Source organism: Furipterus horrens, unplaced genomic scaffold (assembly GCF_987537825.1).
Source record: "Furipterus horrens unplaced genomic scaffold, mFurHor1.1.pri manual_scaffold_9, whole genome shotgun sequence".
Classification (NCBI taxonomy): Eukaryota; Metazoa; Chordata; class Mammalia; order Chiroptera; family Furipteridae; genus Furipterus; species Furipterus horrens.
In genome coordinates, this window is record NW_028327179.1 from 29,037,661 (window position 1) to 29,108,815 (window position 71,155).

General features: G+C 44.6%; 2 protein-coding genes across 2 annotated transcripts; one reads left to right on the plus strand and one right to left on the minus strand.

The window, feature by feature from the left end:
• The first annotated feature begins 7,765 nt into the window (after positions 1-7,765).
• Positions 7,766-11,882, plus strand: DLX5 (distal-less homeobox 5). Its single transcript, XM_090287831.1, has 3 exons — positions 7,766-8,314; positions 10,199-10,383; positions 11,410-11,882. Exons 1-3 carry the CDS (start codon positions 7,960-7,962, stop codon positions 11,737-11,739), a joined length of 870 nt encoding a protein of 289 aa, XP_090143957.1. The 5' UTR covers positions 7,766-7,959; the 3' UTR covers positions 11,740-11,882.
• Positions 11,883-22,187: 10,305 nt separating this feature from the next.
• On the minus strand, positions 22,188-26,449 carry DLX6 (distal-less homeobox 6). The gene is made up of 3 exons (XM_090287832.1): positions 25,950-26,449; positions 24,496-24,689; positions 22,188-22,696 (listed from the first exon to the last, which is right to left on the minus strand). The coding sequence occupies exons 1-3, from the start codon at positions 26,353-26,355 to the stop codon at positions 22,445-22,447; spliced, it is 852 nt and encodes a 283-aa protein (XP_090143958.1). The 5' UTR covers positions 26,356-26,449; the 3' UTR covers positions 22,188-22,444.
• Positions 26,450-71,155: the final 44,706 nt, after the last annotated feature.

Sequence of the window (71,155 nt, forward strand, 5' to 3'; positions counted from 1 at the left end):
TACTACTAAGATCCTGGGTACAAGTAGAGAATAATGAATATTTTCTGCCCACAATTTTAAAAAGTGACCATATGGCCATGTAAGCTACACTTTACTTGGAAAGCTATTGACTTTCCCTTTCTGTTGCCTTAATTTTCTTCTGCAGGAGCACAGAGGGATGCAAGTCCAGGTGGGCACTGTGCCTTTGACTGATTACACTGTGTAACACAGCAGGGGAACCTCTTATCTCAGGCTGGGGTTGCCTGTTTAAGAATCTTTTTCTTTATAAAAGGTACAAGGTAATAAACACAGCTGTAGAAAAGGTTTTAAATTTTCTTGCTGTTTGTTTCAATCTATTAAAATGATGTAATTAAGGTAGAGTGCAAAAAGTGTCTATAAAATTATACTAACTGCCCATGTGTGTATGTATGTTTGGGCCAAGTTTCACCCAGCTCACAGTGTTTGAATAATCGGAATGGATTTGACTTTAGAAGTGGTTTTTTACATCTTTGCATACAGTGTTGTCAGATCATAAAAACACAGTGGCTTAGGACCAATGAACTTTAAAATTTTAAATTGATCTTGTAATTAGGATGTTATTAAATATGACTTAAGCTTCACTCTTGCTATTTCCTGGCCAGAGTTGGATCATTGCTCTGAATTCCTGTCTGCCGATTACTTTTCTTTTAACTCCACAAAGGATTTTTTTTTAATTGGAATATTTATATACCTTTAAGGAGAATAAAGGTTTTGAAAGTAGTATTGCAGCCAAACCTTCCTTTCAAGAAGATGAAATCTGAGTTTAGGATGAAGAATATGCCTCAATTTCAGTTTGTGAAGACATATAATAATATAATCCCATTTACTTCCTCCTTAGATGAACTTGAAGTGTTTTCAGCTGTGGTATACTAAATTCGTCTCATAGAGAATAGATTTGAGTGGATACTTAAGGCCTTTTCCTCACCAGTTATGGCTAAGTTAAATCAATAAAACATTTTAATGTCTTAATTATGAAAACAAAACATGCATCAGTCTGTGATCTGCACTATTATTTGGAAATAGACTGAAAAATCCTATTAGGTTAGAATTAAGTGGAAAATAGTTTCCCTCTCTGAGGGGTTTTAATTTATTCAGAATATGTATATAATTGCCTGCTAGTGAATCTTTTGAGATTACCTAATTGGAGAAGTTGTTTAACTCCAAACACATTTTTCTCGAGGACAAGGGGGTACTGTTATTAATTTCAGTGTGGAAGGAATCTTTCTTTCTACTTATCCTTTCCCTTACCTCCCTCCCTGGATGAGCTCATTGTCAATTAATACAGGCTCTGAAGCATTTGGCTTGGACCTTAAATTAGTTCAGCCTCATGTGCATGAGAAGAACTTTAAACCTAGGTGGGGAATTAAAGTTTTGCTAATGCAGAACATGAACCACCTCTGAATGTCAGTTCCAAGCTGGTGCACCTTGTTCTCTGTTGAAAGATACAAAGGCCATTCAGCTGAGTTGCCAAAACCAAAGACCAACAATTTGTGATATTTTTTAAAGCCTTCACCACTTTTGTAATACTCGCTTCTATCTTTTTTTTTTATGTTTCATTAATTATGCTGTTAGAGTTGTCCCAATTTCTTTTCCCTTTGCTCCCCTCCACCCAGCACCCCCACCTCACTCCAGCAGTCCCACCCCCCTTAGCCTATATCCATGGGTTGTGCATATAAGCTCTTTGGCTTTCCCTTTCCTGTACTATTCTTATCTTCCCCCTGTCTATTCTGTACCCTCCTACTATGCTTCTTAATTGCTGTACCATTCCCCTCCTTCTCTCCTCTTCCCCCTCCCAGATGACACCCCCCATATGTTCCCTGTACCTATGATTCTGTTACCCCTTTGGTTGTCTGCTTGCTTTGTTTTTGTTTTTATTTTCTAGATTCTGTTTTTGATATTTGTGAGTTTGTTGTCATTTTAGTGTTCATAGTTATGATCTTCTTTTTCTTAAATAAGTCCCTTTAACACTTCATATAATAATGGCTTGGTGATGGTGAACTCCTTTAGCTTTACCTTGTGTGGGAAGCCCTTTATCTGCCCTTTCAGTCTAAATGATAGCTTTGATGGATGGAATGATCTTGGTTGTACGTCCTTGCCTATCGCTTTGAATATTTCCTGCCAGTTCCTTCTTGCTTGCAAAGTTTTTTTGAGAAATCAGCTGACACTCTTACGGGAACTCCTTTGTAGGTAACTCTTCTTTTCTCTTGTTGCTTTTAAGATTCTCTCTTTATCCTTAACCTTTAGTATTTTAATTATGATGTGTCTTGGTGTGGTCCTCCCTGGGTCTAGTTTGTTTAGGACTCCCTGTATGTCCATTTCCTCCCCCAAATAAGGGAAATTTTCTTTCATTATTTTTTCACATAATTTTTCAATTTCTCGGTCTTCCTCTTCTCCTTCTGGCATCCCTATGATTCAGATGTTGGCACATTTAAAGCTATCCCAGAGGTTTCTAAGCCTCTCATTTTTTCAATTCTTGTTTCCTCCTTCTGTACCGGTTGACTGTTTGTTTCTTCCTTATGTTTCAGTTCATTAATTTGAACCCTGGTTTTTTTTCCTTCACTGCTAGTTTTGTGTGGACTTTCCTTCATTTCCTTTAGTATAGCTTTCATTTCTTCCCTGTCATGCTTAATCTTTTCTGTCAAGCCTGTGAGCATCTTTATCACCAGTGTTTTGAACTCTGCACCTGTTAGGTTGTCTATCTCCTCATCTGTTAGGTTGACTATCTCCTTGTCGCTTAGTTCTCCCAATGGAACCTTAATCTGCACTCCCTTTTGGGCTATACTTCTCTGTCTCCTCATCTTGACAGCTTTTCATGTTTGCCTCTGTGTCTTAGGTAGAGCTGTCCCACCTGTTATGTTGTAAGGGGCAAAGCCTTGGGTATTTTTTAGTGCTGGTGACCCAGTTCACCACGTTGTGGTGCTTTATGTGGGAGAGGGGTCTAAACGGAACAGTGCTGCTTGCCCACCCTTGCCCCTTTACCAGACCCTTCTCCCCCTTTCCATTCTAAATAAGCTGCCTCCCTGGAGAGACCAGTAGTTTCTTCCTCCGCTCCAACCCCCACTGGTTTTCACAGTCAGAAGTAATGTGGCTCTATTTTCCCCAGCACTGGAACCACAAGCTACGCGGTCTGGTCTGGGGCTGGAATCAATCTGGTTTGGGGCTGGGATTGCTTCCCAGGTTTAAAATGTATGACTGCACTTTTCCTCATGGCTACAGCCCCTAGGCCGCTACCACTGCTGCCAGCCCCGCTGCCGCTAGCCACACCACCTCCAAGCACCACCCCCGCAGCCACTGGCACAATGCCCCACATCCTTCTTTCCGTCCCAGCTCCACCCCTCCTGCCTTTCTGGCTGAATATCTCTTCTTTATTTCTTTGTTGAACTTCCATGTAGTTTCAATTTTCTTTTTTTATTTTTAGTTTTGAACTGGTTGTAAATTCCTTCTTAGCTGTGAAGGAGACAGTGTGTCTACCTATACCTCCATCTTGGCCAGAAGTCCCTCACTCCTATATTTTCATCTCATCCCAATTCATGGAAATGTGTCTCTTTTAGACAAACATCAAATTGAATGTGTCAGAGCTGTTACTTGAGGTTTATTAAATGGTCTTAGTGCCTTAGCTCAAAGAAAAAATGAAGCTCCATTGTAAATAAAATGATTACTCAGGTCTATATCCACAAAATGTATGACAAAACCAGCTTTGTGTTTGAGATCTGCAATGAAAAGTGCTTTTAAATGGGTCACGATCAATAAGGACATAATAACAGTGAACTGCTCTGAGAGCCTTTTTTCACTGGGAAGATAAAGAAATGGATTAAGTATTGCAAATAAAAACTAAAGTAAACCTCAGCCCAAGAACAGGACTTTTAAAAAAATGTATTCCACTGATAAAACTTCTAAAGCCAAGAAGCATTATTTATATCAAGTTTGCATATATACTGGTAGTATCACATAACAGGGTCCTTTATATCTACCTTACTTACATGCATATGATTGATGTGTACAGTGTTCTAAGTGAATAAAACAGTAATTTCCATATCAAAAAGATCTTAAGTTCATAAATTAAATATTTTCAGGTGTACTGATTTGTCTGAGCTTCAAGTCCAAAGGAAAGGATATTCTACTTTTGGCACACCATTGAGCACCTGGGTTTCCAGATTGGGCCAGAGAGAGAATACTGAGCTATTGCAGTTATTAAAATTATCTCTCCTCCCCACTTTCCAAGGCACTCTCCCTGCAAAGTTAGGTGGCACTATTGTTCCAATTTATATGAGTGGTGAGTCGCCTGCTACCTCTCTCCAGTACCTCATCTTTCTAGAGGAGGCTCAGCTTCCTTAGAACTCTCTAGGAAACAAGGCTCATCCTTGACTGTTTCCAGTCACCGCAAGAGATTCAACAGTGCGAGTTAGTCCCCCAAATAGCCAGATTTCTGCTAAGACCCAGAAAGAGGTGATCTTCTGGGAGGGGGAAGGAAGGGTATAAATATGTAAGGAGAAAACGAAAGGAAGAAAAGGACATGAGAGTGGAGGGAAAGATCTGCTGGAAGAGAGAAGGAAAGCCATGCAGTAATGGACTCAAACACACCGCAAGGACCAGCTGGTGTCCTCGGACCGGTAACCCTGAGCTTGGGAAGCGTTTGCCGTTTGCACGCGCTGTTCCTGTGGGGCACTGGGTGGCGCTCGTGGTAAAGACTTGCATTTCTCTTGAGGTCCTTTCTCCACCACCGCCCCCTACACACCCTACCCCCGCCCCTTGCAAATTTCGGCTACTAGGAGAAGAAATTACTCACATTCTTCCTACGTGTCGCAGGGGGGAGCGCACTTCTGGAGAAGTTTGATGTTGCGGGGCCGTTTCTCCATGGCTGAGCCCTTCAGTGGGTTTTGAAAGAGGCAGTGGCTTCGGTCCCCGAGACTTAAGACTAAGTTCCAGGCTTTGTGTCAGAACTACGACACAGTACCAGCAAAATGTACTGTCCTGAAAGACGGGCACCAAGCGCGCGTGCGCCCAGAGCGTGGGTCAGCAGCGGCGGCCAGGCCCGGGTGCAACGGTGGGTAGAGCCACAGTGACTATAATGTGAAATGAAATGGGACTGTATTGTGGTAAGACTCCAGCTCCTTTTAACTTAACACTCTCCCTTAAGGAAAAGGTAGGGGGAAGTGGGGTCGACTTAAAAAAGAAGCAAAACAAAATGAAAAAGTCGAGGCTCTGGACCTTCAGAGACACACACAGAGTGGGAAGTCTCACCCAGCTGCGAGCAGCCTCTGCACGAGTGGCTCGTGTTTGGCTTGAGGGACAACACTAGAAACTGAAACAAAGAAACTGACTAAATTCTTCCCTTCCACCCCATTCCTTTTTGTCCTGCGCAAAATGTGGGAGAGAATGTCTTTTTTTGACGGAGCGAAAGTGAAATTTAGCAAAGTCGAGACTAGCTGAACATTGTAATACTGTGTTCTCCCCCCAAATCCGAAACTTCTGAATTTGGCCCAAAGTCTGCAGCTTCCAATCCCACCCTGATTAGAATCTGCCTTCTCAGCAAGGTCTAAACACATTGCTAGAACTCCCTATTAGCATAATCATATTGACCATTTTTCCCTTCACGTAGTAACTTTTAACTCTGTAAGAAATAAAAAGTGCCAGAAGCAGAGGGACCAGTGGAAGGCCGCCCAGCTCCCCTTGCCCGCTTGCCTTTGATGGGAGGTGCTTTGAAGCCTCCTTGGCATTGATTGCTTTGGGGATTCGACCTGTGTAATTAGACCGCAGGATGTGCTTAAGGTGCCTCGATGGGCTCTAAGAACGTCGCCAGAGCAGAAGCCAGGACTGCAAGCCCAAAGGGGTCGGCAGTGCTTCCCGAGCCGCTGTAGCTCTCTATCTAGGGGGTGAACAGCAGCGTCAACATCGACAGCGTGGAGAAAGGATGGCAGCTGTGGCTGTTTTCCAGGGGTCAGTTTCAGAGAAGTCAAGGGCCACTCAGGCCTCAGGCCAAAAACTCAGGCTGGCAGGTAGGGGAGGGCACTGAGAGACCCTGTGGCACACCCCTTTTTTGCCCTGTGCGCACCTGCGCTGAAGCTGCCCCCCAAAGCAATGCAACAATAGCTGTGGTTTTACAGAGCCCAGACAGTAGAGACAGGCTGCACGTTTGGCTGCTCTCTGCTTTGATATTCTGGAACTAGGTTGGCGACCTGTCAGAAGTTCCAGATCCCCAGCTCTCCATGCCGGCCTATTTTGGGCCAGAGTAGCTCCATAGCCAAAAGTAAGGCTAACCTAACACTAGGCACAATGACTGTAGATTCCTCCCTTTTTAGTTTGGGTGGAGGGAATGATGAGAGGCCAGATGGTCCCAGCCAGGATGTTTGGTGGAATCCCCAGGTTCCCAGTCTCAGACACTCTGGAGGATGATGCTGACAAGGTACAAATCAGGATCCAGCTCCTGGAGTTGCCAGTTTTAAAGGAGTGAAGATAGGGAGCAGTAGATTGACTTATGTTACATTCCTATGCTCCCAGCTGACCATCACTAGAGCAAGAGTGACACATCATGAAAGCAAACTCTGGGCCTTGAATACCCAGTGGTTTGTTTTCTGAGCCTTTTGTCCTTTTACATATGAGCTAAGATGTCTCCAAGGCAGGAAATAAAAGGATGTAAGGTATAGGAACCCAGATCTGGGAAATGGAAAGGCAGGCCCTTGCGTGCCACATCCATAAAGCCGGGAGGGGGATATCCATGGGCTTCCCCCAACTTTCCAAAGGGCTTTTATCTGTCTGCTTTCCAGTGTTCTTGGGATTCCCATTAGGTCTGTTGGAATGACAGGTCATAATGAACCCCTCACATTTTCAGGAGTCTGGCTACTGAACACAGTTACAGACCCTCTCTTCCAATTGCATCCAAATAGATGAGAATACTGCCCGTTCGTCTTTGGGACCAGCAATTGGGTCATTAAGTTATTTGTGCTTAAGACAATAATATATTAAATTCATTTAAAATATTAAATGAATATTTAGTATTCATTAATAGGGATTCAAGGTTGCAGGAACTCTCTCTGCCATTAACTGCTGAATGCACAGCATGCAATCTTGAGTATTCTTATCCAGCCCTTTTCTGAGAAATATTCATCTCATGGAAAGGAAGTGCTTGTGGCAAATTTGTCTCTTTTCCCAAACTGTAAATTTTCAACACATTGTAAGTTACAACTTGACTCCCAGCACCCCAATAAAAATAGTGTTCTCAGTTTCTTCTTGCCATTGGCCCACATCCCTGATTCCGCATTTCAAATATCACTGTTCAATTCCACATTCGCCCCTGGTGAAGCCCACGGGGCGGGGGGGACGGCGGGGAGGTGGGGAGTAAAGAAAGACCATCGCCAACCTCACCCCCAAAACATGTGCACTTTCCAAGGCTGCTGATTGGAACACATTGTCTCCAAACATTGCAAAGCTGGTGTTGGGGCTTCTGTGTTTTCTTTGGTATTCGCTGAAAACAGACTTAGACCTCCCCTCCTTCCCCAACAAGGAACAACACACGCGCGCGCGTGCACACACACACACACACACACACTTCCCTCTCCCTCCATTTTTTTCTCCCTCTTTTTTTTTTTTAAGCAATGCTTTGTTGTGTTAAAACTAGTTGGACGAGTTAGGGTGTTGCTGCTGCTCCGGAGGCCCTGGCCAATGGAACCCGATCCACCCCGCTGTGCGTAAGCGCGCAATTAAGGATTTAACCAAGGCTGTGCTGCGCCTCAGTCAGCAGTCAGCCTGCCGGAGACCGAGCCTCCAAGACTCCCAGCCTCCTCCTCGCCGCCGCCGCCGCCTCCTCCTTCTCTCCTCCTCCTCCTCTTCCTCCTCCTCCCTCGCTCCCACAGCCATGTCTGCTTAGACCAGAGCCTCTCCACAGCCAACTCGGGCAGCAGTCGCCACCACAACAGCAAAGACAGCCGCTGCCGCCTGGGAGCGATGACAGGAGTGTTTGACAGAAGGGTTCCCAGCATCCGATCCGGCGACTTCCAAGCTCCTTTCCAGACGTCCGCAGCCATGCACCATCCGTCTCAGGAATCGCCAACTTTGCCCGAGTCGTCGGCCACCGATTCCGACTACTACAGCCCCACGGGGACAGCCCCTCACGGCTACTGCTCTCCTACCTCTACTTCTTATGGCAAAGCGCTCAACCCCTACCAGTACCAGTACCATGGCGTGAATGGCTCTGCCGGCAGTTACCCCGCCAAAGCTTACACCGACTACAGCTACGCCAGCCCCTACCACCAGTACGGAGGAGCCTACAACCGCGTCCCGAACGCGACCAGCCAGCCAGGTAACAGGGTGGGAGCCAGCTCAAGGGGGAGCCAGGGTTCCGGAGGGGAGTGGAGGGGGGGGAGATTGGGGCCCCACCATCCACTGCAATGGGGGCGAACCTGGCAGAAGGGAGTGGAGGCCTGGACTCTACAACCAGGAGAGGTTCCCAGGCCAGCACTTCGGGCTTCTTAGTAGGAGAAGCCTTCCGGACTTTAGACCAGCGACTCTTCCCTCCCGCATCTTGGGAGTGGGGGTTGGGAGACTCTGTCGCCAGATTCCCAGTTTGCCTGGTCAGGAAGCCAGCTAGGCTGGAAGGGGGGGTAGGAGTGGAGAGAAGAAAGAATCTAGCAGCCCTAGTGGCATTTGCGTAATAAAGGGGAGGTTAGTTGTTGGAATTTTTGGTAAGCGTGCTTGGTTGGTGCGAGTGGGAGTGTAAGGCTGCCTCAAAGGTTCCGTCGGGATTAGTCTGAGTGCAGCCACGAGCCAGCGTCGTGTGGGAGCCCAGAACGCTCGAGGTGGGGTGGGGGTGGGGTGGGGAGCTGTAGCCCGCCTGAGGAAGAGAACCTTGCGGTTTGTCCAAGGCACTGCCAAAAAAAAAGGCCGTTTCAAGGTGAAGGAGGGTTGCTGAGGGTTCACCTTACTAGAGCGATTTTCTTTTTTCTCCACAAGTGCCTAAAATTTGTCTTCCTCCTCCCCACCTCCTCCTTTTTCTACTGTCTTGAAACTTAGTTGGAGGGTTTAAGAGGGTTAGTGAGCTTGGGCGGGAAGAGGGAGGCATGAGGTCTCCTTGGGGAGGTTTTGCTGGTCAGGTTTGATCTCTTCCCACCAGCACATTAATAATCCTGCTAATATTAGCATCCCCTACTCTGGCAGAATCCAGACCACAGCCCTCATCCTCCACCCTTCCTCTCCCAGGAGCCGGCCACACACACACACACACACACACACACACACACACACACACACACACACCCCAAGGAGAGCTTCTCCGCCCCCTCAAGAGATGGGCACTTTTGATAAAGTGGGAAAGGGGACTTGTGGCTCCAGGGCATCTTTGTCAAACACGAGTTCAGAAAGTCTTTTTCCCGTTTATAATCAGGATTTTGAGAAATTCGTCCCGACCTGCCGCCCCTTTCTTACGAAAACGCCCCACCGCCGATTCCTTTTCAATACGGGACTCTTGTTAAACTTTAAGAGCCTAGGGGTAGGATGTCTTCATTCCTTTCAATGTCTCTGTATTTCCTGCATAAGTGAAAGATTTTTTTCTTTTGGCCAAGAACTTATTAAGTCTATTTGTAAAAGAAACCAGACACATCTGTGCCCTCGCAGATCTGCAGGGAGATTATGGGGGCTGCATAATCGGCCCTCTGTCTGCGGCAGCCCTGGCCGCTTGCTGCTGAATTGAAGGAGCATAGTTTGCTTGTGGGTCTTTGAACTTTGGATCCCCCGTTAGCGTCTTCCGTACCCATGCGTCTGGCCTCTGCGGTCGCCCCAATTGATGCTGTTGGGGGGAGATCACCGCCCTCGAAGCCCAAGGAGGGGGCTGGCCATGATCACCCCAGAACGCGGTAAAGCACGAGGTAGGCTAAAAGCATGTCCGGCTGAATCAGAAAACGGCACAAGGGCAAGATCCAGGAGGCCAAGAAGCGAGCTCTGCTGTCCTTAAACAAGCCCTCGAGAACTTGAATGAACAGAGTAGGAAATTAATTTGAGACAGACTACCTGGCCTTTCCATGATTTGGGGGAGGGGCATATGTCTCTGGGTTTTGTGAAGCAAAGTCGGTGGTATGGGGAAACAGAGTGAAGACTGACTGGTAAGAAACTCCGGGACTGTATTCGAGGGTTCTGCAAAAGCGCCATTGTCTGCCGACAAGCTGTAACCGGTTCTGTTTTGATTATTTAGAGAAAGAAGTGGCCGAGCCCGAGGTGAGGATGGTGAATGGCAAACCAAAGAAAGTTCGTAAACCCAGGACTATTTATTCCAGCTTTCAGCTGGCCGCGTTACAGAGAAGGTTTCAGAAGACTCAGTACCTCGCCCTCCCAGAACGAGCCGAGCTGGCCGCCTCACTGGGACTGACGCAAACACAGGTAAATCAGGCCGGGGAAGAGCCCCGCCTGGGCTGCATGCCTCACTAGGGCATGCGGTTCTGTCCCCGCAGGCTGGAGCCGATCGGATAGCACTTGCGGAAAAGTCACTTACAGATAGTCACCTTGCACCTTTCCCTCATAAGCCAGACCGGGTGTCGTCGCCATGCGACGTTGGGGACGGGATGGAGACGTCGATCATCCCTAGAGGTCCCAGCTTCCAGCCTGTGGGAGCGACGGGCAAACTTCTAAAATTGGAAACAAGGGGGAGGGTTCCTTCTAGGACGCTCTCGCAGCCTGGAGAAATTGTCTAGTGTTCTGCACAATGCAACACTTCTCGAGTCTCAAGCCGAGCAAAGGCCGAGGATGTCGCCTCCGGCCGGAAAACCTGAGGGGTCTCGCCATTGCTGTTGCAGAGCCGCAGCAGCCTGAGGGGCCGAGGCGGGAGACGCTGTTGTGTAGGGTAATCTTCCTTTGGAGGATCCCATTCCCTATACCCCCACTCCAACCCCTATAGAAGTCTTAAGAATGTTCAAGTCACCACCCAGAGCTGCAGGAGGATTCTGACCTTTCTCGGAGCTGAGGAGGGGGTGAAGGGAGTGGGGCGGCGTATTGGGCGATTAATGCTCTACCTGCTTGAATTCGCGATCGCATAGTCGGCTCCACGACCCTTGCGCCCTGGGCTCTGGCCATTGTTTTGGAGACTTTGGCGGCGCTGCGTTCCGTGCGTGCTGCGTGGGCCTACACGTGTGCACAAGCCACCGGGGAGACTCGCCCCCTTACCCCCACCCCCCGCCCCTTGCCTCCAGCCCAAACAAAAGACAACAGCCTCAGGGTCGTGCCCTCCCAGTGGCTGGGGCGCGCGGATCCAGCCAGGGCGCCCTATGGGGCGCGAGACCCAGGCTGTGCCTCAGGCCCTGTCCCTTGACTATAGGCAGTGAGCTGCGGGGAGACGCCAGGGCCGGGCCGTGGGGGGCCGAAGATGCCTCTGAGTGTCCGGGTAACGTGTGCCTTTGTTCCCCTACCCAGGTGAAAATCTGGTTTCAGAACAAAAGATCCAAGATCAAGAAGATCATGAAAAACGGGGAGATGCCCCCGGAGCACAGCCCCAGCTCCAGCGACCCCATGGCGTGTAACTCGCCGCAGTCTCCGGCGGTGTGGGAGCCCCAGGGTTCGTCCCGCTCTCTCAGCCACCACCCTCATGCCCACCCTCCGACCTCCAATCAGTCCCCCGCGTCCAGCTACCTGGAGAACTCGGCTTCCTGGTACCCGAGCACAGCCAGCTCAATCAATTCCCACCTGCCGCCGCCTGGCTCCTTACAGCACCCGCTGGCGCTGGCCTCCGGGACACTCTATTAGACTGGCCGCTTTCTCTTGCTCTCTTTTTTGGGACTACTGTGTTTTGCTGTTTTAGAAAATCATAAAGAAAGGAATTCGTATGGGAAAGTTTGAAAAACAGAAACAAAAAAGATTCATGTGTAAAGCTTTTTTTTTTTTTTTTTGCATGTAAGTTATTGCATTTCAAAGGACCCCCGTCCTCCCCTTTTTTTACAGAGACTTTTTTTGCGCAACTGTGGACACTATCAATGGTGCCTTGAAATCTACGACCTCAACTTTTCAAAAGACTTTTTCCAATGTTGTTTTAACCATGTAAATAAGTGTAGATAGAGGAGTTAAACTGTATATTCTGGATAAATAAAATTATTTCGACCATGAAAGCAAAATGCTTCTTAAAAATACTTCCTTGCCCCCTTATAATGGGCTAGTGATCTTATGCAAATGCAGGCAATGAAAGGAAGATAGGGTTTGAAGAGATCCAATAAGGCAAAAAGCGAAATGGAAATTGGCAGCTGCATAGATGCAGAACTTTACATGTTATGCGCTGGATGCTGCTTTATATGTTTATATGCATATGCGGCCTATTTATATATATTTAGGTGTGTGTGTTTTTCGTAACCACAAAAACGTTTAGATAATTTTAAGTTTAACCCCAAATTGTTTCAGATAGAAAGTAACCATGGAATCTAAATAGGGTTCTCCTGCCCTGTGTGCGAGAAAGGAGCAGAAATCCCTCAATAATGACTCTGAGTTCTAAGCTCAAAGCAATTATGGTGGAGAGCTGCCCCCCCCCCAGCTTCTGTGTGTTGCCAGAGCAATTAGACAAATTACACTCCCTTCAAAGGGAGCTTCCATAGATGAGAAAATGAGAAAAGAAAAGAAAAAAGGAAGAAAAAGAAAATTTCTCTCCTATTACATTTTTTAAAATCTGTAATGTTTGCAGCATGGCAAATGGTAGTGCCTTGGACTCTTTCGTGTGCCCTTATAAATTTATCTGAGCTCTTTCAGAGAGAAGGGAGGATCACAAGACTTGAAAACAATGATGGGCCTAGATCAGCAGGCCAGACAGTGCATGTGGGGGACATTCTTCTTCTACTTAGAGAGGGAATTGTGGGGTGGAGGAAAGAAGTAAAAGCATCGTGGCCTATTGTTGATTTCATTTCCATTTCATATGAGATGAATATATATATATCTTTTCTTTCTATTCTCTTTATCACTCTCTATTTTTTTTTCAGAACGGAGCTCCTGCTTTGCTTTTACATAAAACAGTGGCAAAGCAGGTTCCAAACTATGGGAAATTGAATCTGTTTGCAGGGATTTCTCCTTTGTGAAGGCTAGTTTGGGGTGAGAGGAAGGGCTTGCTGCAACTTTGGCCTAAGTCCTGTTCTTCTCCCCTACCCCTGCATATGGACATCCAGTGTGACCAGAGCTATAGCCCGGGTCTACAGCTGTGCTCCCAGGTCTGAACTGTAGGAGTCTTTTAAACTGTCATTTAGTTTGCCTGTCTCTGTTTCCTTGAGATACCAAGGGAAATTGTATGTTGGGAATTACAAGATGCAGGAGGTGTATTTTACAGCTAGGAAGTTGGCAGCAATAAACGTGACAAAAGAGTCTTCTTAAAAGAGGGGTGGTTGGAGATTAGAACATAAAAAATTGCATCCTGTCATCTGAGGATTTCTGAGAAGGTTCTTCCAGGGTTAGGAGAAGAGACCTGAGCAGGCAAGCTGTGTGCCCCACAGGGAATTTACCTGTGTTGATTCTCATTCTCTCTCTCTCTCTCTCTCTCTCTCTCTCTCTCTCTCTCTCTCATCTCTCATTCGGGGGATTCAGAGTTTAGGCGGATCTTTAGGAAACACCCCACCTAGCCCCGCATCAGCTCACCCGTCCACGGTCAGGGCTATGGACCCCTCTTTCTCTCCCACCTCTAAAGTTTGAGTGGCTGCTTCTCTTTTCAAATGTGTCCCCCCTCTTAATTTCCCCCCAGCTGTTCTTTCTCAAAAGAAGTTCTTGGTGGCAATGCAATGGGGGTTGGGGGGTGAAGGAGCAATATGAAGCCCCACTTTGTTTTGTGCCCTGGCAGAGACTAGGAGGATGAGGGGAATAAGTGGAGGGATCTATTGCTTGATTTTCTTTCTTTGCCTGTAAGGATTTCGGGAGTTTCCATTATACGGAAAGCCAAAGATTCCTATCCAGGGAATCCGGCTGGGAGAAACCCTGCGCCCGTGGTTTTCGAGGGTCAGCTTTTCCCTAGGTGGGCGGGCACCTCTCTCTCTCCGCCCCTGGGTGCCTGTTTGGGAAAGTTGGAGGGGGCGCACCCACTGTACATCTCTAACATTTCCTACGTGCTGGCTGCCTGAGAGTGGCAAGAATGTACTTGGAACTTGCTATCTCCCCTTCTGCACAGCGAGAGGACAGATATTTTTTCCAGCCGTCCTGTCATCCCCCCCACCTTCATTCCTGGCTTTGAAAAGGGGATCCCTTCATGTCACCCCAAATCACCCGGCTCAGTCAAGCTGATGGAAGGGCTAGTTTGGACTCTTCCCAGGAAAGGAGAGGGAAACTCTTCTTAATGACTACCCTTCCACCCCTAGCCTTGCCGCTGCATGTTGTTAAGGGCACTAAGCCTCGTTGCGACGCGGGCAAGCAGAACGCCGTACGCAGGCTTGGTTTCAGGATTCCTTCCCTTGTGCTAACCTCACTTCTTCCACTCGCAATGGCCTCTTCTCTCGCGCGGTTTTTTTTTTTTTTTTTAACTTGGTCTGGGAGCTGTGGACAAAAATATTCTGCCAAACCAGTCTGTAGCGGGTTTTCCCTGGCACCATGGGGACTCTCCCGGGGGGATTTAACTCCCTGCAGCCCTTCGTTCAGGGATGTAAAAATAACAGATCCTCAGCAAAGTCTAAAAATATCTGTGTGATGTTCCTCTCCCTTGCACTCCTCCCACCCTCCCTCTTTCTCTCCATTGTTTATCTCTATATCTAATATAAACGTACACCACTTCCCAGCATATTCCTTGGTCTGCCTGACCCCACTTTCCCGGACCTCTGCCTGCCTCTTCTTGTGCCCACTTGCCTAGCTATTAGTCTAGTGCTCCCAAGATATCCAGCCCACTCCAAGAGTTCATTTTCTTTTCCGAGGGCCTCTTCACACATCCTCACACTCCCTGCTATCATCTTGGGGCTCCCTCACAAAGCCCACAAAGACCAAGGGGCCCAGAATATCCTGCCCCCGCCCCGCCCTCCTGTAAAAGATCAGATAAATTAGTCTTTGTTTGGGGCTAAGCAGATTTCTGCCACCACCACCACCCCTCTTTTTTTTTTTTTTTTTTCCCTGGCGGCCAACTCCTTGTGGAACAGGGGGCAGCCTGGGCAGCCGAGAGAAGCCGCATTCCTGTGGGTGCCAGGCGGCTCCAGTCCTGAGCCACAGGGCCTGAGACACACACAGAGGAACCCGCAGACCTCGATGCCCTTGATCTCGCTCTCTCTCCCCTCTTGTTGGGTCACCCACCCGGGAGCCTTTCCACCCACACTCTGATCCACCCAGGTCTCGGCCTCGGACAGGAGCGTGCTGACCCGCGCACCAGCAGACGCACACACCCTCTCCTGGTGACATAGGCCGGGCCAAGATCTCCCCGCCCATGCCAATCTTCTGTTTCCCGCCCCTTATCCCACAATCCAAGACGAGGCGACAGGCCTCCTCTGGCTCCTTTGATCCCACCGGACGCCCCACGGCTCGCGGCGACCTGGCACCGCCGTCCTGGGAGTCGCCCACAGCGTACCAAAGGCAGGCCGCTCTGCTCCTCCAGGCGCGCCCTCCAGCCTACTCCGGCCTTGACACCACTCGGTCTCCTGAGCTCCCCAGCTCAAAGCACAAGGGATGCCTCCTGGGACACTGCCCCCTGCCCTCCCACTCTCCTCCCGAGCTTTCTTTTATCCTAGGAAAGGGACTTTTAGGGCTACCCAACCACGACCCCCCTTCCCGTTCTGTCCCCGTAACCCCTTGGATCGCAGCACCTCCCCCTGGCCACTGGGATCTCGCCAACCCCCAACTCTCCAACCCTCCCCTGAGGCACGCCTTGAGGGCAGACACCCTCCCGCAATTCTGGGAAGCGCGCCACGCCGGCGGATCCGCCTGCGGTCACCCCTCTCCTCCACCCTTAAGCACCCCCTCCCACGCGGCTGGGTGGAGGCTCCCCCCTCCCGGGATCTTGGGGAGGGGGCTCTGCTGCTCGCTCCAGCCCTCCGCTCGCGTTCCCAGGTAGCCTGCTGTCTTTTCACACTGTACTTGTTTTGGGGTTTTTTTTTTTTTTTTTTTTTCAGTCACAGCGAACTCTGGGCCTCCAAAACAGCCCAAATAGCGGTAGCATGTACGGGATTGGCTAAATATTTTTCTACGCAGCCCTGCTCCCCACCCCAGCCCCATCCGTGTTTTCTTTTGCATCTGACAAACTTTCAAGTTCCCTCGTGGCACTGGGCAGAAAGTATAGGTCGTTTCTACCGCAGGAGGGGCAGGAGTGGCAACCGGGGGGAGCCTTCCCTTTCAAGCACCCAGGGTTGCCGGCTGTAATGTAATAACCTGTTTTATAGGTCGAGTTCTAACCGTGAAGATAGGAACCGGGGGAATTTTCATGAATCTCTCTTTAAAGGAGCCGGGAGTCCTGTTTTGCAGCAATTAAGTGTTTCTGCTCTTTTGTTTGCTGGGACTTCATATTACTTCAGATTTATGGGGATCCGAAGGAGTCTCTTTGCCAAAAGCTCATGTATTATTGAGTCTGTTCCACATCCTAAACCAAGATTTATATAAAACCGTGAAATACCACGCATTACGACCTTTCGCCACAGGAAGGGAAAAAAGCTCATAATATCATTCTTCTCTCTCTCTCTCTCTCTCTTTAAGTTCAGTAATGATTCTCTCTGTCAAATCTCCACTATACAGAGTCTAGTGTATTCTTTTTTAATTCGGCGTGGGTGAAGGGCAGTAACCAGTTCACAAACTCTGATTTGTTTTAAAGCATTTTTTTTCTTGTAAAGGCGAGAAAATAGAAATTTGTCAATAGAAACATATTGTTATCCAAAGACTATTTCTGCCACTTGTCTTTTGCAAGGTAGAAGAAGAGGGGTGGGAGAAGAGGCAGGACATGAACTCTATTTCTATCTATAAACAAGGTCACTACACAAGAACATTTCATTATTGCCCTTAAATTCACAGGAATTAAGAAGCCTGCTTGTCACCCTGCGGGATGGCCCTAGTTGGGCAGTTCCCTGGTCTGTGAGGTGGTTGGGGGAGGAAGAATCATTGCACAATGTACTGGAGGCTGAAAAAAATGCTCAGGAATTCTCAGTGCTCATGGTGGGAAAATTGAGCTCCTGAGGATATCATGGTTTTAGGTATCCCTGACCAGAATGTCCCCACTAGGAACAAGAACTAGACTCCAGAAGTCTCAGCCAGGGCAGGGTCCACCCTCCTGGAGGCAAGAGCTGGAACCTGGCATTCACTTTCACTCTGGGACCAGCACAGTGACCCAACCTCTCTCCAGACTCCTGCTCTAACTCTCCAACTCTCTTTCTCTTCTTGTCGGTCCTTCCACATTGTAAGGAGACTCACTTTACAAAATGGTGTTGTACAACCATAGCTAGGGGCAGCGACAGTTCTTTTCCAAAAGACACTGGACTTTCTGGAACCCAGAAAGAAGCACATCAGTTACTTGTAGCAAAAGAAGCATCTGGACAGGTTTATGTGGAGGAGGTGTTAATTAATAAAAGTTAATAATAGGATTAAAGCCAGTAGCCAGCCAAGCAGAGTAGAGGAGACAGCTTCCCAGCCAGGCTTTATTTAATTAGCAGCAATTAATATATTTTCTGCTAATATCCTTTAGGACTCTCAGTGACTTGTTCCCTGTGAAAGAGAATGGAGATGGAGCTCAGGAACACTTACATGCACTCAGGGCATTTTGTGCTAATGACAAGAGAGACTGCAAATTTATTTAAGAAAATGTTCATAAACAAGTGACAGACACTCTGAGGCTGGCTTCATGGAAACAGCGGTGAAACTGACAAGTGTTCTTCACTTGGGGAAGAGGCACTTTTCTTTAAAATAAGGAAATGCTTTAGGGGAGAGAGGGGAAAGACAAGGATTTTAAAAAAGAAAAAGAAAAATTGTTTCAGACTTCAGGCAACAGCAGATGCAGCATCCCTTGCAAACGTATTGAAGATTTGGACATGAAATACTTCAGACCACTGATTTGCTATTTTCTTAATTCCTGCTCTTCTTTTTCCATATGAATCAAACAGTCTTTTGTCCTTCAGGGTTTGATTTGATCGCTACTGTTCACATTTCAATTTTGTATTTTCCTCTTCCTATACCATTACTCATTGAGTGCCCTGTGAAATTACAATCGTACATTTTCAACTCAGCAACCCATTTGCAGTGCAAAAATAGGGTCTAAATAATGGCTGAATTAGCCCTACTGGACAGTTTCAGATGTAACACTCTGTAATAATTATATTGCAGGCTGGATTAGGATGCTATTATCATAATCTGGACGTTTACAATTATCTGTAATTTGCAAAGATGCGCCAGGTCTTGATTACAGCAGTTTTTTTTTTTTTTTTTTTTTTTTTTTGTATCACGCTAACCATCACTAAACAGTGACAGTAATAACAGCTAATTTTGCTGGCAATATAAGAGGTGCCGGGGTGTGCAAACAATTTCACACCTGGATGTGCTCACTCAACCAAGAATATAGAGAAAGAGCTTCTGCCCTGAGACTCAGAAAAATACTCTCCTCTGCTTCTGTTCAGTATAGATTTCTAGACCCTGATCATTGCTTAAGAGATATTCACTGGGGGTAAGTTTTTATTTCTTTCATACTTCAAGGCATAGTTCATATTTCTCTTCTCACACTTTTCAAGCTATGTGTTACTCTTCTAATTCATTATAGACTGCAACTTTGCTTTACAGATTTTTCAATTCTGACCCCCCCACCCCACCCTTTTAACAGTATAAGAGGTGTCGTTCTGGTGAGTAAAAGATTCAAGTGAGAACGGAATCCTTAAGAACTCGGATCTGTCTGTTTTGCTTTCTGTGCTGTTGATATATTTGGTGCAGCTTGTGACTGGAGACTGCGGAACGGACTAAGTTTCTGTAAGGTGTGGAGGGAGATTCCAAGCTATGATCTCTTTGCAAATTGTTACTCAAAGCTAGTCCTAGGCGAATCCACCGAGATCTTTTTGTGTGGTGATGATTTTAAGTTTGGGGGCATTGAGAGAGCAAATGGAGCTGGAGGTAGTGCTCCTTTACTAACACAGGTATGCGGATATTTGCAACGGCAGGTGTAGTCTAATCTCTAGATTGCATAGCCCTTAAGATATCCTCCATTTAGGAGAAAGTTTCAGGAATAACAGGTACCTAAAACCCTTCAGGGTTGCTTTGCAGGGTCTTTGCTTCAACCCTGGGGGGATGCGGGGGATGGTGTTGGAAGAGGCGAGATGCCTTTCTAGAGCTATTGCCCGCGGGGCCTGAATGCTTCGATCTTGGGGTTGGAGGGGCAAGATTGGCCAGAAGATAGAACTGAGCTGCTGGGCCCAGGAACCAGTCTGATTTAGGAGTGCACGGAGGAAGATTCTCGCAGGAAGCAGTGCTGTTCTATCTATAGATGACGCTGTTTCCTGACGCCGTAGACGCTGGAAAGCTAGAAATGTTAAGTACAGGAGCCTGAGAAATCTTTGGCTCTCTCACCCAAGTGCAGAAAGGCCTTTATCTGGCAGTGGCGGGAACCTTTGGACTAAATTGTGTCAAAAGATAATGAGATGCTTATTGGCGCCGGGGAGAAAATTTCCTCTTCACCCTCACCACCTGCAGCTATTGTTCTCTTTTTTTTTTTTTTTTTTTTTTAACATGAGAAATATGGTCAGAACGAGACTCTAGGACTCGAACTCTGGGGAAGTGCGAACGTGGGGAGGCGTAGTAGGCAGCGCGACAGGGTGATGCCTTTTGCCCACGCCCCTCCTACCAATCCCTCTCTTGGGAATCAGTTTACCGGGTCAACACTTTCTAAAGAGCGAAAATATTAACCCTTGAGGTTCAGAGAACCCAGGAAACCCAGCTTCCAAGGGGATATGGAGAGAACCTCTTGGCAGAATTTGTTTAATTAAACTCATATTAAGAGATTGATACAAGGCGCATCATGACAACACCTCCAGTGTGTTAAAATGCCTTTGTGGATTTCAGAATTTCATGTACGCATTGTGGTTTGGCATGTGTCTGGTGAATTTTTTTTTCTGTTAAAGAAAAATTAGTGTTGGTTTCAATGCATGGTAGCTTTCTCCCTAACGTAATTTAAATAATTCAGCAAAGCCCCACTACCAGCTGTACTTCTGCAGCCTCTTCCATTCTTTTCAGCATTATAATTTTGGTTAATTTTCAATTTTAGGTCCTACGTCTCTGCAATTTGTGTATGAATAACAGAATAATTTCCCTCTTTTGTTTCGCCTTTCCTGTTCCTGAATCTAAATAAAGATGGCTTTTTAGTATTAAAAGTGGAAGAAAATTACAGGTAATTATCTTTGACGGTAAAAACGCTGTAATCAGCGGGCTACATGAAAAATTACTCTAATTATGGCTGCATTTAAGAGAATGGAAAAAAACCTTCTTGTGGATAAAAACCTTAAATTGTCCCCAATGTCTGCTTCAAATTGGATGGCACTGCAGCTGGAGGCTTTGTTCAGAATTGATCCTGGGGAGCTACGAACCCAAAGTTTCACAGTAGGAAGGGGGAAAAAAGAAAAGAAAACATTTTTCCTAATGTAACAATGCGAATGCTAGAAAATGACAAGACTGATCGGTTTTAAACCATTCTGAAGACTGACTGAGCATGGAAGTTCCTCAACAAAAAAAGGAACGGGTATATTGGTAAGTAGTCTTTGCTTTGTGTCTAATTATAGTGACTGTCCTTTGCACGACTGTATGTCGCTGTCATTATATGGAGCACTCTGAGTATCTCTATTGACTTCTGATAAATGGCTCAGTGGTTTCAAGGTTCATAATTTGAAGGATGCCCAGGTCTGTAGCCATTAATTCTCACAGTATGGGGCTTCCTGCCTATATGACGAAAGGACTTTTCATTTCCATTATTTCTAAGCTTTCCACAAGATCGGAGGATGTATTTCATCCAGGAGTGTGCTTTTTCCTATCTAGCTAGCTTGCAAAGAATTGTAAACATTAAGTAGTCATAATTGTGCATTTACTTTCTGTTCTTTTCTCTTATTCTTTCCTCTTTTTTCTTTTTGTTGTTAAAAACTGCTTCTAAAGAAAGACCAATACAGCTTTATCATTTCAGCTGAGAAAAGGGAGAAGAGGATACTTAGTTTCAGCACTAGAAACTACTGGATGTCTGGAGGTTGTCACAGAATAGGAATAGATCATTCTATATTTTAAATAGAAGAAATTATAATAAACTATTTTTTAAAAGCTGAGAAAACATCCATGGTTAATGTTAAAGTACTTAAGACAAAGGCTAATGCTGCAAACTGACATCTTTGCAGGCACTTGATGTGTGTGTGTGTGTGTGTGTGTACATATATATGTGTATATATATATATATATGGCTTCCCATATTAGGAAATGGAAATTCTTTGAAGGATGATAGAAAATATACTGAGAGGGAGGGAGGGAGGGAGCAGGTGATGAGATAGAGACACACAGAGAGAAATATACAAGACACTCCCAACATTTTGTGGCTTTTACTCCATATATGAAAGAAGACAAAAACATACAAAGTATATGTACAACTAAAATTCAACAATATATACAGAAATGTTTCTTGATATAAATGTCCCTATTAGCTTAGTGAATGCCACCAATTCACCTAGTAAAGGTATCAAAGCAATAGAACCATGATTTTGGTTGTTTCCTCTGTCTTTCCTGATTCCAGTTCAGGGTTTGGGGGTGGGGTGGGGAAAGAGTGGTTTTGTTTTGTTTTGAAATCATCATTCTTGCTCACTGAATTTTGATAAAACATGCAGCTTTCCCTTTGTGGCAACGTTCTAATATTACAGCTGATTTTTACTTTTTCTTTAGAGAATGGTTGTTATGTGAGGGTTTTTCTTTTCCTTTTTTTTTTTTTTTTTTGTCTTTTTGTCTTTTTTGTTTTTGTCAGTCTTGGATTGGTAAATAAAAACGTAGGAGTCTGAAATGCTTCTGTTTCATCATGTAATGCCTTAAGTTCATTAAACAAGTAAAAACGCTGCCATGTTTGCGCAGATTCTTCTGGTGGGGGGAAATGTCTGTAAAAAAAGGTTGTTTTAATGGATACTCCCAAAGAGGAGAAGAGGCTCAGAGCCTGGATTCCCAAGGGGTAAGAGAAAATATACTTACAGTGAGGGGTTTTAGGAGCGCTGGCATAGTAACCAGCTTCTCCTTCTCCCTCCCTCCCTCCCTCTCGCTCTCTCCCTAAGATGCAAGATCAATTACTGAGGCTGCTCCAGGGAAAAGGCAGACAGGAAAAAAAGGGAAAAAGGAAAAGAAAGGTGGGGACAAAGGGAAAAAGGAAGGAGTGAGGGAAAGAAAGGGCGAGGGGAGTGAGAGAGAGAGTGTGTTCGGATGATCTCGCCAGATATGAGTTCTCCCGAGCCTGCTCCTTCGGCTCGGTTCGGCGGCTGCAAGCAGGTCCGGATCCTCCTTGCCTTGTTCAGACGTTTCCCTACGGTATCGATTTCCCTCGGACAACTCACATCATCTGTGGTCTCTGCATCGTGTCCTGGTGTGGCGAGGAGTACCAATGCGAATAGCCGGGCATGTAGCTGTTGGGGGGCATACTGACGCCCTTGGCTGAGGCGGAAACGTCCCACACTGGAGGCAGCGCTGGCGAGCGCGGCGACAGGGCCGCTGAGCCTGGGAGAGGGTCGCTCTCATGCGGGTTACTGCCTTGCTTCAGCAGTTTCTTAAACTTAGAGCGTTTGTTCTGAAACCATATCTTCACCTGGAACGAAAGGCAGCAGTGATTATTAGGCTCGAAAACATCCAGAAGTGCTTCAACTTGAGGCTTTGGAAGCAATTCTTTAAAATAATAATAACGATGATGGTGGTGGTGATAGTAGTAATAATAATACAACCCAAACCCTCAAGTCCCCGCCTTCCTTCACCTCTTTCTGGCCTCCTCTCCCCCCACCCTACCCACCCATTTACTAGGTATCTTATCTGGATACCTAAACTCTTCAGCTGGATGCAAACCTAGGTTTAAAACAACAGCATAAGTAAGACTAAAATAAAAATGAAGGTGAATGAGGGTTCAAAGTCTAAAAAAGTCTTTTTGGATCAAAGTCAGCTGAATGCACTTTTTTCTGATAGTCTGTTTTAAAAAAAATATTTACCAACCCCTCAACTTGGCATCTCTATGCACGTACAGTGAGCATATGCCTATGAACAGATTAAAATTTGTACATTTATAACCAAATGCCTTGAATATCCTTATGCACATAGTATTGCACATGCCACAGACTGTGCATGGGGCATCTTTCACTCTACATAAATATATTCCTATAATCTCGTAGAGTTTAGGAATTGTACCTCCCTCATTCTGTACTTTGCATGTCCCTTAGTCAAACTGTGGTCAGCAATTATCACATGATTGTTAGTGCAGTCACTTAAAGTCAAAGGGCCCCTGAAAATTAAATGGGAATCAGGAATCTGGAAGAATATCTAAGCTAACATACCGGGTCTCTTTATTTGAAGAAGGAAATTCTATGGTGCAGCTTCCTTTACCTTTAAAATTCCTTAGCCATAGGAATTTGCTTTTCCAAGAGGAATACAAGTTACTGAGTAGCAGGAATCCCTTCGTTTCAAGCCCCAAATATTTCCAGTGGCAACATGGCAAGAGAAAGTAGGCTGAATTGAAAAGAAGAGCTTAGGAGCATCTGTTCTAAGGCACCACACAATCATTCCCCAGCAAGAGTCTCATAAAGCCTGAAGTCCCCTTGCTGAAGATCACCCACCTCACCTGAGGCCTACCACCCCATGCAGCTAAGTTAATCAACAAGGACAGAAACCACAGGTGATTGCAGCCTGGCTTTATGACCAGAGTCCTAATATACCTGTCTAAGCCCCCTTCCTGTGAAGTCTGAATAGGCCCCAAATGTCTTTCAAATTAGTAGGACAGAAGAACTTCACCAACTGTACTTAACTGAGGCTTCACCTGCTGTAATTTGGGGAGCATTTCTCTTTGATCTCCACCTCTGCCATTGCTCCCAAGTGCTGAGCTGTAGGGAGGTACCTCAGCTTGCACCAGCCAGTCGCCCTGCATGATTTAACCATTGAGCTTAGGGCAATCTTCAGATAAACTCACTTCACCCATCCCAGGGTGAATAGTCAGCACCTTGGTCCCTCTCCTAAATCCTGTTGGAGACTATGACTATCCTCCCTTTTCATTTTACTTCATAATTCTTTCTTTCTATGTCAACAAGCTAAAATACTTAAGTCCCAGTTGTTCTGTTTTGAAACAGGACGCAAATAAATGATGAGCTTTGTCACCAAAGGACACTAGACTGGGGTGGGGTCGCCGAGTGTTGGGAAGATATGCAAATCCAAATCCAGTATTCAATACCAGGTAATTTATTCCAAACTGTGTTGTCCCAGCAAAGTGCGTAACTGGAGCAAAGGCATTTCTCATTAATCTCCTTCCATCCTTGGTTGACTAGGCCAAGAATTCCTCCTGATGTGTTCCCTGCCCGATCTGCAAGCAGGGTCAGCATTTCAGGGATATTCGGGCTTCTCGGGAATTACCTGTGTTTGTGTCAGTCCTAAGGAAGCTGCCAATTCAGCTCTCTCAGGAAGGGCCAGGTACTGAGTCTGCTGAAAGCGATGGTTTAAAGCCTGAAGCTGCAGGCTGGAGTAAATGGTCCGAGGCTTCCGAATCTTTTTCCCTTTTCCATTGAACCTGATTTCCCCGTTTTCAATCACTGTAGTTTTTTGTTGATCTAAAAGCAAAGGATACAGAGGAGCAGTCACCCGTGAGGCTATTTCTGAAGTCAGTATCCCTGAGCATGGCCTGGCTTGCGCAAGGTCTCCCCCAAAGACCAATAAGGCTTTCCTTGAGGCGTCCCTACGCCACCCTGACCTCTCAGAGTCCACGGTGCCCGTGTGTTCCCAGAGGCTGCAAAAGCTTATCTCGGCTCCTGACTCTGTCACTAACAAAGCTCGGTGGCTGGACCCAGGAAGCGCCCTCGGCCCTTGGGCAAACAGCCTCGCTCTGCCGCAGAAGAGGCGGCGCCGGCCACTCTCTGGGGTGCGCGGCGCCGTGGGGCGGCAGCTCTCTCCGCGGAGTCCGACCCCCAGTTCTGGCTTTACAGTGCTTTAAGCTGTGCTTGAACCGCCCTGGCGTTTATGCGGCCAGTTGACTTGATGTCACTAGCTCCAAGCCCGGTATATCAAGACCTTCGGCGTGTTCGAAATGATTCTGCTGAAAGGAACCAAAACCCCATACAAAACGTAATCAGACGCTCGGACCAGCTCCCTAGCAGACTGAGCCTCGCACGGCAGTTTTGCCCGCTCCGGTGCTGAAAACCATCCTCCCTAGGCCCTGTGCGTCGCCTGCACGAACAAAGGAGCAGCCGACAGTCTATCGAAAACCCAGGGGGAGGGGGCCGGTCAGGGGTGAGGGTGGCAGGACACCTCGAAGCCCGCGGGAAAGAGCCCAACTGTGACCAGCTTAACTAGAGCCAGAGGCCATGCCACCTTTCCTCCGGGTCACCGAAACGCACCCGGCGACCCATGCAAAGTAGGCCACCGGCTGCCCACATTGGATTGGGGAACAAAACACGCTCCCCAGTTTCGGCCCGGAAATGTCCTGCCAAACACGGGTTACAGCCCGGAGGGGAGGATGGAGGCTAAGGGCGCGCAGACCCAGCGGGCTGGAGACCGCAGTGAGGGCCAACTCGCTGAGCGAAGCCTGCGCCGAACAGGAGGCGCGGCCCCAGAAGGGCGCGGGAGACTGGGGAGCAAGGCGGGTCGCGCCGCTGCGAAGCCGAGGGTCCGCGGCGGCGCGAAGAGGCCCGGCTGGGCGAGGCCGGCAGGCAGGCGCCAGGCAAGCAGGCGCGCACGAGGCCTGGCCGGGGGCGCGCCGGGCCGCCAGGGGGAGGGGGCCGGTAGAGGCCCGGGCGCTGAGGAAGTGAGCGGGGCGGGCGGGGTGGGGGGCAGCCGGGAGGCGGGAGAAGCGAGCTGCCCCGGCGGCCTCTCACCTGTGTCGTCCCCGCGCGTCTGGGCGGCCGCGCTGCTGTTGTGGTAGGACTGGAGGTAAGGGCTGTGCTGCGAGTGGCTCATGTAGGGGTAGGCGGCCAGCGAGCGGTGGTTGTAGGAGTTGCCGCCGCCCGCCGCGTAGGGCGAGCCGTGGTGGTGGTGCTGGTGGTGGTGGTGGTGCGACCCGGCCGCCGCCGAGTGCAGGCAGTGCAGCGGGTAGTGCGCGCCTGCCATGGCCGGGGAGCTCTGCTGCGAGGGCGGCGGCGGCGGCGGCGGCGGCGGCTGCTGCTGCTGCGGCGGCGGCGGCGGCTGCTGCTGCTGCTGCTGCTGCTGCCCGAACTCCATGAAGGCGGATTTGGACGAGTCCTGGCCTTCCAAGCCGTCAGCCATCGTAGTCATGGTCATCATCAAAACTTTGGGGGCTGGAGAAAGCCTTCTCCCGGGTTTCCTCCACCCTCCCCCCACTTGGCTCGTGCCGCTCTCCCCTCTGCAGCCACCTTAGCTCTTGGGATCCTTGCAAAAAAATTAAAAAAATTTTTAAAAGAGGGGGCGGAGGTGGTTCTCCCTCTCCCTCGCTCTTCTCTAATATATATATTTTTAATATAAAGAGATATAGTGAGCGGGGCCTTGTTAACTCAAAGGGAGGAGGAAGGGGGAGGGATGGGAGATGAGAGGGGGAGGGGGGATCTGCTCTCCCCCCCTTCGTTTCCCCCCTTGAATTTTTTGGGGGCTGGTGCAGTTTAAGGCAGAGATTTTAAGGTGGATTCTGCGAAAGTTGCGCGTCTGCTTTCAGACTTGATGCAGACGCCACGAGTCGAATGGTTTGTCTCCAAAGGGCAGCGCCTCCCGATTGGTCAGTCGCCCCCTGACGTCACAGGCGCACGGCTTCTACTGGTGTTTGCGAGCCTCGCAGACTTCTTCGCCTACCTCCGGCAACTCCAATCCCAGCCCGGAGCTGCAGTCGGGGCCGCGCGGCTCTGCGCACAGGGCCGCCCGGGAGGGAGGTGCCTTCACGCAACCAGACTCCTGCCGCAGCTCGCGCCCCCAAACCCGGAGCCTAAGTTCCTAGAACCGCAGCCCTGGAGCAGACTGGCTGGAGACTGCTCTCTCTCAGTACCCTTGAACCTTAAGTAGGCTGCCTGTGCTCAGAAGTAGTGACCTCTGCATTTACAGCTAGGCCCCCCAACCCCCGCCTTTGACCTCCCACCCCCCTCCACTACAGTCCCACGGGAGCGTGCTGTCGCCGTGGATTTTTCTAGACGTACTTTATTGAAGCCACAGAGGGAAGAAGAACCCCCACACCTGGGCTCCACCCCATGGTGGGTGTTGTAAAGAAAAAAGAAAATCAGACCCTGTTCTGACGAGGTTTCTGCCGTTGCAGTCCTTATATTGAATAAAAAGGGGGAGAACCCCCCCAGAACGCAGCAGCCTGTTCTGAAAGTGAATTGTTGGAGGACTGACAGTAATGCATTTTTTCCTATTGAAAACAGAGGCTACTGTAATGCTTTCAAATATATGCAAATGATACATGCGGTTAGTGGTTTGGCAAATCTTGATTACAATATAAACTACCCAAGTAAAAGTGCCTTCGTCCTAAATTTGTCTCTCGATTACAATTCCAATTGATTTTATTTTATTGTCAACATTGTTAATGATAAAAATAGAGTCGTTTTACAGTTATTTTTACTTTCTGGAAGGAGGCAATTAGACCTCTAATCAGGAATACACAAAAATCTCCCATGATTAACTGCAGTACTTTGTTCAAATTGCTGCTATAAAATTCAGAACAATTTGCCTGTAATGATTATGGACTGGGTTTATTTTGGGAGGTGGAATAAAAGTGGATATAGCATAAATTATCCTCTAATTATACACCAGTGTCGCCTCAATTATCCTCTTATCAAAATGGTTGTCTAACTGCCGCATTTAGTTTCAATTCTCTCCTTTTTTTCTATAAAAAGAACTTCATACCTTGTTATTATTAATCCATTTATTATTTGCAAGGGGATTTATATCCGCACATCCAGGTGGTAGAACCACTTCTCTTTCAAAGATGGACTGGGGAAAGACATTAAGTTAGGAGCAGCCCAGGGCTGCGGATCTACCCTTTCCCCCTCTAGTTTCCAGACCCGTTCAGGTCCAGGCAGCTGAGCAGAGACAGCGGAGCCTCGGCACGCAGCTCAGGCCTGAAAACCAGGTAGGACAACCGGACCGGACCGGAGACCAGGAGCAGAGGAGGGCAGGTAGGGCCGCGCCCGGAGCCGGATCCTGGGACTGCGGGGAGGCGCCGGGAGTCTGAACTGCCAGAGGATCTGGGTGGGCGAGACGTGCAGACCTCCACGGGCTCGGCGCCAGCTGTTGACCCGCGAATAAACCAAAGCAGCGAGCTTCTGGCCACATGCAGAAATGTATGATCTAGCCATCCCGCAACAACATGTCTACAGGTTGCGGGTATGAATCTGGGTCTTTGGAAAAACTGCGGGCTTCTCTGCACTCTATTCACTTGGACTCCTTAAGTTATGCGACCCAAGGAAACTGAGAAATGGACAATTTAATGGTCCCTGTAACTCCAGAAAAGGTGGCTGAAGATTTACATATTGCGCGAAGCTCCGGGGCAGCGGTTTATGCTCATTTATTTACTCAGCTCCGCAACCTGGGGTCCCCCGGCTTCACCGAGCTAGTTTGCTCTTTCTTCCTTTCTTTCTTTCTTTTCTTTCTTTCTTTCTTTCTTTTCTTTCTTTCTTTCTTTCTTTCTTTCTTTCTTTCTTTCTTTCTTTCTTTCTTTCTTTCTTTCTCTCTCTCTCTCTCTCTCTCTCTCTCTCTCTCTCTCTCTCTCTCTCTCTCTCTCTCTCTTTCTTTCTTTCTCCTTCATTCCTTCTTTCCTTCCTTCCTTTCGTTCTCTTTCTTTCTTTCCTTCCTTCCTTCCTTCTTTCCTTCTTTTCCTTCCTTTCCTTCCTTCTTTCCTTCTTCAGTTTTATCAGATGTCTTGAGGCTCGCTGCTCCCAGGTTTTCTCCCGGGTTCCCAGGGCAGCAGCCTTTACTCTTCTCTCCCCCCTCCCTTTCCCAGCCCGCCGCGCTTAACTTCTTGAGCCTCGGGAGCCGGTTCAGTAACTCTGAATTCATTTTTAAGTGGCGTGCCTTGTTTCTCTCCTTTTAACAAGAGGTACACTTTAACACGCGAACCAGTAACCCGATCCACGCGTTTACAAGTCAGCAGTGAATTAAAACAACAACAACAAAAAGCTTCAAGGAAAATGAAAGGTGGCTGGGTAAGGGGGAGATGTGGGCAGAGTGTGTATATATGTGTCTGTGAGAGAAAGAGAAGGTCTCCCCTCCTCTGGAGCGCTCTCGATACACCCGGCTGCGCGCTGAGCTTGTTTGTAAAGTCCTCAAAGGCAGCAGGTAGACGTGGCAGTTTTATTGCTTTATACCCTGCAGCTCGCTGTTAACACGGTGAAAGTGGTTCCCCCTGTACATGTCTGTGTTTCTGTCTTTATGCTCGCAGGTGCACTGCTGTCCTCGTGGGCTTTCCGTGTGGGGGTCGGTCGTCAGGGGTTGGGGAAGGTTCCTGCACCCAGCACCAGAACCAGGGCAGCAGTCTTTGCATTTTTTTTCTTGTTTGCTTAATGCTGGAGGAAGCCTTGAGGACTGGAATTGTCTGGGGGCTGTAGCTGCAGAGCTGTCAGCTCCCTCCCCGCACCCCATTAGATGGAGGATAAAATTCCACTATGCATTCTAGAGGAGCAAGGGTGCAGCTGCACCGAGGTAGCAATTGCATGTAGCGTAAGGTAAAGGTCCTGCTGAGAACTGCTGAGCGACCTAGATTAGGCTCAAACAGTTGGAGGCTGGGGAGTGAGGTGAGCAAGGGGTCCCTCCTGGCTTGAGAGCGGTCTCTGTGCGCTTGCTGGATAGAATCCAAAGTGCAGGCTTCATCATCTGGCTTCCTGGCTAGTCCCGGGAATAGCTGGCTAGCGGAAGAGCTAGTCTGGCCCCACATAATGTGCCAAGTTATCACGCTGTGAGTGTCTGCCACGTGTGGCCTCTGCCACCAGCCTGGGTGCAACGAGTTCGGCATGCGGTGGTTGTCTGCATCAGGGGGTGCTCCCCAGGATCATTTCTTTCCAGTTGATCCAGGTGCCTCGTCTTCAGAGTCCTTCGCCCAGGTCATGAATGGCAGCAGTAATGAGCCAAGGCAAGGTGGTTGGAGTCTCCCCTGGTTTGTTCTAGTCCAGCCCTAACCTCCAACCCTTCTGTGAGAAGCAATAATCTCAGGTTCTTCAGGGCCTCCCAGCAAAAGGGCACACCCCAGGGGCTCCAGGCCCCTGCACCCGCCTCCGCTGCAACCCACACTCTGCCTCCTATTGCCTTGTCTGGCCTGCTGGGGAACCCGGGCCAACCCTGGGGTAGGCCAGGCCTCTACATCTTTATCATTGTAAAAGAGAGCAATCTGGAGGACTCAGGGCCCAAGGCTCTTGTAGGGCTTGTAGTAGGTGAAGGTCACATCCAGGAAGAAGCTTTAAGAAGCAGGATTTGAGGCCTAAATTGGTTTTTGTTTTGTAAGGTGTTGAAGTGTTGGGGCATGTATTCCAGCTATCAATGTTAGAGAGAAATCTTCATGGATTGCCAACAGGACTGTGTCAGTGTGCCCAAGGCCACTGTGGAGGAGTGGGCTCTTTGGGTGGGAAAGTTCCCGGCTGTTCTAGCTATGGCTGAGTATTTGCAGCACACTCATAGGGCAGGGAATGCGTTGTGTGCCCTGAGAAGGTTTGCAGCCTCCTCTGGCTGTAGAAGCACACTCAAGCTCAGCAGGGCCTGGCTGGGTTTGGTTGCTAAGTTGGGCTCAGCTATCACATTAATTCTAAAGAAATTAGACCTGGATAAATAGCCTTTGAATTCAAAGAAATAACTCGGTATTGATTTACATAGCCATGCTAAAGAAACCCCTTCTCAACAGGAGACATTGGTGGAAAAAAAAAAAAAAATTCCTGCTAGTATTTTCTCCATTCAGTGTAAAATTCTGTTAATATATGTGTGTAGGAAAAGGATGCTTGATATCCTAGAAATCTAGGCACCCTGTTCTCCTCCCTCAACACACACACCTGGGAAAGCTTGGGTGGGGGGGCTGGCATGACAGCTGCCTCTTCACCTTTCTTAGTTCAGGTTAGTAATTGTATTACTGGAGTAGCCAAAAGTATCTATGCAAGAAAACATGGAGATTATAGCATTATTTCCTTAAGTGCTAAAACTTTAATGCTCATGTGAAGACAATCCCCTCCCAGGCTCCCCAAAATCCAGCTAAAAAGTGGGCCCTGCTTATTTCATACCCAGAGAGAGGCTCATTGAAGTCTGGGGACAGCATCTCTCTCATCTTTCCAGTTCTGGTTCCCAAGAACAGGAACCCTCAACATGAATGGCCCGGCCCACCTGGGCCAGGAATACCCACTGGGGGCTTCACAGACTATCTCTAGACTGTCAAATCTGGAAAATATTAACTAAGCATGGTCCAACCTAGAGGCTCCTGTCTAGGTCTTTTCAGACCTGGAGTCCAGAAGATTTATGAAAGAGAAGTCAACAAGGTCCTCAAATTCAATACCATTTGCCTCCCTCTGACCCTATTCCAGGCTGTGTGAACACCCAAAGTGTTCTTACCAGAGGAAGCCAATATTCTGGGCCTAGAATGGATTTTGAGGTGGGGGTGAGGGGGTGTTGGATAACACGTTACTCCTTCCCCAGTTTGGGGATTATATATAGAAGTCTTCTCTTTATTTTTTTTTCTCTTTTATCAAGCATAGGACCTCTCTCTCCCTAATACACAAGTATTCTTCTTTCTCTCAGTTCAGGAAAAAAAGAAACACACACAACAATGTTTAAACACTTAGATTAAAACAAGATAAATGGTGATGTTTGTCTTTTTAATCTGTTCAATAAACCAAGCTGAACCCCTCCATATTTGCCCTGTTGGGAAATGTATCAGGACAAAGGGGGAAGGGAAGGGGTGTTAGAAGCCAGCTTTAATCTAGCCAGTCTTTGGAAACCAGGACCCCCTGACCATTGCAGGATAAACACAGCCCTAGAGTGGCAGGGAACAAGCATCAACAGGAAACAGCAGACTATTTTTAGGCATAATAAGGAGTTAATATAGCTGGTCAAGCCTCTTCCTAAATGCCTCCAAGCATCCTCTCTTTTAATACCTCCATCCCTTCATCGGCACTAACAATAACAGAGTCACAGCAAACACCTCAACTTAAGAAGAGCCAAGCTTGGGACAGCTCTGCAGAAAAACCTGGGATGAAAAACATCTTGTCATTTTGTTATGTGAGCTCTTAGATAGCTCTCTTATTACAACAGAAAAAGAAATGAAAACCGTTTTTCATTAGAGAGAGACTTGTTCTGTACCTGACTACTCTTGTGATATAAATGTTCTGGTGATTTTCATAGTCATACTTGTTCACCCACACTTTTTAATGCTTTTATTTTGTAACATCCACTGTACAAAATAAAGTAATTTATTGGGTTTTAAACAAACTTTCCTTAAAGAGCAACCAATTTGAGAACCCTTAGAAAAAGGCGAGGGATTAAAAATAACTCTCCCAATGATGCCCTTTCTCTTTTCTTTTGTTCAGAACAAAATCCTTTTTTACACAAATCTAAGAGAAAGAAAGCTCCCCCCACATCCTACAAAAAATAGTGTTTTTCTGTAGGTTTTATTAATTTTGTGCAGTGAGCACAAATGCTCCACCTCAGAGCTCAAAGCCTTTACTTTAAATACATGCTGAGGGTTGTGTCCATTTAGACACACATTTGGGTTCATATTTAGGTTCATGCTATTTCTTCCCATATGCTTTGTGGAGAGGGAGCAGAGTGGAAAGGCAAGAGTCATCAGAAGAAAAGGAGTTAGAGAACAAAATAATAGAGTGAGCAAGAGCGAATGTGAATCTGCTTTGTTTTGAAAGTAACTCTGTTCAAGTTTTCTTCTCTATCTTGTTTGCTACATTAATTGCACAATAAATTAACAAAACTAAGACTGATAAAAGGAGCCGTTTGACCACAGGTCTTCTTCACATGTATTTTACTCCCACGATTGTGGGGATGGCTAGAGCCCACCCACTTGTGTTCTCTATGCCTTTCCCCTTTTTCCTCCTCTCCTCTCCATCCCTTCACCTTACCTCTTTTCCCCTCACATACCTAGGGCACCATGTTGTTCATCTAATAGCTGAGACCTCAAAGCAGGAGGACCATCAGAAAATTACGAAAGAGGTCATCCACCCTGGACAAAGTAGTCATTTTAAAAACAAGGCTCCAGAGGCTCAGAAGTCTTGGGCCCAAGAGTTAACAAGCGAGACAGTATTTTGGGATCTTAGGGCAGCAGTCCCAAACAGACAGGCTGGTGTACAGGGTGCTGCAGGGGCAGGGGGGAGAAACTGGGGTGAGGGAAGGGAACAGGGAGGACAGGAGCCTAGAGGGCAGGCAGAGGCAGAGGGCGACAGAAGCGCCCGCGCCCGCAGCTGGCTCCCACCGGCTGCTGTCTACAGGGGATGTGGGGCCGGGTAATAGAATTCAGCAGGCGGATTCTCCAAGAGCCAGCCACTGTCTTGTACAGATTTGTAGAGAAACCCTCACTGTAATTAAAACCTTACAGTCAGATTAATTCAATGTGTTGCTCAGCAGCGTTTTTAATAGTAAAAATCCGCTTTAAAATTGAATTAGGGTCGAAGAAAATTTCTGTGAGACCCGCCGGATTTTGCCAGCTTTCACGGAAGCCAGCCTGTGCTGGACTTTGGCAATAGCTGCACAGTGTCCCACCTCCCTCTTTCCGTGGCCCTAAACCTGGAGTGGGGTTGGGGCTTTGGTGGTAGGGTAGAGGTAAGGGATAGGGAACTGATGTACAGGGGGTACCAGATGGGGCTCCAAGTTGGACAGCCTGAGTCAGGCCTGGGGTTAGCCTTCCGATGAGACTATGCAGATTTTTGACACCAAGACCCCCCTCCCCCTTCACACCTTTTGACGAAGTTCACGGCTCAGGTAGGGTTTGGGGAAAGAAGGGAGCCCTGCTGTTTCTTGAAGCAATTTCCCACTGTGTGTTCCAGGTATGGCGGAGGTTCGAGCCCTTTCTGTTTGGACGCTGGAGTGTCAGACAGGAGAAGGTTGTGGTTCCACCCACCCACAGCCTTTTTTCTCTTGAAAGTCGTCCAAAAATTAAGAGTAATATTTTAAGCGCGCTGTCAAAATCTCTCCCAAACTTTGATTTGGCTCGCCGCCCCCCTCCCCCCCTCCCCACCCGTGATCCTTCGCGTATCTGGTAGTTGTGAAGAAAACGTTAGTATTATGTTTTTCCCCTTTAAGGTTAGACACCTTAGAGCTAAAAAGTGGTCCAGAGTTCCTGGAAGAGGTGGCGGCTGAGTGTTAACGGAGAGGATCTCACTTGAGACAGCTGAGGGGTGAGGAGAGGGCTGAGGGAGCTGCACCCTACTCTTTCCCAAGGCCAACCGGGTTTTCAGGGGCCCAGAAGTGGTCTCAAGTTGCCCTGTCTCCCACGGACTCGGCCATTGCCGTGGGCTCCTTGGCTGCTGAATGCGAGCGCGCGCGTGCGCGCACGAACACGCACATGGATGAAAATTACTCAACGACTTAGTCACATCATCAGGCCTGGGAAAACAAAAACCGCTGTGGGTCCCTGCTCCTCCAGCAACAGGCGCAGACGCTTTAATTGCCGCAAATTGTCACTTTGTCCCCTTTTCATTCTCTCGCTCCTTCGTTTATTTTCACTACACCAAATGCCTGCAAACTTCCCTAGCAAGGAGAGCGCGGAGCAATTATTGCCTTTGCCTTCAGGGCCTGCTTTGCCAATCACTGAATGGGATGGAGTAAACAGGGCGAAAAGCGAGGTGCGTCATTGGTCTTGCTTATTTCAGGTGGCGGGCGGTAAAGAACCCTCCCTGACGCGCCGCCCCCTCCACGGTTCTTGAGTCCCAATTATCTGGCAGAAAGGAGATGGTTCCCCCTCCCTCTACCCCCCATCACATCACACCCCACCCTGTGTGCGCCAACTTTTCCTCGAATCCAGCAAATCCCGCCAGAATTGGCGGGTTTCTCAGAGAGTAGTTAAGAAAGGAGAATTCCGCGGGGACCTAGCTCTCAATTCTGTACTGAATAGAAAGATGCAACGTGAGCAGGCACCTTCCCCGCCCCCATGCCGGGAGAATGGGGTCCTTTTCTTCGGAGGGCCAAGTGCGGTGATGTACGCCACGGAGGCAGATGATAGAGAGCACCCTTCTCCCCACCCCCTACCAGCGGAAGCTTTGAGATTGGTTCAAAGAAGTTTGGGATAGTCTGTTAGAACGGCTAACGATCGACGTTGCTGTTGTTTTAAACATTAGCCAGAAATTCTGAAAGGAGAACTTTAAATTTCAAGCTGAAGTGTTGTCTTGAGTGCTGCTTAAGGGCTATTCTTCATCTCTCCTCTCCCCTCTGGTCTTTCCGAAGGCAAGCACCGCCGTCAGGGGTGGGGAGGGAGGCAGGTGTTGGCAGCAGCAGCCCAAGGGGGTCTCTGGCGTCCAGCGGATGGATCCCAAACAAATCAGTGCAGGATTAACTTGTCTGTCTGCTGAATTGTCTCCAATTGCAAAAGCTGCGCGGGTCGCGCCTGCTGGGAGGGTTCGGGTTACTCGCGCATCCTGGGCTCGCTGTCTCTTCCTCCTCGGGCTGGGGCTGGCACAGCGGCCCAGAGCTGGCGGGAGTTGGGCCGGCTGGCAGGTCGTTTTAAAGGAATACAGCGAGTATGAACTGCTCCATTCTCACACACACCCCCTTCCTATTTCTTTTTTATGATAACATTTACAAGGAACCTAATTTCAGATCATGGAAGTAAATTTCATGCTAGGATATATTTTACAAAACATGTAATCTTTCAGGGCCGGAAGACGTTTAATTAAAACCATACTTTGACAAGTTGAGTTTCAAAGCGAAGTCACACCAGTGCAGAAGGCTAATTCATATACAAGATGCAGCCTGTACTCCCTGTTGTTTGAAAACATCAGCCGGGGCACCGGCAACAGTGTGCTTGCCCTGCTCTGCCTGATCAAGAGCCTGGGACTCCAAATCCCAGGCGCCTGGCCCAGAGCTCCCCACGTTCAGCTGTTCTCCTGTGGATTGGCTTGGGTTAGCATTGTGGTCTTGAGAAGATAGAGGAAACCTTCCTGGGTCACCTTTAGTGTCCTTGAATACGTCTTTTGGGATGGTCAGGAGGCCCCCAGGCACCAGAGAGACTAATGGGGAGAGCAGGCAGGTGTAGATGGCCAGACAAGGTGCTTCAAGGGTTTTCCATGGGATTGAGAGCCCCAAGATCACCTAGCGTTCTTCTTGCTCCCTGGCTGACCTATGCCAGAGAAAGAGAATCTCCCTCTCATACTCTAACTACCTCCATTTCTGATGGTCCAGAACATGAGGTGGTAGGAGGTTTGTCCTGGCCCAGTTGATTTGTGGGCCCAGCTCTCAGAGGCCTCCAGGAGGACAAGTGTTAGTTCCCAAAAGCCTCCGCGTTGTCAATTGCATTTTTGTGGTTGTCCTCAATAATCTTTCTCCTTAACTTCCTTTACCATTTCCCTATAACTTCACTAGTTCCAACTTAAATCAGAGAGGGGCAGCCTCACATGTTTACCAACAAGTTTTGTTGGAACCAGGTACCAATGGCCATGACTGCTGGGATGGGTAGGACCCAGTAGGTATTCTGAGGTGTGCACAGATGGGAGACAAAGAGACTCCAGGGTAGCCTGGGCTAGAGCTGGCAATGCCTGTAAACAGCAGCTCCAGAGGCTGAAACTCTAGCCAAAGCTGGATTTCAGGTTATAGTCTTGAGTCCATACTTGAATGTTTCCCCTCCTTACTCCTAGCCTGCTGGTCTTTTCTTCTCCCAGAGATGACAATGAGTTGTCATCAAAGTCAGCTTCACGGAGAATCTGAAACCTACCTCAAGAAAGAGGCTGGAACATGAAAATGAGACTAATATTGGTTCAATTTTACCCAAAATGCTTAAGAAGAAAAACCCCTTTACTTATCACAGCCACTCCAAAGACAGGGAAAGAGGATTTTGCTTCACCTGGGAACAGTGAAGATTATTGATTGACTGATGGACTTTTTCCCCAGGTCTCTATTTTCTTTCAAATGCACCATTATTTTCCTTAAAGTGCAAAGATAAGTCAATTATAAGAAAAAGCCTAAAATCTAGTGTTCAAGAAGTATTTTAAACAACATGGCCATCTTCTCTTGAAGTCTCATTTGATTTTATTGGACCATTTTAGAAGAAAGCTTAATTTTTTTTGCAAAGACAATCCCAAAACACAATTGCAATAAAGTATTTTTTACTCTTTACAGACACTACCAGCTGGCATTTCTGAAGGTTCAGTGGGTATCTCTTTCACAAATAGACATGGATGTTGGCAGCTAAGTGATTAACAGTACATGTCAACTTAATACTTTTTGGTCAAATAATATTAATCTTAGATTATCAGGTAAGACCTTGAAGCCACTTGTTAGTGCCTTGCATTTTGAGGGCTTGAGTGGAACTCTGGTTCACACGGTCAAAAAAAAAAAAAAAAGTTATAATTGTAGGCCTGAAGGGTGAGAAAGAAAGACCTAAGAGACACACAGAGGCACTTCTGATGGTTGTAAGCATCACATTGGTTGAGTTGAGCACTAAAAAGTATGTACCTGACCAAATGCATTTGAAGCCTAATCCTACATTGGAGACTTGTGAATTACACAAAAGGGGAGAGGAACTGCAAATAATAATCCCCACCTGTTTTATTTCAGTGACATGAACAAGCAGTTTTCCTGTCACAAACAGGAGAGCTCTCAGAGGTGTGGAGGCCCATTTGTGGGCAGTAATTCTGGCAGGGGTATATGGTAGGAAGAGTACAGGGCGGTTGGGAACTGTCAGGCTGGTGCTGCGGAGAGGGCAGACAGCAGGACTGGTGTGCAGAAGGGGCAGGACTGGTAATATTTCCCAGCTGGCCCACCCCTTCTGCAGCTCCAGAGAATCAACCTCATCATTTTAAGCCTGAGAGCTTGGGTGGAGGTGGGAAAGGGCCAGACAAGCTGGAGATTCATGTCACTTTTCTACCTTTCTAGTTCTCTCTGCTCTTCTATAATTAGCCCCATTTCGCAGATGTGGAAGCTAACACATGCACCTCACTGCATAGACTGCTTTGGTGTTTGGGAAAGGGAGAATGGAGGGCAGGTGTTCTAGTTTCCCATCTCCCTGGCAACTGTGGGGGCTGGGGCTGGGGCTGGGGCTGAGGGTGGAGCAAGAGCCGGGTTTGTGGCCTGTATGTACGCGTAATTTTTGTTGTTGTTGTTTTGTTTCTGTGACTCATTTGGTCAAGGAGCTAGGTGTGATTTTCACCTGACGGACGAGGTTCAACATTGGTGCAAGTCTCAGGGTTCTGACAGTAGCAGTCCCAGAATTCCCTGACTTTCTGCCAGTGCTCTTTGGACAGACTTCTCTCTAACCTTCTAACTTAAATTCTGAATACTTTAACTCTCGCTTGTAGTAAATGCATTCGTAGTTGTAAAATGTGTCTATGTGGCACAGATATCTAGGGTGTCAAGGTGAGAATCAATACTAAAGCGCTTCTTATTTTTAAACTGGGTTGGCCTCTGATTGGGGACCGAGATGTGAGTGTGATCCAGAGGCGCAGGAAAGAGCTGGATTCTATTGGCCGCTACAGCCGGGCCCAGCTCTGCTGGAGTAGGCTCACGTGTGCGCCTGATCGCGCAGATCCGACGGTTGGGGCATGCGCACTGCACGGGGGATGGTTATCAGTCTTCACTGGTAGTTGAGACGGGACTCCCAGATGCGCAATAATTAGGTTTCCTCATTAAACAAAAGGTTTCCCCATCATTCCCCTCCTCCCACCGTTCTCAGGCAGAGCGCTTTACAAACCAAGCTGATTACCCACCCACCCACTTCCAATCTCTGCCATTCAGACTTCCGTCCGCGGCTCCTTCTTCTTAGGATCTCCGTATTTTAAGGTGCTTCACCTACCTCTTCATTATTCCTTTTCTTTTGATCCACGTTCAAGAATATTAAGATCTGATTTTTCCCTTCATTTTAGGTCCCCTCCTCATATCTCCCTATCAACAAGATAACAAATTCCCTAGCTGTTGATCCTAGAGCAGAGTGTCAACACCGCTGCTCCCCATTCCACTCTGCATCGACCTCCTGGACCGTGTGGGTTTCAGTCCAAAGCTCAGGAAAATGGATGGGCCAACGACCGCCCGCCTCCAGGCATCAGCCCAGGCCTCTACCAAGCTAAGACAAGTATCTGCAAGGCCATCCAGGGTTGTGGGGTGATGCCTTTCTTCCTAGTCCCCATTTTGCGGGAATGCCTCCAAGGGTATCCTGTAAACCTCTCCAGGACCCCCAATGTGGCACGAGGAACCCGGGGATTCATCTCCTTGGAGCAGAATGAATGGCCTTTTCTGGAAAGAGATCTCAGTAGGCGAGAAATAGCCACCATTACTTTCAAGGCACCCCCGCGGGAATGCTCGGTGGCTCTGCTACTAGTTTCGCTGACCCTCGTGCGGCATCGCAGCGAGGACCGCGCCATACGCGTTACTGGAACCATAGTCAGTTCTCTTCCCTTGTCGAAACCGCTGTCGCTTCTCTGGGTTCAACTGACCTCAGCTTACCAAAATCCTTCCTGCCCTGGATTCCCCTAGGTTCCCCTGGATTCCTCCTTCCCCCTCATCAACCTTAGCCAGAAGGGAGAGATATGGGTTTGATTCTATGATACGATACGAATAATTGTTGCATCATGTAACTCCCTACATCTTGGTTTTAATTTGCAGTGAACCAAACAAAGATATTTGCAATTTTAAAATAAGCACTCAACTTAATAAATGGGAACATTGTGCAGGGAATACTATGCGCTCCCCTCCAACCCCACCCCTTCAGAAGACGTTATTAGCTCTGACAGCATGCCGCTCAGGTTTGCGGAGAGGATTTTGTAAAGGGATGACAGACAGGAAGGCCAGCAATCATGGGCTCCTTGGGCTGAAGTCCCCCCCCCCCCTTTTTTTTATCAGAATGTTCTGTTCGATGCCATTTATCCTTGATGATAGAAAATTGCGCTGTTGCCAGGACGCTGCTGCTGCCGCTGAAATAGAGGGCAGGAGCCACATTTCCATTTTCCGGCTTGAAAGCTATTCAAATGAATTTGCGGAGAGGGGGGAACGTCTAGCGATAAACAAATGAGAATAAATCGAGTTCCCCTTTCCATTCTTTCCTGTAAATGGGTAGCTCTTCATTTCTGATATAAAGATTTTTGTTCATCAGTGTTTGGGAATACCTGGGATAGTGTAAGCCAACGTACAATTTATTTTGATGCTCTTAAAGTGACTAACCACATAAACATTTAAAAAGAATGTATGTCTAAATATATATAAAGTATAAGAATTATATATACATAGATCCCGTACATACATACCTTTACACAATTCCAAACTACACTGGAGAATAAATGCTTTCAGCAGAGTTTCAATTGAATATAATTTGTAAGCAGTGCTGGCTGTTGATGGTTATGGACTTCTTACTAGTTGTGTGTATGTTAAGTATTGCTAGATGGGATCATTTTTAAAGCCCCTCCCATATTATATACTTCATGATGCTATATAATTTCATTATCGTGTAGGTTTTAACTTATCTTAAATATACTCTCCTCAAAAAAAAAAGATAAAAGATAAAACTCATCCTCTGTCACATATTTCTTTCAAGTTAATTTTCCAAATTTACCTTTAGTTTCCTAAGTTAACAAATACAAGTCAAAGAGTTGGTACACTGCGTTTCTAAAAGATATGAAATAAAGAGAGGCTTAAGCCTGGGCTTCCCTTCCTTAACATAAAAAGATTATATATTAATAGGAATTAAGAAATCACATCCAAAATATAACATTTTGAAAATGAGAACTTAAAAAAACACAACCAATTAGAACATATATGAACATTAGCAATGTCTGGATAGAAATGATCAAAGTTGTAGGGCTCCCACTGCGTTTTAAATATTAAATAACTTATTAAGTTCTAACTTTGTTTTATGTTTCAGAGTCAGATACCGCGCATTAGAAATTTTTCAGTAATAGAAAGGCCTGTAAAATATGGGGACTAATTGTATTAGCGATTTCAGCTGGTACTTAAAACAAACAAACAAAAACAACCTGGACAGTATTTTAAAACTTAATATTTTAAAAATGAGTCGTGGATCTCTAACAACTATATTTTTAGCCATATGATTTTTATTTTTTCCGAGTGATAGGCCACCGTCGGGCAAACAAGGGCTGCAGAGCGAATAATAGTGTAAAACCAGAAAGAAAGGCGGAGGGAGAGTTGATACTGATGTTCTGAACTTTTCCAGTAGAATTTTAGGGCGACTCCCTTCAGCCAGCCATGATTCCTGGCTACAGATTCCTGAACAATCCGTGTTCAGCCTAAAGTTTTCCTGTTAACAAATAGGATGATAATAAGGAAACAATGAATGATCAACGCCGCCGTCAAATGAAGCTAAATAAAGCAAAGAAACGGCCTAAGAAAGTTCAATTTACTTGTGTTTGTTCGGGTTCAATAATTGGAGGTGAATGTAGAGTGTTAAGGCACTGAGGAGGTTCTTCTTCCCTTATCCTTGGCCCTGAGATTTATATCCCGGACAAAAAGCTTCTCTAGCCCGTGCTCTCCCAGCAGAGGCAATTCGCAGGGTTCCTTGGTGAATTTCCCCTCCAGGTACGTGCTTGGGGCGCGCAGCGGGAGTTCGGCGCCACTGGGACGCAGAAGCCGAGGCGTGGGCGCTCGGGCGGGGCTGCGGCTTACAGCAGAGTGGGCCCCCACCCCTTACCCCGGGATAGAGCCTGAATTCAGACTCCCTAGGGCTCCGCGCAGGATCAGCGTAATGGGCATTACGCAAGAGGAGGTGGGACCTCCTTGGGTGCCAGGGCGGGGGTACGCGTGATAAAGACCCCTGGTCCCCCGGAATCGGGTCGGATGAGACCCCTTCTAGGGCCATCCTGCGGGGTCTTCGTCTCAAGCCACTAACTGAACTTTGGCCTCCTACGGCAGACGGCTTTGGAGAGTGGCCTCCAGCCAGGGACGGGAGGGCCAAGGGGGAGGAGGTGGTGAAAGGATAGAAACGGTCGAGGGCTAACCTAAAGGAACTTGGAAGAGCCAACACAAGGAAGTTTCCTGCAGGGCAAAGGCAGAGCTCAGCCGGATCAATGGATTGTCGGTGTTAGGACCGCTAGTTGTGAGTGTCTTTGTGTGGCCTGGCGTGCAGAGTTTTGGAGAAAAGGAGTTTGGGGTGGAACTGTATAAACCAAGAGTGGAGACCTTGGAGTCAGTCACATCCCAGGCTGAGAACCTCTACCCTCCGCCTCTGCAAGGCAGTTCACCCCGGTAGTACTGAGTCCTTATAAAACGGCAGGTTGAGCTACACCCTGGCGCGCCCTCTTCTAGGTAACGCTGCGAAAATCAGTCAGGTTTGGAACAGGAGAGATTATTCTCCCCCTGCATGAGATGTATACACTAAGCATTAAAAATGAAAGCGATTTTCTCCTTCACCTTCTGAGATCCCAGGAATATGGGATTTGCCTTTTTCCTCAACAAAAGAAGGGGCACTTCTGAAAGACTGCAGAAACACTCACGCTTTAGGGGTTCCAGCATCCAGGAATGTCACACGCGGTGGAAACACAAAAGCTCAACATTTTGATGTTTTAAACGATTTTCCCTTCTTTTAAATACTCTGCGTAAGTGCTGGTTGTAAGGTGAAAGTGCTTTTGTGTGAAAACATGCGGCAGGGTTCCCTTCCCCTTTCATGTGTACTGGCAGCTGCAAAACATTCCAAATGAGCTAGAAGGTCATTGTGGAAACATTACTATGACAGTCAGTGCTGGCCTCATCGACTAGCCAAAAGCCTTGCCCCAGAAAATTAGAAAAGAGAAAACAAATGTTCTTAAAAATACAAAGTATTCTAAATTCTCTGTATTGCCTCCCAAATTCCAAATAACTTTCCCTAGTTAGCACTTGCGCTATTTATTAACCCATCCCATTCAAACTCTGGTTCCCTTGAGTTCCAGGGCTACATTTCTACTTTTTTTTTGTCTGCAGAGCTTTGAATGTGCAATGCAAACAGTAAAGAATCACCTTGATCTGGCTTTGATCTCCAAAGGGAGATCATAGCAGAAATCAAGTCACCACACAGATAAGCACTGCTGCGAAAAAGAGTCCCATCTTCTTACTTTTCTTATTCTTTTTTTGCTTTTGTTTTTTCAAGGTATTTCCCTTGGCTTCAGAACATCCATTGCCAGTTGGCAAACTCTTTGTGACAATATACACTATGAATTACTTTTTATTTAAAGCTTGATGATTATACTTCTTATATGGAACTGTTTCTTGTCTTGTAGATCTAGATATTGGGGTTAATGTACTCATTTTGTCTATTTGGTTATTTACATAAACACATCAGAGTATGTTCTAAATCCATGCCTTGTAACCTCCACAGGAACTTAATTGCCTTAAAAAAAAAAAAAGTTATATTCTCTCTGCTTTCTTTACCCCTGAGTCCTAAAGGCATCAAATAATGCTAGTTAATCTGCTTAGATAATTTAAGACTTAAAGGTTAGAAGGCCTATATTGACAATTTCAAAATTCAAGTCTGAGTGCTTTGGCTAAGCAAAGCTTAGGAAATGACAGATGTGATAAAAAGAACTGCCAAAAACTAGACTTTATTAAAACTAAAGTGTGATGTTTTATGGCTTTGAAAGAAATGACTGCTATAATGCTCACAATCCAAATATGTCCCTAAACAAACAAGTAGAGGGGTATTTCATTTTATGCCACCTGATATTTAGACACACAATACAGTATCGCATTGTACTTGCATATACAACAGAGATAAATTTTACAGTGCTTCTCAAACCACCCCCATATATATATACATATATATATATATATAGCTAATTGGTTAGTATGGTGAGTATAGCTGAGCTACATACTTAATACAAGTGATGTGTACATAGCATAAACATTTGTGCTATGTATACATTCTTCCTTTCATTTCTCAGTTTCCTGTCAGGGCACATAGTATCAACATTATATTACAGGAGGCTGTTCATAAAGCTATAGCTGCCACCTAGCTTTCTTCAGAACTTGTTGAATGGGGGGAACACATGTAGATAGCTAAATTTGCTTAAAAAAAAAAAAGCTATTCTGCTTCAAATCATTCCTATTATAGTTGATTATCATTTAACCTAAATGAGCTGGCCTCCATCACAGCCCAAATCACACTGACTCTCAGGCTTCCCAAATGCTTGTACATGTAGGACACAGTACATTAAACTGCTTTGCATAAAATATGTCCTTTTAAGGTGATTTTAGACAACTGGTTTGGGAGCACTGCTTGGAAGGACTATAATGGAAAGAGAGAGTTCCAGAAAAAAAAAAAGAGGGCAAAGAGAGGAAGCAGGTGAAGGAAAAACACACACACACACACACACACACACACACGGTTATTTAGGCAGAGCAATCTTTTATGGCCATAGACTGTCCTCAGAGCGGTTGAAGTGATTTGCAGACTCAATGTCTGTTCTCATCTTAGTGGCCTCCCTTTTCCTTGATCCATTCCTCTAAATCTGTTACCATTAAAATCAGGTTCTAGAGAATTTGTAGTGGACGCTTGTTTATAGGATCTTGGGGATATTTTGTTGGCTACAGATACATAAAGTATTGCATTAATCATCCCAGGAATGTTTATACTGATGATAGTTAACTTTAAAAAAACTACATTATGTTCATATGAGCTGATTTGTGCTTTGTCTTACTTGCGATTTAACCTGGCTCTATAGTTTATTTTATAAGCAAACTTCACAAATATTTTAAAGTCAAAATTACTTTCTCTCCAAAAAAAACCAACAAATGTTGGTTACTCGTTGGTCTTTAAAGATGGAAATAAGCATTACATCCTAATTATATTTAGACTTTTGCTAAAAATCCTAATCTTTTCAATCTGCTCTTTTCCTTTTACCAGAATCCCAAGAGCCTGATATATCATATATGTGTAAGGAGAGAGAATAGACCTCCTTGTCTTTTTAATTAAAGTTTATGCAGCTTGTAGAAAGTAGTAATTTTCTAGAAAATTAGATAATTTTAGATCACTATAATTCCACTCTTCTTTAACATGGTTCTAAGAAAACCTTGTCCTTAAAAAAACCCATCAATTATAAAGCAAAAAATATTGAAGAAGGATTCTGAATTTAAAGTATTAGGATTTTGCAATCTGGCCCATCTTCATGAGAATATGTATAAATGATGGATTGTACTGTGTGTGCACAGTGTGACAGAGCACATTGGTTTCTGTCTGGCATATCAGCGTAACACATGGCAGCACCCACTCCTGCTTGTGGAACACGGCATCATTGTTACTTCCTTCCTGATTCTGGGGCTTATGATTCACATACCCAAATGGGCCTTTTTAACTTACCATTCTTTTTCTAAACAAGGTGGAAATAAAATAAAATTTAACCAGAAAGTAATCAAGGTATTGAACCAAAGGATTAAAAATTATTTAGCAAAGAAAGGAGGTCTTTTTCTCATTAAAAAAATGTTAGGCTTACTTTTAGGGCATTCTTCTAAAATTTTTAGTGGCTCCCATTGTCCATAAAGTAAAAACAAGTTCCGTAGTTTGGCATACCTGGAGAGGCTTAGAGGACCTTGGGTTCTGGAGTCAGACTGCTGGATAATCTTGAGCAAGTTATTTTTCTACTCTGAGTCTCAGTTTCCTTTTTGCACAATTGGAATAACAATAGAGCTAACTTATGTGGTATTGGTAGAATTAAATGAGGTAAATGCCTGTAAAATGCTTAGCAAGGTCTTTTGTGAAAAGTGAATGTTCAAAGAATACTAGTTAATGTTTAACATTACATTAACATAATGCTTAACAGGACCTCTTGGTTTATTCTGCATATGCTATTCCCGTATTCTAGAAACCCCTCACTGGCTCAGGGCCCACCAGACCAACTTCTTACCTCTCCAACTCTGCTCAAGTAATACCACCCCTGCAAAGCCTTCTCTGATGTTTGAAATTAAGCATAGTCTTTATGCCCCCATAGCACCCACTGCTTATTTATTTTATAGCATTTTGTAGATTTTATTGTCATTGTTGCTTTACTTATTTATCTCCTTAATTAAACTATAAGCTGTGGCAAACACTATGTAATATTAATCTTTCTTTGTCAGAGCTCACAACTGAATCTGGTTGATAGTTAATACTTGATATATTTATGTAGAATGAATATTCAATCTTTCTGTTTTGCTTGCATTTATAAGTAAGTTGTAACTGGATGTATTCTTCTACATTTAGTTTTTACTATTTAATATTCCTAAAGGAAAGTGTACAAAGGAACCTAACAATTATCACCATAAGCAATTTTATAAAGAGTTTTGATTGTGGGATCTGTAATGAATTGTTGGTATTTTTAAGATAAAATATCCTCATTGAGTTTTCCATTTTAATTAAAGAACTCATGGACAAATTGGGTTATCTGTGCAAACTTCAGACACCAGACAATATTATCCAATATATGACTTATGCATATTACTCTGATAGTGATTTGGATTGTCATATGAGTGCTAATAGCTAGGTTTCAACTATCACAATGTCCTGGCCAAGTGGGCTTCCAATGAATCCAATTATGTCATTGGTTTATTAAAGTACATATGTATATGTAAAAGTTATTCATAAAGATTGGAGGGATTGTAAACATCTTCAAAAGACCGTGTAGGCTTGTTTCATTGGCATCTTGGATTCATACAATGCTTGAACGGAAATACAGGGAAACCCTCATTGTGGAAGGCTAATGTGAAGAAAGATCAGTATAAACTATGATATATCAGAATTATAGAATATTGGAATCCACTGTATAGTAAATACTTACACAAGCAGGAACCAATACTATGGGGCCGAGACCTCATAATTGGGTCTGCTTTAATGAGTAGACTAAAATTCTTTGCAATCATTTCATTAATCTTCAGAAACAGTTATTACTGGAGTGTTTGAAAGCAGTTTGTTTTCTTAAGATTAATCACCCCCTACAAGGCTTATTTAATTAGATTTGTAAACTCTTTTTCTTCCAGAAAGGAAAAGTTAAGCCAATTTCTCATCTAGGAATTATCAAATGTTTAAAAGGCACAAGGTCCAAATTTAACTCAATTTTTCCTGGAATAACTTAATAAACATATAAGTTAAGTGATGATGATGATTCCTACTGTTCTGCTCTTGTAAACCATAACTGCTGTTTATAATCTTTTTGTTAGGAGCATCAAAAATAAAATGAAGCAATACAAAATTTAAAAAGAAAGAAAAGAAAAGAAATTCAGCTCAGTTGTGAAAACAATAGAATTTTCATTGATGATGAAGAACAGTACTCTCTTCAAAGCAGAGAATAAAGTAATTCTTTGATTTGGTTGCTGGTCCAGAGAATGGGTCTCACAGAAGCTGCAAGAAAAGCTTGGGGAAAATCATCAGTCTATTTTCTTGACCAAGGCAGGGCACTTCTATGCCATCATAGTCAGCCCTACTCAAAACCCAGTAGAGCCCTGACCCCACACTTAGCACATTCCTCTGAGGCAGTTCAGTTACCTGTTCAGACAAAGGTGATCAAGGAAAGGGAAGAAATGGAGAGACAGGAGTTTATATTTTGCACCAGGCATAAGACAATATGGGGTATGGGATCCTAAGAATAGAAAATGCTAAGTAACTAGTAAGGGAAATGATAAAGTTTGCCATACAAATGGATCTTTTTTTTTTTTTTTTATTTCTGCAACTTCTTTTGTGGCACTTCTGATTTATTAATGCTCCATACCTTTTCATGAAGGATTTGAAGTGAATTTAATAACTGACATGTAAAATAAAACAAATATTTTACTACTCCCACTGCCACTCCAGATTAAAAAGCTATGGAGTTGCTCATAGCACACTGGCCACATAATTTCTGCCAATGAAACAAATCATTCACTGGTGTTATAATGAACACAATGACAAGCATAGAAGGCCCTTGCTTTGTTTTTTTCTGTGTACATAATATGGGTCCAGAAAAAGATAGTCTTCTTTCCTCCCTCCAAATATCAAAATCCGTTTTGCCCCACAAATATGGCCTAAAGGGTCCATCTAGCAATCATATTTAAAAGACATTCAAACAAGAGTCTACAACTTCTCTTAGGGACTTATTCCTTGTGGTTGCTCAAAGGATAGTGTGAAAACTTTTTATTGTTTCAGATCGGACCTCCCAAGCCTGACTGGGAGTTTTTATGCCTGAGTACCTAAAATACTCCAAGAAAAACACAGTTCAAACCACCACATTTTGCTTGCTTTCAGGTTCAAACCCTATAAAACCACCACATTTTGTATGGTTTCCACCCTAAACTGTAAGTTGGCATGAGATCCCACTAGATGCTCTGCTCAGGCCTATGTGAGATGTTTACCAGCCTTGACAATGTTTTTGGCTAACTTGTCACTAACTTGGAATGCAGGTGAAAAAAGCTGAGTTCTCAGCAATCATTTCTTCATTTGGATCCCTTTACTTGACCCCCGCCCCCAAGCTGCAAACACGTAGCCATTGCATTGTCCTGAGTCAATCATTGTTACTTCCTCTGTGACATTCTCTTAATGTTTGCTTTGCCTTGAAACTTTCTAATTCTCTTTTTCCTTTAAAACTTACCTCTTCTGTGTACTTTCCTCTCATATTGTACACTTTGAGGCTGAAAGATAATAGTTTTTGCAAAGGTGTTAATGGATTTAAAAATTCTTAGGAAATACATAGGGCTCTTGGTTTTAAGTTCCTTGGCAGGGAAGCATAGTCTCTTGATGACCATTTAGAGTTGCTGGATCATCTACAGATTTTTATTTACTAAATTTGGCAACCGTGTGAACATTGTATCTTCTTCTTCTAGAAACGCCCACAAAGCAAGTGATTGGCTAAATGACTAAAGGAAAGTAATGGGCGATATATATCTTGGAATCTTAATTGTCTCTAAATTATATCACATGAGAAGCTGGCTTACCCTATAGGCCTGGACCCGTTTCATATGATCTCAAGCCTCTGACTTTTTGATGGGGATTGGGGTGGGCATGGTCCTTGAACTTTCCTCATTTTGCTCTTTTTGTTTAACCATTGTTCTAGAAGGAAATCCTTGTTCCTTTAAGGAGCCTGTGGGGTGAAAAGGAAGAGGAAAGGAACACCTGCTCTTAGGTCATAGTTCACCAAGGGAAGAGAAATCCTGACAATTGGATTGGGAGGCCTTGAGAGAGTGGGGAAGCTCACTGATAGCTTCCTGCTGTTATTTTTTCCCCACCAGAAGTTGGAACTCCTTTGACAACCACAAATATACAAATAAGAGCCTCCTGGGAATCCATGGGTGCTGGGAGGGGAAGTAATAATAACAGTTCGGGTTCACTAGAATCTTTTATAAATAGTCCTAATGCCCCCAAAGTCATTACCATGAGAATTCCTAAGGCCTCTGTGGAAGAGGAAAACTGTCTCAGCATGTTTATTTTATCATTATGTTATATTATCAATTACATTTCTTATTGAAACTCCTGTAAAATCATAAGGGTGCTTTTACTTTAAGAGCAAAGGGCCACTGGACATAAAGGCACTGTTGAATTTGTCTTAATTCACTGGATCCACTGTTTTCTTCAGTACTTTGTTATGTTTCTCCTTGGTGTCCATCAGTCAGTATCTCTCCTAAAAATGTGACTTGGAAAGTTAAGAAATTCGTGAGTAAATTGTTTTAATTTCAGGGGTTTCCTAAATTCCTCATATATTAGCATATCACCTGTTTATTTAGACTGTGACTAAAGCTTTTGGTAGATCTATTTTATGTAAGTTGCTTTCAAAAGACAAAGAAAATACTTTAAGCCTGAGAGAAATCAACTCTGAGCTAGAAAGAGCTCAGAATTAACACCCCCACCCACATGCTCCCTGGTGTTGTTTCCTGAGTGGATTATCTCTGATGCTTTTTTATCTGATTTCCAGAATCTACTGCTGGCCTCGGGCACATCGACAGATAGAGGAAAACTATGTGCTGTCTGTCTGGCTACTGAATTCTGTTCTAACAAAATAAGGTCACAATACCTTAAAGTCCCATTCAGAAAAAGTGCTCTCAAAGGTGTAGCATTTTGGTTTTCTACACTTGATGGTTAAAAAATTAGGTTTTGGGAGTCAAATCTATCTGGAATGGAGTTCTGGATATGTCTCTTTAGTAGCTTGAATCAAGTTGCTGTACAGTTGTAAACTCTAGTTTCCTAGTATGTAAAGGGGAGATAATTATAGCACCTATTGCATAGGGTTGTTAGAATTAAGTGATATATCATATAGAGACCCTAGCCCATACACAGTAAGTGCTCAACAAATGACAGCCATCATTGTTCAAAGTCCGGGACAGAAGATTTTCTTTTCAAACAGAACCCGTGTCACCTGGATTGTGCTTGTGAGCCATCATGGAAACTGTGGCAGCAATGTCCCTGCACCTGGCTGGCCACATTCCTTGTCTCTCCCCTGTATGTCCAGCTTCCGGTTTAACTGGAAGCTGGAAGGCAGTGTCAGGACACTTGCACCCTCAGACAAACCCAAGACCTGAGCCTGGTGGGAAGGTGGGTGAGGCCTCCCTGATGCCACCCTAAATTGCCTCTGACATACCTGGCTGCTCCTCCTCCCCAGCTTTCCAGGGCTTGTTTTGGGAACAGTGCATTTCTAGTACTGTACATGTGGTGGCTGAGCCCACTGCCCCAGGCTCTGCTGGGTTTCTGGTCCTGCCTCCAAAATTCCAGTGCTCTTCTGGTTCAACCAGAAGTTCAGGTGTGGGATGGCCTGGTGGTGTGTGCTGGCCTAGGAGAGTGGGTGGGGAGGGTGGAAAGCACTTGAGCAATGAATCTAGAGGCTCTGGGGAAGGTGTAAGATGCTTTTTTTTTTTTTTTTTTTTAACCAGTGGAATATTACATCATGCCCCCTATCCCTTCTACATACTCTGAGCTTCCAAAAGCTTCAATCCCACCAGGAATGTAAAGGCCACTTCAAAGAAGCTCTGCAAAGAAAAGATTAGAGGAAGAAGGAAGAAGTTGAGATGGGTTCTTCTCTTCAACAGTGTCCCTTCTCCTAGCACCTCTCCAACATTCTCTTTCCTCTGAGCATTGCTTTCCTTTTAGTCTTTTTAGAACATCCATCCCTTCTGGCCATCCACAGAAATAGAAGCTGAAGTTAGAGGCTGAAGGAGCCTCAGCATTCTTGTTTTTTTCATCTATGTTCATCCTTTCAGTCCTATCTTCCATTATTTTTTTTTTCTATTCTTTTTTAGAGGATAGGAGAAGGGAGCTTTTAAATTAATACTCAAAACATGGAAAAAGATAACTTTAGAAGCAAAGCAGAGGAAACCAGGTGAGTAAAATAAGAAGAATAAAGAGGAGGAAGGCTGAGGCCTTCAATCCCAAATTCATAGAAAATGGTCCCAAGTTAATATGGAGCAGGAAAGGCCTCTTGTCTTATTTAAACTTCAGAAAGGAATTTGCTGAAATTTGATACAATTGGGAAGGAAAATCCAAGGCAGGAAAGGCCTCCCACAAGAGTAGCAATGATATTGAACAACTCAAAGTGTCGAGGAAATCCTGGCCATGTATGTGCCTGAAGATGACCCATCCAAGTAGACCAAAGGGACATAGAGTTATCTCCCCAAACTGGTCATTTCTTTTTTGTGATAGCTATGATGTATTTTATGAATAAGTTAAGAATGATATCTATAAGCTTGCTATAATAGGCTTTCTTCTCTATTGAGCATAAATTTAGTTCATATTTATTTAATTTTTAGCATATTGGAAACATCCTCCAATTCTGGTAGAGCCTGAGCAAAGTAAAAAAGATGATTCTTCTACTTATTTGGAGACCCCCAAAATATGAAAAAGCCAAGCAATTTAAATCATGATGGTGGTGGGGAAATGGGCAGGGGGTCTGAGGATCTAATGTATAACATGGTGACTGTGGTTGATAATCCTGTATGTGTAATTGAAATTTGCTGAGAGAGTAGAACAAAAATGTTATAAAAATAAATAAATAAAATAAATATGTGAGGTGATGGATGTGTTACTTAACTAGATGGGGGAAATTTATCTAGTATGCATGTATATCAAATTATCAGATGTACATTTTAAATATCTTACACGTTTATGTGTTATACCTCAATAAAGCTTAGAAAGAGCAAATGTTTTCCTTTCCCAGGATTGAATTTTTTACATGTATTTGTATAATAAATTTTCTAAACGCTATTGCCATGGTAAAGGACCCTGCTCTGACCGAATCCCGGGTGTCCCATTTCTCCTGCAGAGGGGCATTTCACCAGGGAGGGGCATGTGTATCTGTGTGCTTCCTGTGCTAGTTCTGCGTTTCTGGGCACCCATCGGCGTTTCTCAGTCTAAACCAGGCCATGGTGGAGGATCGTGAAAGGGGCTATTCTGAGGAACAGTCACTTACTTGTTTGCTTATTTTCACATGCTTATTGTCTTGGTGGTAATCTGGTTTAGAAACCTATTCCCAGAATATTCTAACGTTTTAAAAAAGTTTTGTTGTTGTCGTGGAGTGCTTATTACATGTCAGGACTTCAAATATCCAGGAGGAGGGGTGGGGCGGGGGTGGCTCAGTACTCCTCACAGGTGACATCACTTAGCGCCCGCACAGCCCAGTGATGTGGGGATCTTGACTGCTGTACGCAGCATCTCGCTCATTGCCAGGGCTCAATTCGTCTTAAACAATAGCAGCAGCAGCTGTGAGAGGAATCCAAGGACCAATTTGTTGGAATAAAGCAAAACAGGGCTTTGCCATATGGGAGATATATCTCAGATGGGTTTATTAGATGTAGGATGATTTTTCTTGTAGCCTAGGGCTTTCTGGAGGGAATCTGAAATCTTTTCACTATGTGCACATCATTGCCAGATGTGGATATAGTGAAATAAACCTTATCCTGTGTGTGGGCGCGCACACGTGCAAATGTGCATGGGTAAAAGCTAAAAGCAGCAAATTCTGGCTCACATACCAAGTTTCAGTTTGTCTCACTCTTGCTTTCTTATGCAAAAATTTCTTCATGGGCCTTCTAAATATGCAGCAGGACTTTCTGCCCAGCCCTATCTGAATAAATTATGGGTCCTATCATGTCCACCAATATGTAAAAACAGAGGTAGTAAAATAATGATAAAGCATGGTTACTTCACGGAGGACCCTGTTAGTACTCTGATGGAAGGATGGAGCGGAGTGCTCCGCCTAAACTGAAAAATTCATAATGATTATTGATAGCATTGATCAGAATTTGCCATGTGAACAGATCAGGGATCTGTTGTATTAAGCTGTCATGTGGTTGCAATCATACCTTTTTAACTGCCATCAGAGGTAACTGTCAGCAACACCATGTCTTCTCTCCAGTCTATTCTGGCTTCAGGTTCCCAGGGTTCCATTCTGAGTTCAGGGCAGTTTGTGCGATACTCTAATGACCTGCTGATTGTCTGCACAAAAGCAAAACCGTACACTGTTCAGGCAGCACAGTGATTCCACACAAAAGCAAAAGGACTGTCTGGTGTCAAAATACTACCATACTCTAACTTTGATAAATATTTTTTTTAACTGACTACAAGATACTGTTTGGTGCTAATGTGTGTGGCAGAAATAATGTTTGTTCAAATAGCTAACAAATTGGCAGTAGGAAAATTTCAGGAACACATGAGTGTAAAGGATGCTGTTTAGATAGCTGTTTCTGTTCAGATTTTCGGTTCTAATTTTCAAAGGCATAGAAACTACAATGTATTTGTGTCAGTTGGATATTTGCTCATGTTGGTGATTATTAAGATACACTTTATTTTTATTTTTTATTGTTTTTCTAAGATACACTTTAAATAATATGTCACCAAAGGGTTTTTTTACCAGCAAGTGAAAATGTGTAGTAAGTACTCTGATTTATCTATCTATTTATCTATTGACCTACCTCTAAGATCTGCCTCATTGTGCAGGTTTGGGGCTGTAGGAGGTCAGGTGAAGCCATTGCAGCATTCTGTGTGGGTGTGGCTGCTCCACAGTGTCTCCCCTCTAAACCTGGGGACGCAGGAAAGAACCTGGGCCAACTGTAGAAAACCATCCCAAATCCTGTCCTGTGTCTCCTTTTCTCTGTCCTCATGCTCCTCCAGCTCTGCAGGCTGGCCAGTATATGTGTGTCTAATGGGCTGGTTCTTCCCTAGGGGACTTATCACCAAGTTATTTATCTGTGTAGTGATGGGGGATTCCTGCTGAGATTCTGACCTGTATTCTAAAGCTTTATTACAAGACTTGGCTTGTTTGCGTGTTCATTCATTTGTTTATTCTTTCATTCATTTTAAACCTTGTTACATACCATGCCCTATGCTAACCACTGGGATGAGAATGAAGAATAAAATCTGGCCTCAGGTCTCAAGATCCAATCTGCTCCTGTAGGTGCAAGTGATGGTCAATTGGCAATTACCTGTACTAAATACTTAACAAATTGTCAAGGATTGCTTGTCAGCTCAGCCCTGAAAGGATTGAAAGAGAATGTGAGTTTCAGTATTTTGGCAAAATGAAGGCTCCTCCACTAGACTGTAAAGTTGTTTAAGTCAGGAAGTGAATCTTGTTCATGGAATTCTTTACAGCTCTGAGCACCGGAAGCACATAGAACACATGTTCAATAAAATATTGGTGAATTTTTTGGAATGTCTAAGAAAAGAATCTACAGCAATGGACTTTAACTTGCAGGTACCAAGAGCAGGGGCTTTGGGGCCAGTTACAGGTTTGGCCTCTACTGATATAGTTCCACTTAATAATCAGTGAGCCCCTCCCCTATCATATTTATTCATTCACTTCAAAATATATGTGCTTAGCACCTATAATATGCCAGTGTATGTGCTGATTGCACATTGGAGACTGAACAAGATAGGAACAGGATCTTTCCTCATGTAGCTCGCAGCAGAGGGGCTGTGTGGGCCTCAGAACAGGCAGAGAGGATTCCAACAATATGTGTTAAGCTTTATGAAAAAGAAGTACTAATGTTGCCTACGCAGTCTCAGAGGAGGGGTTAGGAGGTTAGGGAGAAGAGTGCCCCAGGCCATAGGGATAGGGTGCAAAGGCCTGGAAAGAATGATCCTTGTGCCTTCCAGGCACTTAAATATATTCACCAGCATTGAATTGTCATCTTCAATGAGAAGAGCTTGAGATGAGGCTGTGGAGGTGAGTGGGGCCGGATCCTGGTGGACCGTGTGAGGAATGCTAAGCAGTTTAGACTCCATTGAAGATCAAAGGGGATTTATTGAAGGGGTTTGAGCAATGGAGTACCCCAGTAACATCTGCATTTTAGAACATTGTTTGAGTTTCATATTGAATGGGGGGGGGGGGGTGATGAGGGTGAGATGTAGACCAGTTAGGAAGGCTTTTGCAGTAACCCAGGCGGACGATGGCCTGTAGTCAGCGTGGTGTAGTGAAAAATGCATAAGCTTGAGAATCCAGCAAGACCTAACTCTAAAAATTACTATCTATGTGACTTTTAGCAAGTAACTATTTTACATACCCCCTGGCCCATACTTTCTTCCACAAAATGGAGTAACTTGGCCTGATATTAGACTTATGATGCTATACATAAATTGTCGGTATTATACAACACACATTTAAATGATTGTCCCCGTTGCTGTCAGTAATACCCCTTCCTCCCCACCTGTATTTCCCGTCCCTAATGTACAACTCTGTGCTTTTACATAAGATCTGTTGCTGCTGTTGGTCCTCTGTATCCCTGGATAGTGTGTGCAGCACTGGGGCCTCCTTTTTTCCCCTTCTGCCTTTATGACTATTACAGTTCTCCCAGAATGTTCTGGGCCATTACAGGGTTACCTCCGAAGAAGCTGGTTCTGTGGAACACTTTATTCCAGTCTGGGCAATGTTATAATCAATGAAAACCAAGCTGGGTAAGGACAAAAATCTTTGCTCTCTTCCCTTTTGGAATTTTCTGGTAACTGCATTCTCTTCACGCCCTCGGAATGCAGCAGTGGTGTTATCTTTGGCTGTCCTTGGGGCTGTTTTTTAAGTGCTGGTGGAGAGAGAACTTTGTATTTCTTTTCTTTTCTTCTCCCTCTCCTTTTTTTTAAAAAAACAGAATAGACCTTATTTTCACCTGAGATTATTCCAAAATCCTGTCATATTTTCCTTTCTGACATTTCTAAAACTCATCTTTTCCTATTGGTCTCCAATAGCTAAAATTCTTTCCCATATTTTGGCTCACTTTTTCTTTTGCTCCTTGTAAGTACCTCCACTGTGGTCTCTGCTCTTGAGTTCTGTCTCTGTTAAAGCAGTCTCCTTGGTACCTTCATTATGACATCCTTCTGAAATGCTTTCACTGATTTTTCTCATCTGCATTAACTCGGGACTTCAGGGACCTTCACTGCTCTTCATTGCCTGGTTATTTTTTTCCCCTGCTCGTTTCCTATATTTCTCCTTAATTTCCTGGTACCTGACCTCCTTACATGTGTTCTTTTTACTTCTCTCATTTACTTTTTTGTTTTCTTAGGCAGTTTTCAAGCTGTTTCCTCCCCAGCCAAGAACATTTTCTTTCCTTTTTAAATGCCAAACTCAGCCTCAAACAAGTTGTATCCGGAAACCCCTCTCTTATTTCTCTCATTGCTATTTCTCTTCTCACATTTTCAAATGTCTCTTCCCTCTCACAATGATGGCCATTTCTTTCTCAAGTGATGTGATGGCTATATAACAGAGTATATGTATACACTTTTTTGATAAAAGCAGTCCTGTCATTTATTAAGGAAGGCATTTGCTATTAGTTGACTTAAGTCCACTCTCTTGCCTGCGTTGCAACTGCCTCGTTTGGGGTTGACAATTGCTGTCACCTCCCACTTGGTCTCACTGTTTTGCCTCTTGCCATTCTCAGAGGTGTCTTTCTGGTGCCTTCCTCTTCCTATACAAAACAAAATAACACAGTTTCCCCTGTCCCTCTCCTATATAATAAGATTTACCTTGTTTGGTGCAACAGAAATCTTCATACCATGGCCCTGCCTCACCATTCCAGACTCACTCTGTCACTTTTTTTTTTAAACCCCAGCCTTAAATTCCAGTCATTCAGAACTGCTTGAGGAGGCATTTCACTATCTACAGAGGTTGAGAGTGGACTTCTACAGGCCAGATCTAGTCTGTAGATTCTTTGCCATTTTTTGAAAACTGAAAGATTTCATATAAAGAATCTGTTTTTCTAGTTTCCGTCAGAAAATATGGCAATACTGCACCATATACCCTCTTGACAACAGAAGGTTGGAGTGGAATGGCAGTTGCCCCTTTAGATGAAGTTGGGTCTTCTCCAGTTTGCCACAGTTTCTGCCACACCTTTTTGTTTCCCCAGCATGGAGGCAAAGTGTCACTTGCCATTTATCATTGCTCTTGTGTTTTGTTTGGCCTTATAGAATTAAGAGAAAATTATATCACCTCTCCACAGGTAAATAAAAGATGGGAAGATACTGTTTTGCATTTCAAGAACCATATGGGGCTCACATCATGCTTTCATCCTCTGACCAAGTATCCTAACACTAAGGGCCTGTGTTCAAATCCTGCCCTGTCACTTACTGGTTGCGTGGCTTTGGGCAGGTTACTTAGGTATTCTCTCTGCCTCACTTTCTACCTCTGTAAACTGGGGATGACAACAGTGTGCACCTCACAGAGTTCTTATGAGATAATCTATGTAGAGGACTGAGTAGAGGGATTGGAACATGGAAAGCATTCAATAAATCTTAGCTACATTGTTATCACTATTATTATTATTCTCTTTCTCCCAGATCTAATCATGGGAATGTCAAATCCACGAGGGGCATGGTTTAGGGCAGAGTCTTTAGGTGCCTGTTCAGCTGCATCTCCTTAGCTACCAGTTTTGCCACTTACTAGCTATGGGCCTGGTCAAGTTTATTAATCTTACTCTATGCTTTCATTTCACCATCTGCAAAATGTGAACGATAACGATATAAGACTAGAAGCCACATCTTTGGTTGTGATGTATCATCGGAGATAACCGTGTACTGTGTGTTATCACCAGTGTCTGCCACATAATCAGTAGGCAGTAAATGGTAGCTATGATTGTCATCAGCTGTCCTGGCAAAATTTTGCCTGTATGGCCTCAGTGAATGTCACCTGATAGTTGTGAGGATTCAGGGAGACAGGCCATCCACATTTACGTGCTATGCGGTGCTCGCCTGTGTACATGGGCTTTTCAAAAATTGAGATATAATTCACATGCCATAAATGTACACTCCAGTGGTTTTTAATATATTCACAAAGCTGTGCAATCATCACAACTATCTAATTCCAGAACATTTCTATCATCCCCCCAAAGAATTCCTGTATCCTTAGCTGTCATCTCTCAAACCTACCCCCCAGCCCTTGGCAACTGCTAATCTGCTTTCTGTCTCTATGGATTTGCCTATTCTAGATATTTCATATAAATAGAATCATACAGTAGATGGGCTTTAGCCTGTGTGTTTCCCTGAAAAATAAAGCTGCACCCTTTTCCAGAAAACAAATTCCAACTGGGAAAATGAAGGAGGCCCTAAGTAGGATGTAAGAAGTAGGAAGCTAGCATGGGACAAGGCTAACCTCAGAGAAAGAAATAAGCAGACATGGGTTTTAGGGGCCACATTGAGTAGCTGGGAAGGTTGATGGGCTGTGAACCATGAGTACAAAATACAACCATGCTAATTCCTGTGGATTTTTTTCAGCCCAGCCCTCAAAAACACTATAAGGATTTCAAATGCCCATTTGTGGCTTCACCTGGGAATTGGTTAACAATATAGGTTCTGAGCCTTTCCTGGGGCTCACTGAATCCTCATCATCATAGAGGGGGAGGGGTTAGGATCTGCTACAAGATTCTGCCAGGCAGTGGGTATGGAAATCATTGAATTACAGGGGACATGCTTGTATGACACTGAGCTGGGTTGCCGTGTCCCATCTTCAAGGACCCTGCTCTGTTTACAATTAGACCTTACTCTGCTTTGTCCATCTCAGCCCTGGGCAGGAGGCAGGGGCTCAGCACCTGCTGCAATATTGGTTATACAGGAACCTGTAAGGTATTGCTGGGATATTGCTAGCCACAAAGTCACTAAGGTCAATAAGGCCCAGGAGGAGATCTTTCTCGTGCATTAAGCATTCTTTGTTTGAGGCTCTGGTGTTTGCCTTCAGGGCTCTGACTTGTGCCCCAATGGTCAGAGCCCTTTGATCCTGAAGCTCCAGTGGATGTCCCCAGAGCAGTCCCTCAGGGCTGCACAGCGCTGATAGGAGAAGAGTAACAGGTGAAGCAGGTAGGAGTGGTTCCTACACCTCACTGATCAGAATCCCCCAGGGAACAAGCTAACATTCCTGTGTCTCCTGGACCCGCTGAACCAGACTGTTATCCAGGAAGGGGAAATTACTACTCAGATACTACCTGAATTCTGCTGTAGGCTTTGAAGGACATGATCCTCTTGCCTGTCTGCAGCAAAGACGGGTTGTGCTCATGGGGACTTACTTGGGCAGGGCCATGGACTGGGCTTTGGGAGACCTAGGCTCAGTCTTGGCCCAGCCTTTCAGTGGGTCCCTGTGTGACGCTGGGTATGCCACTCACTTTTCAGTTTGCTTCTTTGTGAAGTGAGGGATTTGGACCAGGGTTAGAGAGCTGGAATGCAGACATGATCATTGATATCTACAGGCGCCTGCTCTCTAGGCTCACATGTCCCTCCGGAGGATCTTCCTGTTTGTGTGCCCTGAGGATACAGCTGCTCTCTCAGTCCCAGGTTAGCAGCTAGCTATTCAGTGTCATTGGAGGCAAAGTTGCTGAAGCCCACTGTTTCGAGGTTTGGTAGTTTGTGTGTGATGGTGGTGAGATTAAACAAGCATGGGAAGCCCTTCTTTTCTTGCCCAGTCATCCTCTCCTCTCCTTCAGATGTTCCAGAGTTTCATGTATACAGCTCCTTTTTTAATTTGCAAATATCCCATAAGAATGTTAAAGCCACTAATTGTTAATACTCTAGGATTTGAGTAAATCTAGCTATTGGAAGACTTTACATTTAACTAGTATTCTGAATTAAAGACATTTGAGTGGGTGGATAACAGCACATATACACTTGTTACAGAGCGAACCTGGGTTCTTTCACGTGGCAACTGGGTGTAAAGCCCAACAACTAGTGTTGAGGAAAACAGGTCTTTATTTACAATATTCCAACCTGGGGAGGGCAGTGAGCACTTCAGCTCAGAGCCCTGTTCTCCCACAGGACCTAGCACTTCCCTTGCTCCCCAAAGGGCTAGAAGCCAAAAACATGCCCAGAAGTTCCCCATCCCTTATCTGTCAGCTCTCTCCTTCAGGATCTGGTGGGGTACGATGTCATCAGCCTCCATATAACTGTCCAGGAAAACATGTGCCTTGTTGCACTGGATTATGCATGGTTCTCCCTTTGCCCTTTCAAAGGCGCATGGTATTCTCCCTTACTTAAAGCTGCATGGAGAACCCCTCTTCTCAAAACAGCGTGGAGAACCTCTGCCCTCCTTGCAAACTGTATGGAGAACCTGGCTAAAATGTCTGCCGCCTATTTTTAAACCCCTGACTGCATCCTCTGACAAAGTGGACATGGTAACCAGTTCTGACCATTCACAGAACCTTGCTCAGGCTCTGTATGCTCTTTCCATACCATTCCATGGTCAAAACCCCTCCCATCTTCTTGGAGCCTTGGAGGAAACAAAGCTATTTGCATAATTGAGACACTAAGCTTCTAGCCACAGTCATGCAAAGGCGTCTTAAAAGCTGTTCCCTTTTCCCCATTCCCCAACCCACTGGCTCTGGGGATTTTTGGAGACCCCCCACTCTGTAACACACTGGGTTCCTGGAGCCTGAGGATGGGACAGGGGGCCACAGCAAGGAAATCCTGGCAAAATTTGGTAGTTTTGCCTAGTACCTTGGCAATGGTGCTATAATACATCTTCCATGATGCTTTTGGCAGAAATGCCCTAAACTAGTGATGCTTCAACCGGACCATCTTATAATTCTGTTATTTGTTAGTGACTCTAGAAAGCAATCATTTTGGTTGCCTGGGAATTGGGCAAGGCTTGGGTCACTGCTCTTTTAACTTTTCACGGCCCACTTAAATCTATGCCTATTCCCAAATATAATTATTTATTTAGTTCCCACTCAGGTCACAAAATCAAAACTCCACTCAGGCTGGCTCTGTGAAACACTGTGAGAGAGCAGTGGCTGTTTTTGGATACTCCTCCCCCCCCCAAGTATGTCCCTTCCCAGCCCACTCGTTCTACATCCTCTCTGCATGTACACTTACTTGTATTTAATTGCAGTTATATATATTTTTCTTTCTTTGGTACAGCAAAACAAACAAAGGAATGGAGAATCCTCAGGCATAGTTTGTGTGTTCCTGTAGTCTGCTGCATTGTCTGAAAAACCACAGACTTCACGTAGATGCCAATGAATCCGTCATCAGGTTTTGTTTAAGCCGTGTATTTACCCAGATCCTCACTTGAGCCATGGCTTAACTTTTTAATCTCTGATTTATAATTTTACAGTTGCTGAGACAGAAGGAAAACCCACTCCTTGGGAGGAGCATGGCCTTTTCCTATATTGCTTCCCATCGCTGCCAGTGAGCTTCTTGAACCTTGGACCCTGAACACCATCAGCAAGAAGACCTTGTGGATGGACTACTTACCCCTGAGAAAAGAGGAACACCAACTGCAGTTTCTAACTATATTGCCTTCTTCATTTCAAGTACTGGCTGCTGTCAGCGTTAGATTAAAGATGGACCAACTGGACAACTGCTTGGAGGACTAATGGACAAGGGCACTGAAATGTCCATAATATGCTAACACATCCTTGAAAATATAAGGAGATGAAAAATAATACCAGCACTTCTTTTAGGCACAATTCTGTATGGAGCTGAAAGAAATGGTTTGGTAAATTCCTTAGGGGTAGAAAGTAGGGAGTAATAAGATTGAGGAGAGTAGGGATGTTTTACTGGGGGCTCCTGTTTTTCCTCCTGGGATATAGAATTGGGAGCCCCACGTGAATTGTTTATAACCACAGAGACAGGCAGACTGCCCTAGTGGTGCTCCTGCTTGTTTTTTACCCAAGTAGAGCCCAGCCTGTTCTCTGGTAAAGATCTGGCAAGAAGTGGTTTGAAGGAGACACCAGTTTATTAGCCTACACCTCTCCGCTCTGCCCCCTAGAACTTGAAAATGAAGACATAGTTATAAACTCTCTATCTTTCATTTCTAAGATGTTAACCTTTAGTGTGTTTTCATTTTCTTGGTGGTGAGGGTTGTTAACAGAGGAGGTCATGTCAAATGGAGCTTGAACTCTTTGCTGATAGGTTGGGTGATCAGACCCTGTGCTGAGTTAATTAGATCAATGGAGACACCAGGGGAAGTTTGGGTCTTTAAAAATATTTGGCTAAAGGGTGATATTGCTGGCTATTTGTAAACAAGGACATCAAAGAATATTTTTGGAATCATGAACTATGGAACTGATGGTCATGTACAATAATTCAACAAATAGTGAAATACCAGCTAGGACACTGTGAAGACCTAGGAACAAGATAGACATGCTTCCTATCCTCATGGAGCTCACATCTTTGCTTTTTCTCAGATGTGAAGAGCAGTGGCCACAACAAAGAAGTGCTTGATGAAGCAATTTCTATTGCCTTAATCATACCTAGTATCCATGCTATTATACTTAAAAGTCTGCATTCTATAAATGCTCTCTGAACCACTGTGACTCTTTCCTTAGCAAGCTGTATAAAGTCCCATGGTGTCAGGGGAAGGGGCTAGTGTCAGGAAGTCCCTGTAGAGGGAGATTTTAAGTTACTTGGGTCAGGAAATAAGAACGGGTAGAATTCAGGGACAAGCTATTGCTTCTGTTCTATGAAGGAAAACTTCACTGTGAGAAACGCTGGGCTGGAAAATTTGAGATCCAGGTTTTAGCCTTTTTTCTAATACTAACAAGCTATGTGACTGTGCAAGTCACATCACATTCCACTTACAGGTTTCTTGAGTGACTCCAAGACCCTTTCTAGATCTAAAAATGTTAACACCAGGCTCCAGACTACTGGTCAACTCGCCAGTTTCTAACCTTCCTATTTCTAAGCTGTCAGGTCAAATAGATCTGCAGTAGTCACTTGATTGTTTTTATTTTTTATTTTTTTAAAAGTTGTTTATGAACCTTGAAGGATACAATGAGTCTGCCTTTCTCCTTTGTAGATGAGAAAATTCTAGAAACATCCCTGTAGAGCTCATAACAGCTTCATTCCCTCATTTATCTTTTCTTCTATCCCTGCCTTCCTTCTCTCCTTCCCTTCATCACGTTTCTACTGAGCATATACCATGTGCTATGTACCAGGTGATCCAAGGTAAACCTGACATTTTCCTATACTCCAGAAGCTTTCATAGGACAGGGGACAAAACCCCTTCTTACTTTCATTTGGTGACTTTTCTTTTGGTGAGAACCAACCACGTCCCAGGGGAATGTGCTGTTGGTACTCCCAGGGCAATGAGCTGCAGGCAGATGCCCCATTCGCTCAAGCAATTGTGAGGTGCCTTGCTCACCATTTAGACCCAAGGTCACCATGAAGAGATCTATATCCATATTTAAGGAAGAGACAATCTTTTACTTCTTGGGATACACCTATAGAGGGTCAGTCTTCCATACAGTGATGGCCACTGTCTACCCTATCTCTTGCAACCCCATCTCTGCCCAGGTGAGGAGAATCTAGGTAACTACTTCCTAAACCTCAAACAAACAAACAAACAAACAAACAAATAAAAAACCCCTCTCAATAAATAAACACCTTTTATGTATACTGTACTTCATATATATTCACTATGGCTGGTGGCCTCTTTAAAAAGGAAAAGAAAAACACTTATCAGACAAAAAGATATTGCTATCAATTCTTACCTCAATGTGAGTCCTATATAAGTGATTTCTCCTCATCTTTGTTTCTTCCATCATTACCAATTCTATTTGATACATATCTCTAAGTGCAGCAAGTGTGTCATGGAAAAATAAATTTGTGAAACATCATAATCAGAATTGCTGACACAAATGAGGATTTTATCCTGGGACATAATTTTAGGGACTTCAATTTCTGGCTTAAATGGTGGAATTAATTACTTTTGACCCTCAATTTTGCTTCCCATTAGAGGTCAAGGAATGTACTGATACCTCCAGTTAATGCCTATACCTCTCCATGGCCAAGAGCTTTAATTTTCCCTTTTCCTTTCATTTTTTTGCACATGTGCAGCAGTAATAAGTGGATTGATTAATGCTTCATCTCTTCTTGTCCTTACTTTCCCTCCTGTAAATTTGCTAAAAATAGTGTAAGGTTCACAAGATCAGATGGCTGACAGGACTCAGAAGAGACACAAAGGGCCTAAAAATTCAAATAAATGGAAAATCAACCCTCAAATAATTGACAGCATGTTCAAATATCTTAATGCAGTGTTACTCCTTAAGCAGAAGCAGTATCAGTAAATTTATATGACCCTAACCATTGTCATGAAAAGGGAAATTTCTTTTTCTTATGTGCTGCAGGAGCTGTAGCAGAAAAGGGAACATACTGTCAATGATCTCATACTTCCAAATATCTGAATATTGGCCACTTTGAAGATAAAAAGCACAGATGATACACTGGTCTTTCCACTTCTGATTTGTATAGTCAAGTGCTGTAGCTCCAGCCATTGACTCCAAGGCAATTTACATTTGTTTTCTCTGTCTCTGTTGAGAGATAACAAAAATCTATTTTTCAAGTAATTAAAACTCTTCTGCTTCAGTTTAGATGAAAGAATTAGGAGTCCTGTCTCCTTGTACATAATTGCAAGTTTCATTTTGTTTTAATGATTGACAGAAAACTGATAAATCGAGACATCTCTGAATCAGGGTTGGATCTGCTCTCTTAGCGGCCCCACTACTAATTTGTTTGACTATTTTGCAGCATTTCTTACTCTGTGATGAAAAGGTTTATTAAATATGAGGGTGCAAAGCTTTCTGAATAGTAATGGACTTATTTGCCAAAATTTAAGTGTTCTTTCTTGTCAGTGAATGTCTGTCTCACTTAACAGGATCCAAATTGAATAATGAAGAAAATTAGACTATATCATACCCTCAAGAGAAATCATGTGTGGGTTATAATGGGTGGAATGGGGTCATATTTTAGATAAAAAAGGTAGAAAAAATGTCATATATGAAAGGATTCACTCAGAGAAATCCAGTTCTTTTCAAAGAAACATAGTAGTTCAATAAGCAGGCTTGCCCACTTCACAAGCGATCTATAACTTTGGCTAGCTTAGAATGAAAGTACAGTCATAATAATATATAAATGAGTATTAGTTTTTAGTGGTTGCAATTTACTCATGTTTTTCTGGTGTAAAACATCATATCCCTGTGATGGAATAGGAAAATAAAGTTTGAAAAGTGAACACAGATCTTCAGAGAAGTACAATAGGCAGAGTTAGAGTGAGACATTACCCTAATTTTTCCTTTAAGCATGGTGCAATAATGACATCCCTTTGTCATTGTGTTTACTTCCATTGCCTTGGTGTTATCACTGATATTGATAGTCATGATGCTTTCCTTTTGCCAGAATCACGACACCAGCATTTCCTTTGCCCACAATGAAGGGTACTGTGGGAACAAGAAGGCCGCCCTCTTGACTAGGAAGACAGGCTGGGAGAAGTTCAACAGCCAGGCAAACTGCTGAATTTGGTTAGGGCCAAAAAAGAGTGTGCACCTGGAGTAAAATAAAGCAATGGTGGGGAAGTGAGGGAGAACACAATGTGAGACTACGGAACGATAGGAATTGGTCCCTGTCATAAGGTGTCACTGAAAACGGATGAGGTGAGGAAGGATCCTAAAGTAGACAAAATAAAGGAAAGCGTGAATGTCTCCAGAGGTTGCTAAAATTAATTATTCTGAGGTTTCAGGAGGAGAAAAGGAAGATCAAAGGAAAAAAAAAAAAGAAGGTCCCAAAGCCTGTGAAGTTTCAAAAACAAAACACAAACAAAAAATTTAAAAAACTACAATCATGCTCTTCTAGGAAAAGAGGCTGGGCATTACCAGAAATTTTGATGACAGCAGGTTTTTTATTTAAGGATTTACTCTCAATCTCTGAGAGAAAATATATGACATAAATCCATAGACTTTAATGTGTTTTTTTTTTTTGGCCATGACACCAGGCTTCATTGCTAATGGGACAAAAATGGTCAATGCTTTTCAGATGTACACCAACCGTGTAGTCTTTTGCTTGAGATTTGTATTATCTTCAATTAACTAGAAATAAAGAGACCTAGTATATTTGATTGACTCTGTGGGAAGGCTTGAGAATTAAAAAGATGGATTTTCCCCTTGGACTGAAAATTCGATATTAAAAATTAAGTAAATAAATAGGAAGAGAGTCTGGGGATATTAAGATTCATCTCCACCACTTGAAACCATGATCTGCACCTTCAGGAAAAAAGAACTTGGAACTTGGGAAATGGAAGAAGAGGGAAAAGAGAGGACTCCTGGTTGGGGGAGCAGGAAGGGAGAAATGAATGCTGCCAACCAAATAAGACTACACAGTTTGTGAGAAAATTAAATGAACAATAGTGTTGGAAGGATAATAAAGGTAATGAGGAATATGAGATAATAAGACATTTAAAAGCAGGAAATTACTAGGGAAAGCGAAGATAAATGATGAATTACATGAGACACGATTAAGGCAAGGAAGGTAGAGGGTAATGGGGGTGGGAAGCAAAACGTGGCTAACGCCTGTAAGAGGCAAGTTTGAACTCCCAATAGCATGTCTTCCAGCCTTTGGAGAACGTGTATAACCCAGAGATAAAGGAGGAAACAATGAAAAGATTTCATGGTTAACACAAAATTGTGAGGACAACAGAAGAAGCAATGAGCATCATTAGTCCTCAGGAATGAAAGCATTTCTAGAGAAATGCATTAATATGTGTTCTACATTCAACTGAACATAGCTGTCTTCATTTCTCTTTTTAAAAAGGTTGAATTATAAAAATGAACACTAGAAAAAGAAAGAAATCTAAGCATTATCAGGGGATGTTGAAGAAGAGATTGAATCCAGAACCACTAAGCAAGCAAAACTGTTCACAGCCTTTTATGAAAAATTGGAAATTCAACTTCTTACTGAAAGAACTAGAAAAAAATTATCCAAACAGAAATGTGGGCAGCGGTGAGGGGCTAGTCATACCTGTAGTAAATATTTTAACTGTAGTAAATATTTTAGAATATATTTTCACATTCTTTTTTCTCATAAAAATGAGTGAATTATAAAGCTTCTAAGCCCTGGTTGGTATGGCTCAGTGGATTGAGCACGGGCCTGAAAACTGAGAGGTCACCGGTTCAATTCCCTGCCAAGGCACATGCTGGGGTTGCAGGCCAGGTCCCCAGTTGGTGGTGTGCGAGAGGCAACCGATTACACCTCCATGATATTTCTCTCCCTTTCTTTCTCCCTTCCTTTCTCTGTCTAAAAGTAAGTAATAAAATCTAAAAAAATAAAAAATAAAAAGCTTCTGAGTATTGCTTTAAAAAATTGAATAAGATTTATATCAATGTAACATTCCTAGTAGTAGATAAAACATTAATTTTTCAAGACAATTAATGTCTGGAGCAGATCTAACTGCCTGTGATTATCCTTTTGCTTTCTTGTGTTTGTGCAGGGGAATCCTTTCAGCCAGACAGTACCAGACCCCCTTTGGAGGGAAGCTGATAAAGTAATTTAGGTGGAAAGGCCTAATGAGATAATGATGCTAAGGCCAGTTAACACCTAATAAGAACATAACCACTAGGGATGATATTGTTGCTTATTAATTATAATGATGATGTGGAGGAAAGAGACAAGGTGGCACTCATTTAGCAGAGAGCACTCAGGAGTAAAAGCTGTTTTCCCAAAGGGCAAGTTGCAGTCAGTTAGAGTTAGAAGTAGGGCGACATTTAGCAGAGTTGGAAATTTATGGCTCTTGGGTTATGCTGGGACCACAGAACTGGAGGCCAGGCAGGAGGTGACAGATGCCTTCCTGATGGTGTCCAGGGCCAGAGTGGAGACGGCTGTGGTTGCAGGGCTGGGCCATGCACGGACTCGAAGGCTCCAGGCTGAGTGTGGAGGCAGTGTGCTTGCCTGAGATTCCGCAGTGGTCATTCGTGGGCAGACGGGCAGGTGTCCAGAACTGGACTGGATATGCTTCCAGTTCTCTGACCTCCCCCTCCACTCCACTTGGCGCTGTGCATCAAACCCATAGCACAGCTCTCCAGTCAGTGTTGGTGCCCTGCCCTGTTGTGGGAGCCCAGAAGATCCTTTGGCCCTGTTTTAGAGGCATAGATCTAGCCTTCATTTGCAGACTTGCATGTAAGGTTTCATGGTGTTAGTCACTACCCTCATTCTGCTTCCTGAATTCCCTGTGGGCCTGGACACGTTCATGTTCACTGGGGCAGGGCATGAATGGGTACTATCAGTTCACTGTAGATACCCTAATGTCTGTATTAGTTACACTGGCAGGAGTCGAGGATTCCAGGAAGTTTTGTGAGTCCTCAGGGGAAACATAGGAGCTTGAAACCCAGGACCAGTGTGGGAAAGTGGATTTGAGACTCAGTAAGGAATATGGAATTTACCGTCTTTTCCCTCACAACGTGGTTCTCTATCTGATCCCTGGAGTCCAAGCTGTCACTCATTCATCCCTGTGTCTGGTCGCCATCTCTGCAATGACAGGGGATGGTTTTCTATGCCTTCCTGTGCTAATTATTTTATTAGCTGGATGAGGGCCACCTCACAGGATTTGTCCTGTCTTTTGTGATGATTCACTGACTTGGCCAGAGAAAGGAAATAACATTCTCATCATTAACTTTTTAAAGGAAGTGTATTTTACTTTTATTGACTGTGTGGTTAGACAGAGGCAAGAACAAACAAGTGCTGGACTGGAAGACAGAAGATATGGCTCTAGCTTGATCCTACCCATAACAGCCTTGTAGCTTTGGGTAAATCCTTCAGCTTTCTGAGCCTTGGTTTCCCCAACCATAAAATGAGGGTTTTTTTTTTAGGGTAATCTTTATGGTTTTAAAGCTATTTACAGACTTAAAAATCTATATTTAACCATATATTTTGGTAAGGATTCTACATTTATTAATCCTTTATGAGACGGATAATTAGTAAACTTATAGGATGACAAATATTGCCTTAAATTCATGGTTCAGGGTGGACAGTTAAAATCAGAGTTACCAAGGAACGAATTACAAAACTATTGAGCATAGACCAGCCTTAAAGGAAGGTGTTTTACAGGTGAGGACATTGAGGCTTCAAAAGGTAAAATAGTTTATTTAAGGTCATGTAGTTAGTTAAGGAGGGGATGGAGCCAATGTTTAAACCCAGATCTCCCAGAAACTAAAGCCCTCAACTGTAATCAACACAGTGTGAATCTTCCACTTATTCAGACCTTAAGCTTATGTCCCTTACTTGATGGCACTAGCCACTGAAGTTTTCTTTAATCATAATGATTCTCAACTGCTGATGGAAGGAGCAAAGCAAGGAGTAGTTTGAAAGATCTTCCCAGTTAATTCTGATACACAGACCTCTCTGCCTCTAAACTCACCTTGAGGCATTACCTGGCCAGAGTCAGACTGATGTGATTACATAAACAATACCTTACTGTGGCTGGTGTGGTTCGGTGGATTGGGCACCAGCCTGCGAACCAAATGGTCACCAGTTCGATTTCCAGTCAGGGCACAAACCTGGCTTGTGGGCCAGGTCTCCGGTTGGGGGTGCATGAGAGGCAACCACACATTGACGTTTCTCTCCCTCTCTTTTTCCCTTCTTTCCCCTCTCCCTAATAAATAAAATCTTAACAAACAAACAAACCAGTACCTTACTGGAGTACTTCCTGTCCTGTGCAGATTCTCATTTCTGCTACTGTCAGTATGGCTTTGGAGGAGGCAAGGGCATCGGACACAATTGTTTCTCTTGTCTCCCTAGTGGGAGATGGAAGCAAAAGGAATTGGATAATGCAATGTCATGCACCCAGGGGTCACAGAATTGACACAGGGACCCACACTTTAAGACTCTAGCCCCCAAAAGACATTGTCTTTCTAGCCGATTCAATTAATAATGTATTGTGTGCATAGAAGGGAAAATGTCACATTTTTCTCCCTGGAGTTTCCTAGTAGGCTTATCATTTCAGTGACATTAATTTATTCAGAGTACCTGTCCAGCCAGCAATTGACAAATACCAAATGGAGGGGAATGGTTTCTTAAACAGACATTTCCATGGGGAAAAAACAAAAACAAAAACAAAAAAAACCCAAGAAACAAAACAATGACTTTCTAGACTTTCAATGATTGGCCCCAGAAAAATCTTCATCAAGGTTCTTAAGAAGGTTTAAGTACTGAAAACAGAGAGTGGCTTTCATTGTTCATATCATCTTTAAAAGTAATAAAAAGTATTAATTCCTTTTTGAAAATAAAAATATTAGCACTTAGAATTTCAGTTCGTTCGGCAGCCGTCCGTCTCGAGAGACGATGGTGTAACTTCTTAAGAGTCTATCTGCACCGCCGAGAATGGCTGTGCAGTCTGACTCGGGAGTGACACGGTATCTGTCTCCTCCCGTGTTGAATCGACATCTGGAGTGTCCTCTCCAGTGAAGCTGAAGCTACAGAGCCTGGGCAGTGTGATATGGAGGGTCTGCTGTTGCCCATGCAGCAGACCCCCCCTCTCTTCGCAGCTGAAGGGTCCAAGGGAAAGACGGAGTCAATACAGCTTGGCTTCAGGTGCGCCGCAGGAGTTGCCGGTGTTGACTACAACGTCAAACCGCCTTAGGGACTCCGGCTCCAGATTTTCTGTCAGGGTTTACTCCCTTAGCCTTTCCCCTGAAGAGGTATGCCGCAAGGCAGCGGAGGTTTTTTGGAGTCAGAGTTTTCCTTCTCTGATGTGCCCTGACTGGAAGATCGAACCAGCGACACTTAGCTCGCAGGCCGACGCTCAATCCACTGAGCCAAACCAGCCAGGGTTAGAATTTCAGTAATTTATTTTAATACCACACAGACAAAGCCCCAGATAGTCTTAATCCATAATTCTTT

What these genes read in the sequence shown, in the direction of transcription:
- DLX5 (XM_090287831.1), top strand. Translation starts at nt 7,960, where the DNA reads ATGACAGGAGTGTTTGACAGAAGGGTTCCCAGCATCCGATCCGGCGAC. An exon ending in GAACGCGACCAGCCAGCCAG is followed by an intron (nt 8,315 to 10,198) that starts GTAACAGGGTGG and finishes TTGATTATTTAG; the next exon opens with AGAAAGAAGTGGCCGAGCCC. An exon ending in TGGGACTGACGCAAACACAG is followed by an intron (nt 10,384 to 11,409) that starts GTAAATCAGGCC and finishes TCCCCTACCCAG; the next exon opens with GTGAAAATCTGGTTTCAGAA.
- DLX6 (XM_090287832.1), bottom strand. Translation starts at nt 26,355, where the DNA reads ATGATGACCATGACTACGATGGCTGACGGCTTGGAAGGCCAGGACTCG. An exon ending in GACGCGCGGGGACGACACAG is followed by an intron (nt 24,690 to 25,949) that starts GTGAGAGGCCGC and finishes CTTTGCTTTTAG; the next exon opens with ATCAACAAAAAACTACAGTG. An exon ending in TAGGACTGACACAAACACAG is followed by an intron (nt 22,697 to 24,495) that starts GTAATTCCCGAG and finishes CTTTCGTTCCAG; the next exon opens with GTGAAGATATGGTTTCAGAA.